The 50,911-nt window shown below is 51.4% G+C and overlaps 3 protein-coding genes across 6 annotated transcripts; 2 read left to right on the top strand and 1 right to left on the bottom strand.

Annotated features, from left to right (window-relative positions):
* Positions 1-1,461: 1,461 nt before the first annotated feature.
* RPS16 (ribosomal protein S16) lies at positions 1,462-4,037 on the bottom strand. Its single transcript, XM_043899138.1, has 5 exons — positions 3,878-4,037; positions 3,641-3,742; positions 1,963-2,059; positions 1,807-1,854; positions 1,462-1,684 (listed from the first exon to the last, which is right to left on the bottom strand). The coding sequence occupies exons 1-5, from the start codon at positions 3,923-3,925 to the stop codon at positions 1,539-1,541; spliced, it is 441 nt and encodes a 146-aa protein (XP_043755073.1). The 5' UTR covers positions 3,926-4,037; the 3' UTR covers positions 1,462-1,538.
* Positions 4,038-10,944: 6,907 nt separating this feature from the next.
* SUPT5H (SPT5 homolog, DSIF elongation factor subunit) lies at positions 10,945-37,456 on the top strand. Of its 3 annotated transcripts, none has more exons than XM_043899140.1 (30): positions 10,945-11,037; positions 11,232-11,381; positions 16,836-17,001; positions 20,405-20,470; positions 21,003-21,014; positions 21,517-21,586; positions 21,703-21,771; positions 21,876-21,941; positions 22,235-22,265; positions 23,006-23,074; positions 25,834-26,085; positions 27,211-27,300; positions 27,408-27,478; positions 29,065-29,170; positions 29,400-29,493; positions 29,582-29,718; positions 30,116-30,271; positions 30,371-30,517; positions 31,355-31,501; positions 31,587-31,712; positions 32,580-32,664; positions 32,994-33,113; positions 33,195-33,297; positions 33,381-33,508; positions 33,599-33,704; positions 34,166-34,324; positions 34,643-34,811; positions 34,927-35,130; positions 36,862-36,957; positions 37,034-37,456. In XM_043899140.1, exons 2-30 carry the CDS (start codon positions 11,307-11,309, stop codon positions 37,175-37,177), a joined length of 3,264 nt encoding a protein of 1,087 aa, XP_043755075.1. In that variant the 5' UTR covers positions 10,945-11,037; positions 11,232-11,306; the 3' UTR covers positions 37,178-37,456. The 3 variants fall into 3 exon arrangements, with proteins under 3 accessions (XP_043755075.1, XP_043755074.1, XP_043755076.1); XM_043899139.1 differs by having other exon boundaries at positions 10,959-11,037; positions 11,304-11,381; XM_043899141.1 differs by having other exon boundaries at positions 10,972-11,045; positions 11,304-11,381.
* A 1,798-nt stretch (positions 37,457-39,254) lies between these two features.
* TIMM50 (translocase of inner mitochondrial membrane 50) lies at positions 39,255-46,433 on the top strand. Of its 2 annotated transcripts, none has more exons than XM_043899143.1 (11): positions 39,255-39,411; positions 40,347-40,503; positions 41,015-41,046; positions 41,258-41,279; positions 42,972-43,030; positions 43,126-43,245; positions 43,626-43,730; positions 43,840-43,938; positions 44,582-44,738; positions 45,079-45,185; positions 46,222-46,433. In XM_043899143.1, the coding sequence occupies exons 1-11, from the start codon at positions 39,304-39,306 to the stop codon at positions 46,321-46,323; spliced, it is 1,068 nt and encodes a 355-aa protein (XP_043755078.1). In that variant the 5' UTR covers positions 39,255-39,303; the 3' UTR covers positions 46,324-46,433. The 2 variants fall into 2 exon arrangements, with proteins under 2 accessions (XP_043755078.1, XP_043755079.1); XM_043899144.1 differs by lacking the exon at positions 39,255-39,411 and adding an exon at positions 39,479-39,723.
* The last annotated feature ends 4,478 nt before the right edge of the window (positions 46,434-50,911 follow it).

A 50,911-nucleotide genomic window follows, 5' to 3' on the forward strand; every position in this document is an offset into this window, starting at 1 on the left:
CTTAGCCTGGCGCCTAGTGGAGCTCCACCAACCCCACCTCCAAGTGTAAACTCTATTTTCTGTACCTGAGTACCATCCCACAGGATTGTCCTGTCAGTAAACAATGTTCTCATCAGTGCAGCCCAGCTTCACGGCCACACGTGGCTACCGTTTCATCAGTAGGGCAAACATACAAAAAGGACAAGTCAGTAAATCCCAAGTTCCTTTAAAAAGAAAAAATAGTAAAACTTTCCCAGTTTCCATTTTTGACAGTGCCAGGTCTTCATTGCCGCAGAGGCTTTCTCTAGTTGCGGAGAGCGGGGGCTATTCCCGAGTTGTAGCGCACGTGCTCTAGTTGCGGCTCACAGGCTCCAGAGCTGTGGCACACGCTTAGTTGCTCCACCCCATGTGAGATCTTCAGGGCATCAAAACCCGGGTCTCTTGCATTGGCAGGTGGATTCTTTTTTTTTTTTTTTTCTTTTTTTCTTTGACTGTGTGAATCACAACAAAGGCAGGTGGATTCTTTACCAGAGCTGCTAGGGAAGCCCTCCCAAGTTCCTTTTATAAAGAAAATCTGTGAAACTACTCCTTGATCAAGTGTCTAATGATGTTCTTACCAGTTTGCTCAGCAGGAAATAGTGAGGAAGCCCACTTGGGGGCAGATCACTGGCTGCAAAGGCTGTTATAGAAGGACAGATGCCCTTCCCACCCCAGTGATACTCACTAGCTTCCTTTAAATATGGGGAAGGAAACTGAGAACAACTTAATTCACAAACAACACTTTACTTCCTATACATACACCAGCACCATCCCACAGAACTTTCCTCCATGATGGAAGTGCTCTAGCCCAGGGGCAGCAACTGAGTTCACCTACGTCAGCTCTTTTCATCACATGGCAGACACAAGAAATGAACATGTCCTCAGACCTATGTATTCCCGGGCCTATAAGGACAGTCATGTTGAGCATAACTGGGACTTGCTTTAAGGAGGCCATGGGGAGCAGGGGTTACAATCAACATCCTCAAGGATGAAACCCGTCAGGGGAAATCATGCACCCACCCACCACGGGGATTACAGACCCCTGCCCAACCTCAATCCTATCTACACTACAGGTTGGCATTAAAAAATTTCCTTTCCCAACACATGCATAGATGGCCCTTAGCTGCTGACTTAAGACCTCACCTCACTTTGTATTAAAGATTACTGATCTTATACATTTCCCCTGCTCTTCTGATATGCCATTAAAACAGCAAAAGGACTGAAAGAGATAAAACCCACAAGGACACTCACACAACCAATGACCAGGAACCACGCCCACAGAGCTGTGTTCACACACTGGAAGCCCAGAGAAACTGAGACCAGGTCTGATCCCACCCGCCTCTCCTACCCACGTCCTAATCAGGGTGGTAGCTTCTAGAAAGGCTTCTGGGGGTGTTTCCTGCATTCCTTTTAGACAAAGACCCACCACGGAAGACCACAGAATAGTTCCTGAAACCTTAAATCCCACGACATTTATTATAAAGGTGCTATACAGGGAAACCCTGATCTTCATGATGGGCTTATCGGTAGGATTTCTGGTAGCGGGCACGGGCACCAGGACCTCCAAACTTTTTGGATTCGCAGCGACGGGGATCGGCTACCAGCAGGGTCCGGTCGTACTGGATGAGGATGTCTTTGATCTCCTTCTTGGAAGCCTCATCCACATCTGGGGGTGAAAGGATGGGAGAAGATTTAGACTCCAGCAAGTGCCCTCCCACTCTTTGTGGCTAAATGTGAGCCCTTGACATGCCCCCACCCACCTGCTGGGAAGGACCCACCCTCACTCACATTTCTGGTAATAGGCCACCAAGGCTTTGGAGATGGACTGGCGGATGGCTGTGAGGAAGACACAGACAAAAGGCACATCAGCTTTATGAGCACCCAGGGGTGGGACCCTGCCCTCAGACCCACCTTCCACCTATGTGCCCAGTGTTCGAGACTCACCGTAAATCTGGGCTACGTGACCACCACCCTTCACTCGGACACGGATGTCCACACCAGCAAATCGCTCCTTGCCCAGGAGCAGAACAGGTTCCAGTAACTAGGGTAACAGGAAACATTACAGGATTTTAGATCACAACCTGCCACTGAGCCAACTCATGGAACATTCTTCCACAGCTCTCTACAAGTAGCTCTTGCCACTGCTGGCCTCAAAGTATTAGTGGAAGAGGGCTGGGCTGTTACTCAAAGCCCCCTATACACAGCCAGCAGAGCAGGAAGATTTCTAAGACAGAAGAGTTTGTTGAAGTCAAACTGAATCCTGCCTGAGCAGTTCCTCCTCCTGTGTTTCTCTCTGGACATCAGATCACCTATTTTTTAAACCTGATTCTTAAAATATGGGCACCTTAGCCCAATAGTAAGGAAAATCTCTGCAGCCCCTAAGCCTGCCCCAAATGGAGAAAAAAACCACTCCTGGGCTATGTCAGGTGCTTTCCCCACCTGAGCTCTCTGCTCTTCCTTTGCACTGCACAAATTTCCAGAAAAATTACAATGCTATAACCCTACTTTGATTTACCTACTTTAGGCCTCAGCTCACAAGTCCCCCCAACCCCTGCTCTGACCCTCCCACCCGAGTTTTGAGTCAGAAACCTTCTCTGGGAACCTCTACCCCAGTTCTGACTGTTTGGGAGCAGTGTCTGGTACTGGGTCCAGTCTGTGTCCCCCACTGGATTCGAAGCTCTAGAAGGGCAGGCCCTGGAACCATCCAAGTCACTGCTTTGCTGCCAGCACTCCATACAGGATGCACACACCAAGCCTTTGAGTAAACTGTCAGTGACAATAAGCCACGATATTCATTTACCTGCTCTACAAATGTCTCAGACATTGTCAAGTTCTAACTAACCCTGCAATGTAAACAGTTCTTCACCTTCGCACACACGCCAACAACCTCACACAGAGAATCCAATTTACCCTCTCGACAACCCTACAAGGAACAACCTATTTCCATTTTACGGAGAAGGGAAGTTACTGCCCCAAATAACATAGCTAGAAGAGGCAGAAATCAAATTCAGACATCTTTCCAGTCTGAGCCAAAGAAACTGAAGCGTTCCAATAAAACTTTATTCAAGGAAAAAAAAAAAAAAACTCAGGCTTAAACGGGGAGGGTAGAGGAACTCCTTTCACAGCCAAGCACTACAAACCCAACTTCTGTTCTTGTTCTTCTAATGCTTATTGAGCACCTACAATATTCAAAACCTTATTTTAGTCACAATGTTTGAGGGGCAAAACAGTGATTCCTGTCCTCAGAGTGCGCAGACTACTGTAAAACGTCCCCAGTTAACTTACTGCACGTCATCAGGTCCCATAAGCTTTGGGAGCCCCCACGCCACCTCGTCCCAAATGAGTGTCTTTCCAAACAACCCAGTTAAGCACCTGCTTATCCTTCAACATCCACGTTTCCACTCTCAATTCAAGCTTTCATAATATCGCCTGAACCCTCAACACCCAGCTCCATCGTCAAATATCCCATTTTTCCATTCCCAACTCAGCTTCTGAACGTCCCACTCTTGACACCAAACCTTTCAGTTTCCAAAATCGAGGAACTTCAGGTACCCATTTCTTTCAACATCTCCGTCTCCAGAGCCCTCCACTCAACCCAAACGCCCGTCTTCAATCCCAGCACCTTGTACTGCAGCGTGCGCGGTTCGATCATCTCCAGGGGTCGTCCGTTCACCTTGATGAGGCCGTTACCTCGTTTGCAGTGCGCCACGGCGGTGGCCGTCTTCTGTGGAAAGCGAGGGGGAGAGAGCGGAGCCACGTGAGCTCTGGGCCTCGGGTCCCAAATAGACCCGATTCCTGCCCACAGACTTCTCTCGAAAACGGGCCTCCCCTCGTCCCTACCATCGGGCGCCCGTCTCACCTTGCGTCCGAAGACTTGCACTGACTGCAGAGGGCCCTTGGACGGCATGGCTGCAAACGCAGAAGCGAGATCCTCACCGCGCGGCGCCGCAACCGGAAAAGGAAAGCGCGGGGCCACCCTGGCCGCTTTTCAGGGTCTGCGCAGGCGCGTTGTGCTCAGCGTTGCGACGGGAGAGAACTTTACGGCTTGTGGGCGGGACTTTGGATTGGCGGCTGGAAGGTGGGTCCGGGAAGCGGAGGGGGCGGGACCTGGGAATGGAAGGGATTGGCCTGAACGGGGTCGGGGGCCGGCCCGGAAGGGCCAATTGTACAGTCACTCAGTCGTGTCCGACTCTTTGGGACCAAGTGGACTGCAGCCCGCCAGGATTCCATGTCTTTCACTATCTCCCGGAGTTTGTTTAAACTCGTGTTCATTGAGGCGGTGATCCCATTCAACCATCTCATCCTCTGTCGCATCCTTCTCCTGCCTTCAGTCTTTCCTAGTATCAGGGCCTTCTCTAATGAGTCGGCTCTTCGCATCAGGTGGCCAAAGTATTGGAGCTTCAGCTACAGAATCATTCTTTCCAATGAATCTTCAGGCTTGATTTCCTTTAGGATTGACTGGTCTGATCTCCTTGCTGTTCAAGGGACTCTCAAGAGTCTTCTCCAGCACCACAGTTCCAACGCATCAATTCTTCAGTGCTCAGCCTTCTTTATGGTTGAACTCTCACATCCCTACATGATCACTGGAAAAACTGTAGCTTTGACTATATGGACCTTTGTTGGCAAAGTAATGTCTCTGCTTTTTAATACGCTGTCTAGGCTTGTCATAGGTTTACTCCCAAGGAAAAAGGAGGGTGAAGACAGGCCATAATTCACATCCTCAGTTCTCATTGGCCACCGCCAGCTCTTATTCGCATTTGGACTCTTCACTTATCTCCCTTCTCTCACATCCTCAATAGATTCTCACACATGTACACTCACCACCCCCCGCCCCCCTTCCCACCGCCAGGAGGTTGCTTCACAGTCTTCCTCTCTTCTAGAATTCCTCCTCAAGAATCCTGGTAGGATTCAGAATCCCCCTCCTCCTAGAACCCATCTCCTTAAAGCATCCTTCCCGGAATCCTTTTCCTCTTAGGGCCCCTTCCCCAGAATCTTTCACCAAAACTCCCTTCATTTTAGGGACTTCCCTGGTGGTCCAGTGGCCAAGACTCTGAGTTCCCAATGCAGGGCCCCAGTTTCTTTTTTCTTTTTTTTTAGGGCCCCAGTTTCGATCCCTGATCAAGGGACTAGATCCCACCTGCCCCAATTAAGACCTGGTGCAGTCAAATAAATAAATATTTTTTTAAAAAAACTTTCTTCCTTTTAGAGTCTCCTCCTCCCAAAATTCTCTCAGAGCCCTCATCTTAGACTCCCTCTTTGCCTAAATCTCCCTCCACTCAGGGTCCCCTTACCCCTCTTTTCCCCCAGAATCTTCCTTTCCTCAGAACCCACAATGCCTAGAATCCCCCTCCTTCAGAAGCTTTCTCTCCCCTAATCCACTTTTCTCAGAACTGTCCCCCCCGCCACAACCCGTTTTCACAAAATCTTCATCCCAGGACTTCCCTGGTGGCTAAGACTCCTTGCTCCCCACACAGGGGGCCCAGGTTCCATCCCTGGTCTTGGAACTAGAACTCACATACCGCAACTCATGCACAAGAAGGATCAAAGATCTCCATGTAACTAAGACCTGGCACAGCCAAATAAATTATTTTAAAACAAAACAAAAAACCAAAATCTTCATCCTTCTCAGAGCCCTCTCTCAAAATCTACCTTTCCCAAGAATCCCCAGTTCTCCCACCCCCATCTGAGGAAACTCAAGATGGGGTAGCCCCTTGCTCCCCACTGCTCAGGATGCTCCCTTCCTAGCCAGGAGCTTCCTTTCAGGTGCAGGCAGCAGGCGGCTGCCTCAGTTTCTCTGGCAGCCCTGGGTCTGGGATCCAAGGTTCAAAGGGGTGTGGTGGCTCACAGATGCCTGGCGAGCGGAAACGGAGTGGCGATTGGTGGGCGGGTCTGGGGCCAAAGGGAGAAACCTGCAGCTCAGAGTCCAGCTCCTAAAGGGTGACAGAGGAAGAGGGGCAAGGGGCCAGGGAGACAGGCAGGAAGGACCCAGAAGCTGACCTGGAGGGACCCACAGTCCTACAGACACACAGTGCCAGAGAGAGAGGCGCACATGGAGGAGAAGGCAAAGACTGGGCCAACGGAGGACAGGAAAACCAAGAGAGACATCGGGTCAGTCAGAGATGGAGCCAGAAGTCACAAGTGACAGAGGCAGAGAGGCCAACGCTCAGAGAAAGAAGTCAGCAGGTACCGGCAGGTATGAAGATTCCAAGACACTTGTGGCAGAAATAGGAGAAAGGACAGCAAAGACTCCCAAATAAGCACCTGCAGGATTAAAGTTAACTGGTGTTTTCCAGTGGGAAGACAAACAGGCCACAGAATGCACAGGCTGGACACACTCTGGACTGCCTCTTGGGGCTGTCTGGGGACAGGGGACGCTTCTAAACTCTCCGGTCTCTCCAGGATGATCCTCATAACCTTGCTGAGTCTGGTATCTTGATTGGGGGAAAGGAAGGAAGGAGAGTTCTCTGAACCACGACCTCGCTAGTCTAGGGTCACCATCTCCCCCAGCCTCTGGGAGTACACTTCCAGGTATCTATGGATTGAGTAGAGATGGAAAGGCAGGGAAGGGGCATTTCCTCTCCCCCATTCCCCTGTTTTCCAACTTGCTCCTTCTCTCTGTACCTCTTGTTTCCAGGAACCCAGGCTGGAACCAGAGAAAGTCTGCTGGTGGGCAGGGTGTCCATGTGGCCTCTCTGGACCACCCTCCTGCTGGTGTTGCCCTTGGGAGGCCTAGGACCACCCCTCTGCCGGAGGGAGCCTTTCTACTTCCTCATTGCCATCACGAAGATGCTGGTGAGGAGGGAGGGAAAAGCCAGCAGACAGGGGCAGGCTAGTTAAGGAGTGGGGTGGGTGGCATGTTTGCAGAAGGGTCAGTCTCTCCCTCTCCAAGATCTGATTTTCTTGCTGCTGCTGCTGCTGCTAAGTTGCTTCAGTCGTGTCCAACTCTGTGCGACCCCATAGAGGGCAGCCCACCAGGCTCCCCTGTCCCTGGGATTCTCCAGGCAAGAACACTGGAGTGGGTTGCCATTTCCTTCTCCAACACATGAAAGTGAAGAGTGAAAATGAAGTGGCTCAGTCGTGTCCAACTCTTAGCGACCCCATGGACTGCAGTCTACCAGGACCCTCCGTCCATGGGATCTTCCAGGCAAGAGTACTGGAGTGGGGTGCCATTGCCTTCTCGCTGATTTCCCTCCCTACCCCACAATTACAGGGAAACAAAAATGATGGCAGTCTGTACACCCCAGATAATCTATTGGTGAGTATCATGTTCCTTCTTTACTGAGGTTGGACGTTTAAGGAAAATCCACTAGCTCAGGACACACAGGAGGCTGGGAGGCAGGCGGGCTGGTATTCTGGGTGTCTAATTCTTGATCCACCCCCAGTCTTGACAAATGTATTTTGTTCACAGCTGTCTGTAACACCTAGTACAGTGATTGGCACATAATAGCAACAAAGGATGATAATGACTACAGCTATTATTCAAAAAAATATATTTATTTGTTTGGCTGCAGTGGGTCTTAGTTGTGGCACCTGGAATCTTTCACTGTGGCACACGGGTTCAGTAGTTGCCTCTCAGCATGTGGGATCTTAGTTCTCAGAGCAGGGATCAAACCCCCATCCTCTGCATAGGAAGGTGGGTACTTAACCACTGGACTGCCAGTGAAGTTCCAATAATATAGTTTCTTACTTGGTGCTGGGTACTGATCTAAATGCTTTAAGTGTATTGGCCTTTTTTGGGGGGGTGGGATCTTACTTCCCTGACCAGCGGTTGAAGCCTGGGCCCCCAGCAGTGAAAGCGCAAGCATCGAGTCCTAACCCCTGGACCACCAGGGAAGTCCTAAGCATATTAGCATTACTCTTCACATTGACCCTACAAGGTAAACAGGGCTGTCACAAATGGATGTGAGGGTTGTACACTGCACAAGGGTCCCACACCTACAAGGACAGCATTCTCATTCTGGATGTATTTGTCAGTTTCCGACAGATGGCAGTCAAGTATCTTGTTCTAACAAAATCAGAACATAGAAGCGTTAAGAAGGGAAGATCTTTTTCTAACTTGCATTTCTAGTAAAGGTAGGGATTATTCAGAACTCCATTTACAGATGAGGAATCTGAGGCTTAGATTGGTGAAGGGACTTGTCCCAGGCTACAAGTCAGAAACTGTGGGGGTGCGGACCTGGGATCAGCCCTTGCCCAGAGACACCAGGTCACTCTGTCTCCACAGGTGTGTCCTGCTGAGGCTCTCCGTTGCTTCCGCCTGGAGCTGTCTGTGATTGGGTTTGAGGAGGGCCCATCCGTGGGGATCGCGGTGTTCCGCCTACAGCGCCTACTGGATGCCCTGGGGTCCCGGCTGTGGGTGGCTGGTCAGGGCTCTTGTCCACCCTGCGAAGGACACCCTCAGAGACCAGTCCCTCTTTTTCTGGCCAAACTCTTGGAGTTATTACAGAGGACTTGTGCTCGGGACCTGCCCTCAGCATAAACTTCAGAGGAAGTCTCCCTGGTACTCCCGAAGAGGTCAGGTGGGGAGGGAGAGGAGACTTGATCTCCAGCCCCAGTTCCTAAACCCTAAGTCTTCTCCTTCTAGGCCAAAAGACCTTACCTGGAGACCCAGGAGCCAGGGGAAGAGGTAAGAAGGAAGAAAATAAGGTGAGATGTGAAGCCTGAAATCTCTGACCTACTGGGGCAGGAGGTTGGATAAATTACCCCACCTTACCCATTGTTCTCCCTCTCTTTCAGATACTTCCTCCTCTCTCTGCTTCCAGGAAGGGACAATGCACACTTGTCCTTTAAGCTCATCCCCATCCCTTGAGGAGAAGTCTTGTGGCTCATATCCCTGGCTATAAATAATCACCGCTTGGAGAACTTTTAAGTACTGCTGGTGGCCAGGTCCTAGTCTGGAGAACTTGACAACTGGTCTCTGGTGAATCCTGAACATCTGTATTTTAAAAGTCAACTTTGTTGGGGAATAATTTATATACAGTAAAAGGAGAAGGAAAGGCAGAGAGAAGGAAATGGCAGCCCACTCCAGTACTCTTGCCTGAAAAAATCCCATGGATGGAGGAGCCTGGTAGGCTACCGTCCCTGGGGTCACAAAGAGTTGGACATGACTGAGCGAGTTCACGTTCATTTTCTTTCACTTTCAAAAGGTACCCATTTTTAAAAAAATTATTTATTTCGTTGTGCCGTGTCTTAGTTGTGGCATGTGGAATCTAGTTCCCTGACCAGGGATCGAACCCTTGCCCCCTGCATTTGGAGCATGGAGTCTCAGCCACTGGACCACCAGGGAAGCCCCAAAGGTACCCATTTTAAGTGTACATTTCAAAGGGTTCTGACAAATATATATATATATATATATAGCCACATTTCAGTGACCCCAAAGCATTCTTTTACGCCTCTTACCTATCAGTCTCCATCTCTAGTCCTAGAAACTGACTAATCTGCTTTCTGTTTGTATAGATTGGTTTTGCCTGCTCTAGAATGCATATGAATGGAATAATACTGTACATATCCTAGTATCTGGCTTTTTCACTCAGTGGATGTTTTTGATATTCATTCATGTGCGTTATCAGTGGATTGTTATCATTCCAGTGCATGTATGTACTGCAACTTGTTTATTCCTTCTCCTCATGATAGACATTGGGTTGTTTCCTGTTTGGGGCTACTATGCATCTCTCTTATCTTCTCAACTGTTCTCATGTGCTGCCAGATGGAGAGTTGAGAACCACTTATACACCAAGAGTTTTCCACAGGGAGAAGATGATGGTTCCCTCTCTTTCCTGGAGTAATTGTCTTCCTGCAGAAGTGTCAATAGGCATTTTTATGTGGAATCCTATTCTAAAGAACTGCTGTTTAAAGGAACCAAGCTTAGGGACTTCGATGGTGGTCCAGTGGCTAAGACTCAATGCTCCTAGTGCAGGGGGCCTGGACTCCCTCCCTGGTCAGGGAACTAGATCCCACATGCCTCAACTAAGAGTTCACAGGCCAGGAATAAATATTCCACATGCTACAACAAAGATTAAGACCCCAAGTGCAGCAACTAAGGACCCCGTGGCCAAATAAATACATGTTTAAAGAAGGAAAAAAAAAGAAAAAAGGAAGCAAGCTTATAGAAAAAGAAACTTTTTTGTGTGTGCCACTGTTAGCCCATCAGTAACTCATTCCCCTGTAACTAACTAGGTATATATTAAATTTCTGTAAATTGAATCCAGATTTCTTATCACTTACGTGGGAATTTTAGCAATGTGTTCTAAAGGCTCCCGATTTTTTTTTCCCCCTCCATCAGGTTAATTTTTATCTCTCCCTGATGCCTGTTCTCTTTGCCATCTCTCTGACAAATAATTCAGTTCAGTTCAGTCACTCAGTCGTGTCCGACTCTTTGCGACCCTATGGACTTCAGCAGGCCAGGCCTCCCTGTCCATCACTAACTCCTGGAGTTTACTCACTCATGGTCCATTGAGTCGGTGATGCCATCCAACCATCTCATCCTCTGTCGTCCCCTTCTCCTCCCGCCTTCAATCTTTCCCAACATCAGGGTCTTTTCAAATGAGTCAGTTCTTCCCATCAGGTGGCCCATCCAGTTACATAGATAATTTTTCTGAGCTTCGGTTACCTCGTCTGAGAAATAGGGGTATCTACCTCCCAGGAATGTTTCAGGGCTGTGAGACAGAATCTGACTTATTTGCAAATTTGTTACTATTTGCTAATTCCCTGCATCCTCATGGCTTAGCACACCGCGTTAGACATCTGGACTAAATTACTTCTGGCTAGAAAAGGCCGATCAGAGGGGAGTTAAAACACACCCATATGACCCTCCGAAAATGTCGGCTCCACGCCCTACTTTAAGAAATCTCTGCCACACTCAATATGGCATCCTGAGGCACGTCATCGGGGACGAGCCTCGGAAGTCTCGCGTTAGGCGGGCGGGGCCAAGTGGTAGATTCTCGCGAGAGGGCACGTCAATCCTAGTTAGGCGTCGTGTGAACAGCAGCTGGTAGCGGAGGCTAAGGAGTCGCTAGAGCGGTGAGGGGGTGGGTTGGAGGCCGGGGTGGCAGGCCAGGGGGTTGCGGGGGGCCAGGGAGGCGTAGAGACTGTATTAGGAGCTCGGGAGGTATGGCAGGTGGCGTGGGGGGGAGGTTCTCTTTCGGGTTCACGGTTACTAGAACAAGGCTGCCGGAAGTGCGCTTAGGGGTTTTTCTTCTCCCTGGAAACCCTAGGGGAAACTGAGGCTCGGGGTGGGATTCCGAACTGGGGGTTGCTCTGAGGCCGCTGTCTTTCCCTGCGAGCAGAAGATGTCGGACAGCGAGGACAGCAACTTCTCCGAGGAGGAGGACAGCGAGCGCAGCAGTGACGGCGAGGAGGCCGAGGTCTGTGGCCGGGACGCTGGGGGAGACATGGGGCTTGGGGACAGGACCAGGGTAGAACGGCTCCTGTGGGAGCTTAGAGAAGATCAGGACGAGCTCTGGTCTCTGGGAACTTACAGGTTGTCCGGAGGGAGAGAGAGAGAAATAGGCAAGCCCAAGTCAAGCAGAAGCACAGATGCTGGAGGCCTTGGATATTCCAGATACAGTGAGATAGCAAGTGATGTTTTTGAAGGACTTGACACATAGTAAGAAATATTAGTTTTTATTTTTGGGTATGCTCAGTCTTTGGAGAAATATACTTTTAGTGTTTACTGCATGCTAGACACTATTCTTAACCCTTGGGCTAAACCAGTAAACAAAGCAGGTTTTTTTTAAAAAAATCTTTTCTTTGCTCTGGTGAAGGTAAACAAACATAGCTGATCAGTAAGTCATTTATTAAGCTAGAAGACACTGGAGAAATTTAGAGAAGAGAAGGGGACACGGGAGTCCTGGTTGAACTTTCAGTAGGACCATGGTGCATCTGAGAGGAGGGTGACATTTGGCGGTGATGGAGTGAGTCATGTCATATGCAGGAAGAGTGTTCCCATAAGGGGGAAGAGCAAAGTTGGGAGTGTGTCTCTGGTGGTCAGAAAGTAACGAGTCCAGTTTGCCTGTATCAGAGAGCAGCATAGCACTAACAGGAGCCAGATCATGTCAGATCTTGACGGCTGTGGTGAGGAATTTATCCTTAACTGAGTGAGATGAAGCCATGAGAAGTTTTTGAGCAAAGGAAGCACATGATCTAGTATTTTGAAAAGATCACTGTGGCTTTGGGTCTGTTGAATGTCAGTATTTAGGAACCAAATACAGACATTTCCTGGGACATATCTGATTGTAGATATTCTTTTATTCTGCTATTAGCCTCTTATTTATTTTTGATTTCTTCATTTGTTGAACAAATGAATATTTGAGCACCTTCTGCTCTGTTCCAGAGACTTCCTAGGTGTTAGAGAGAGTGGAGCAAGGCAAATTTCTGCTTTCACAGAGTTTACATTTAGTAGGCAATGATTACAGACTAACAAAGAGATGACACTGTGATTACAGAAATGCCAGTTTATTGTTAAAGTTAGTTGCAACACTTGTAAAAAATTTTATGTAAAAATCAGGTGAGGCCCACAGCAGCCCTTTGCTCAAAAAGTGGCATACCACCCCCCTCCCCTTTTTTCACTGTACATGGCATATAGGATCTTAGTTCCCTGCCCACAGATCAAACCTGTGCCCCCTGCAGTGGAAGCTCAAAGTCTTAACCACTGGACCATCAGGGAAACCCTGACACTCACCTTTAAAACTGGGAATTTCTCTAGTTCCCAGAGTATATTAATTGCCATTTGTCATTATGCAGATTTGAGAAAAGGAAGATTTCATAACCTGGGTTCTGGAAAACATCAGATAGATGGAGAGTGCCATAGGCTTCCCTTGAACTGCCTCATTTACTTATGTTTCCTGCTTGCCCACTTGCAGGCATTTGATTGTCAAGCCTTGTCATGCTCTTTGAGGAGTCCTTTAGCTTGCCAGAATAGGAATGGGGCAAATGGGAAGATGACAAGAAAGGCCTTTCCTTTAAGCTGTCTCACTGGGTCCTTGGTCCTCTGACTCATGGCTTCAAGACACTGAGCTTGTGGTTAAAGCCTTGTGGTAATGAGACCAGGATCCCCAGTTCCTTTGCCTGGCTGTGGTAGTGTGGTTTGTACTGTGCAAGTCTCACTTCCCTAACACTACATCAGGCTTTTTTTTTTTTTTTTCCACATCAGTCTTTTAACTCACCCGCTGGCCCACCTGCTCTCACCAGGAAAGGCAGGAGGGCAGTGTGAGGGCTTTCCTCACCTCCAGAGATAGGTCTGACTGGGCTTTATAGTTTTATTTTAGTTGTGCTGGGTTTTCGTTGTGGCACAGGCTTTCCCTAGCTGTGGCTCGTGGGGGCTTCTCTTGTTGCAGAGTGTGGACTCTAGTTGTGGCACATAGGGTCCGGTGCACGCAGGCTCAGGAGTTCGCTGCACTTGGGCTCAGTTGCTCCCTGGCATATGGCATCTCGGTTCCCTGACCAGGATCAAACCTTCATGCCCTGCTTTGTGAGGCTGATTCTTTTCTTTTCTTTCTTTTTTTTTTTTTTGAGGCTGATTCTTAACCACTGGACCACCAGGGAAATTCCCTGGCTCGGCTTTTTAGACAGCCAAGTGTTGACGTGGTCCTTAAAGAACTGTCTCCTGTGAATAGACAGGTGTGTGCATGCTAAGTCTCTTCAGTCATGTCCGACTCTGCGACCCCATGGACTGTGTGTAGCCCACCAGGCTCCTCTGTCCTTCTCCAGGCAAGAATCCTGGAGAGGGTAGCCATGCCCTCCTCCAGGGAATCTTCCCGACCCAGGGATCAAACCCAGGTCTCCTGCATTGCAGGCAGATTTTTTACCATCTGAACCATCAGGGAAGCCCTAGATAGACAGGTAGATAAGGCAAATAATGAGCCACCATTGAGGCAGTTATCTGGTTTATTATTCAGCCTAGTTCCATTACCAGGGATTAAACCAGTAACCCTTGCAGTGGAGGCAGAGTCTTAACCAGGGAAGTCCCTGAGTGACCTTCTTATTCATCCATTCAGCAAGTGTTCCTGGAGTTCCTGTTATGTTAGGATCACAGTCTCCCTCATGAGCTCTGTGTTGAGGTCGAGATAGTTTATAAGCCGATGGTTCACTCCAGGGCATGCTGAGGATGGACTGTGTCAGAGCATGTTCAAGCCCTGAGGTAACAGAGATAATAGTGAGAACTGTCTCCTCAGAGAATGGGGAGCCAGGTTTGGAAAGAAGACTGCTGGAACTGACCCTGGGCGATGATGCAGAGTTCCTGGAAATCAGGCTGTGGTCCTGATTTGAGTTAAAATAAGGGATATTATGGGCTAGTCACAATTCTGTTTTGAGCAAATGCAATTGACCCTTGAACACAATGGGTTTGAATTGCTTGGGTCCAATTATATGTGGATTTTTTTTTCAATAATATATTATACCCCAGGTCCAAGATGGGTTAAATCCTGAGATTTATAATGGTGGATACTGAGAAACCCTGTATTTGGAGGGCTGCCAATAAGTAATGTGTGTATTTTTGACTGCATAGAGGGTCAAAGTCCCTAACTCCCATGTTATCTGAGGGGCAGCTGTATTTTTAAAATCGTCTTCTGTTCCCAGCCCTGGGTTGAGTGGTGTTGAGGACCTAGGAGTGTCTGAGCTGTCTTGGGCCTTTCACTCAGGGAGCTAGCTCATGTGGTCAGGGCTGTGATGGTGGAAGCCCAGAGGATTGTGAGCCTAGAGAATGTGCCTGACTCTCCCTGGTGGGGAGAGGGCAAGCATCACTTCCTGAAAGAGTATTTTGATAGCGGTATGAGCGAGAGGCAGAGGAAGATGGCTTTTTATGCCGAGGATGGATGGTGGACAGTGCTAGGAGAGCACGCTGTGAGAGGTTCGGTGGGTTTGGACCTAGCACTTAGGAGGGCGGCCTGGGGAGGTGGCACGAGAGGGAGAGGCAGCGGGCACACGTGCACTTCCACACCGGGCTGCTGGGGAGCTGGTTCTTTGCCTGAGGCAGTGGGGAGCCCTGGCTCTTTTCAGCAAGGGACTAGATGATCAGATTCATGTTTTAGATCATAGTTTCCCAAGACTGTAGGATGCTTCCCAGGTGGGAAGTAATGAGAAGTGCTTTTAGGTGGAATAAAAATAAGACCTGAAACCACAATGAATCATTTAGTAAGACAGTTAGTCCTTTTTATTTGCACATCTTATCTTTTAATTGGGTCATGGAAAGTAAGTTTCACTTTAGTGCTACTGTGTCTTGAACACCTTTCTGAAATTTGCTAGTCTCTGTGTTTGGCAGGGAGAACAGGCTTTAGGCTTAGCCTGCAGGAGGCAACAGTATCATGTTGGAACTTAGTTAACATTGTTTTCCTTTTAACTTTATGGTTACTTTCTATTTATAACAAGTGAAGTGAAAGTTGCTCAGTCCTGTCTACTCTTTGCGACCCCATGGATAGTCCATGGAATTCTCTAGGTCAGAATATTGGAGTCAGTAGCCATTTCTTTTCTCCAGGGGATCTTCCCTACCCACGGGTCAAACCCAGGTCTCCCACATTACAGGCGGATTCTTTACCAGCTAAGCGACTGGGGAGCCCTATTTATAACAAGCTAACCTTTAGAGTCTTAAGTTCTGAAATGTTTAAAAGCGAAAGAAGTGCCTCTTCAGTAGAATTTCCAGTGAATTTAAAGAAAAATACCAAATTGGTTGTTCTGATGTGGAGATGGCGAGAAGTCATGAAGTTAATGAGGGAAAGGTTAATGTTTGAGGATACTGTTTGGTATGAATCATTTCCTTTTGTGATTTGTGTGAAAAGAGGGATTGGAGGTCACGAGACAGGAAAGGAGGCTGGGGCAAAGATTCAACTTTAGAGGGCAGTGTTCTGGCCTAGGCTAGGGGACTCTGGGGATGGAGAAGGGACAGACTGAAGAGATAATGTTCAGAAAGTAGAAAGATCAAGAGTTTGGTGCCTAGCGGGAGCTAGAAGAGGCTAGCATGGGTCTAGGGAAAGACCCTGAGGCCAGTTCGTGACATGGTGAATGTGAAGGGCTCAGAGGACATCGGGGGAAGGTATCCAGGAGGCTGTTGGCACATGAGGGTGTCTAGTTCTGGGAGAAAGTTGGGGACTGGAGACAGATGGGGTTGTCATCTACAGAGACAGGAAGTGAGATCATGGAAGATAAAAGGGCCAGAAAGAGAGAGTGCATAGAGGGAGAAGGAAAGTGGGCCTTTGGGGGAACCCTGGTGGCTGACGCCAGCATTTGAGGGGTGAGCCCAGTAAGGGGAGCCTGCAGAGGAGCAGGCGGAGAGGTTGGAGAAAAACCAGGAGAGCGATGCGACAGACACCAAGGTAGAGCATCTCCTTAGGGGGAGAAGTCAGCGGGCTGAGAAGTCTTACGGATGAGGACCAGAGACGCCACAGAATTAGCTATGGAAGGTGATCGATGCCCTTGGCAAGCAGTGTAGACTGGAAACAGATGTGGGAGTCATTCCACAGAGATGTCACCACAGCCAAGGGAGTGGATGAGATGGCCTGGGGGAGTCATAGTGTAGAGAAAGACAGGAACCAAGGATCAAGCCTAAAGGAGAGAGAGTGTTCCAAGGCTCGGCAGAGGCTAGCAAGGAGGTCTAGGGGAGGGGGAGCCCGGGTCGGCTCCCAGATACTGGTTGGGTGGATGGTGGTGCCGTCACTGAGATAGGATGGCTACCAGGGAGGCCCGACCAGGGTGGAAAGGTGTGTTCATAGAGCAGAGGGGCCGGTGATCGGCCAGGTAGAGCTGAGGTCAGATTTAGGGATGGAGAGCACGGTGTCTGGATTTGCGGGGGTTCAGAACACTGGTTCCAACCCTCCCTGACCCTGCAGGTAGAGGAGGAGCGGCGGAGTGCAGCGGGCAGTGAGAAGGAGGAAGAGCCCGAGGAGGAAGAGGAGGAGGAAGAGGAGGAAGAGTATGATGAGGAAGAGGAGGAGGAAGATGACGACCGGCCCCCCAAGAAACCCCGCCACGGCGGCTTCATCCTCGATGAGGCTGGTATGTGACAGGGCCGGCGAGTGCTGAGCAGACGCTGGACTTCCACCTTCGGTTCTGTCTCTCCAGTGTACTAGACCTGTTGAACTTTTTCTTTCGGTAAATGTCAGACACGCAGCGGTAGGACCGTATGTGGTGCCCTGTGCGCCTCCAGTAGTGAGCAGCTCAATGCCGCACTGGTTTTGTGTATTCCTCCTCACTCCCACCCACTACCAGAAGATGCTGAAGCAAATCTCAAATACATAGTTTTACCTCCAAATATTCCTCTGAATAACCTGTAAAATAGATGCTTTTAAAACACAGAATTAAAATACCATTGTCATGTTTTTAAAAACTAACAATATGTCTTGCTAGTCCTGAAAAGCTCAGGTGACCTAGAAGTAGGCAGCTAGACAGGGCAGTGGAGGCAGACAGATCTTGGCCTGGCTCTGCTGTTTTCCCCAGGGGCCCTGGGCAAGTGGCTGCCTGTCTCTCTCAGCCTCTTTCCTCTTCTGTACAGGGCAGCGGGCAGGTCCGCCTACTTCAGCAGGGATTTTTTCAGGGATTTGGGGGATCAAGCATGTAAAGCACATCAAGTTGGTGGCAACCCAGAATGTAATGGCCAGCCTGCAGTATGCCCTCAGAAAACAGGGTGGTTATTTATTCATGTTACGTGGGCCCACATCATATCTAACTGTTCTGTAACTGCTTTTCTGTTCAACGATTGTGGAGGTGTATGTAATGTAGACAGCTTAGGTTAAATGAGGTTCAGTTAAATATAAGGAAAGTTTTCTGAACATTTGGCAGGTCCTCAATACATTTTGACTGTTAGTATCATCATCACAGAAATATGTTTTCTCTGATGGCTGTTTAGTGTTCCATTCTAAAATGTGCTTTGTGGAGCCAGTCTCTCGGTGGATGTTGAAGCTGTGTGTAATTCTCAGCAGTGTGAGCAGCATTGCCGTGAATAGCTCCATGTATATCTAAACACAGATATGCAAGTTATTATCTTGGCTAGGGGTTCTTAATCTTTTTTTGTGCTGTGGCCCCTTTTAGAGTCTGGTGAAGTCTATGGAAGTGTGAGTCCCTAACCCTTCTCAGAATCATGTTGTGAAATGCATTTAAAAAAACTACATAGGATTCCAAAGAAAACAATTATAGTGAAGTACGATATCTAAATATTAAAAGAACATTGTAATGTGGATTTCTTTGGTGAGCTAGTGGTTAAGACTCTGCACTTCCACTGCAGGGAGTGTAGGTTCAATCCCTAATTGGGGAAGTTCTGTATGCTGTGCAATGCAGCCAAAAAAAAGAACACTGTGATGTATGTGCTGCTTATTTTAACACATTGAAAAAGCAAGGTTTAATGGAGGATCTGTTAAGAATCTAATTTTGAAGTAGCAATGACTGTGAGTAATATTCTGAGGTATTTGTAGTTATACTATGCTATGAAAGTACCAGACTTCACTGCTTAACACTGCTGTGGTTTGTTGCCATTGTTCATGATAGATGTAAATACTTAGAGATTAGTGAAAATGAAGATGCAGTTTTTTCATCTAACATAGACCCTACAGATTTTCTACATGGTAAATCCCTAAGTCAAACTGCTGGACAAAGGGGATACATATTTTTTTAAAGCTTTTTGATACCTTTGGCCAAATATAAGCTCCCAGAAAGATCACACCACTTGATACTCCCACCATCTGTACAAGCGATGCTTGTCTCTGTGCTTGTTGCCTATGCCTAGGCAAAGGGGAGTGACTTGGAATGCCACCCTTCATTTTCTTGGGACCCTCTTACCGGGGAGGAAACCAGGGAACAGAAGGGCAGGAGATGCCCTGGGTATTCCTGGTTCTCCGAGAGCTTCAGGCCTTTTCTCAAAGGCTGAGGGGGAGGGAGTCCTTGCTTAGAGAAAAGGTCTTAGCACATGGGCTCAGATCAAGAGAGTGGATAACATGCCATCTGACACAGATGGTGGTCACTAGGGACACCCACTTAGTGGCGGTGGGAGTGTCACTGGGTACTGCAGTGGGAAAGCTATGTGGCAGTGCCCATTAACACTCACCATGCAGGGACCCTCAGAACCAGCAGTTCCCTCTGAGGAATTCACCCCCGGGTACGTAAAGATAAGAGAACAGATGCTTGCTGCAGTCTGGTGAGCAGCTGCAAATGTTTGGTGACTTGAGTGTGCACTGATGATTAGGGCCTGGTACAGTGAACTCCGGGCTTCCCTGGTGGTTCAGCAGTAAAGAATTCACCTGCAATGCAGGAGCCGCGAGTTCGATCCCTGGGTCAGGAAGATCCTCTGGAGAAGGAAAGGGCAGTCCACTCCAGTATTCTTGCCTGGGAAATCCCATGGACAGAGGAGCAGGATACAGTTTATGGGGTTGCAAAAGAATCCGACATGAAAAAAAAAAAAAAAGAATCCGACATGACTTAGCAATTAAACAGCAACAGCATGATGAACTACAGGGCCGATAATCAGGTAGCATTCGAGGCATGTGCTGCTGTGGAAGAGCTCCAAGCTAGTCTTATTGCTTAAAGAAAGGGTGAGACAGAAATGGGTTAAAAAATTGTGTGGAGGGAAAATAGTTGTGGGGGGGTTTATAGGCATTTCTTATGTGTGGCCAGATTATCTCTAGACTAGAAGCTGGTCACACAGTTGCATCTGGGAAAGGGGACTGAAAGGGCTTAGAAATGGGAGGGAGACTCACTGAACACTTACATCTTCTGTACACTTCAGGATTTTTTGTCATGTTAAGTTTTTAGTGTAGTGTTTGATACATGCAAAAGAATATATGTAACTAGCGAAGAGGTTAAGTGCATGGACCCTGGAGCCAGATTGCTTCTCAGGTACCAGTTTAGCGCCTTTGGACAAGTTAGATGACCTCTTTGTGTCTTGGATCCCTTACTGTGAAATTAGAAGGACAGTGGTACCTCCCTTAGGGTGGCCAGGAAGATTCAGTGAGTAATCTGGCAAATACTCAGAGGAGGGGCAGGGCACTTGGTACCCTCACATTAAGTGTTGGCTGTTAGAAATGTAAGAGAATAGTAATAAAACCAACAAACCATGAACCTTGTCTTTAAAAAAAAGAAAAAAAAACTATGTACCAGTCTTCCTTTAATAGTTAGGAGGGAACTTTTTTGCTTGCTTATTTGGATCTTGTTTTTAAAATGGATCTGTGGGTGGTGGGAGGGAGGGATGACTTTTAGAGTCAGGTGGAACCACAGGTGCAACTGACCCTGGGGCTTAAAGCAGCTCTGAGGCCTTGGGCAGGACCCTCGCTTGTCCGAGCCTCAGTGTCCTGATCTGGAAGCTGGGAGTCTGTAGTACCTGTTGTCCGGAGGAGATGTCTTCTGGGAGCTGGTGTTACGAGGTCACCTTTGCCCTGGCTGCACCCCTGACCACTCGGCATTCCCGTTTCAGATGTGGATGATGAGTATGAGGATGAGGACCAGTGGGAGGATGGAGCAGAGGACATCCTGGAGAAAGGTGAGGGGGGCCCCACCTCTGGGAGACCACCGGGGGTGTGGCCGAGAGGGTCTTGAGAGCCCACCCCCAACCCCCTGCACTATCCTACCCCACACCCTCCTCACCTTGCTTCTTTCTGTCGTTGCCAGAGAGACCAGCTCTGTACCTTTTTCCTTTTAGGCCCATGAGTTGGGGGGTTGGGGGCTGTGGGGAGAGGACTCTGGGATCCCAGGGCCCCAGTGAATCCCTTCTGGGGGTTGTGTGGCGGGGGGCAGGCTGTATCCCAAGATACCCCCCACTTCTTGGGCCAGTGCCACCCCTTCCCTGTTATTTTCCGTTCTGTGCGCCTCATACATTTCGGCTTCTCCCCCAACCACCTGGTGCCTGGCCTTTACTTTTGATTTTCAACCTTCTTGTGTCCCTCCCTTCCCCTCTCCCCAACCCATTGGTTGATTTCGCTGCTATAATTTGGCTCATACTTTGTCTGCCCTCGCCCACCACCACCACCACCACCACCACCACCACCACCACCTCCTCCTCTTCCTCCAAGTAGAAGAGATTGAAGGTAAGAGTTTGAAAAGTGTGATTCCCCACCCTTCTCCCATATCCTGACATCTCCTCCTTCCTGCCCGTGACACCCTCCCTCACCCCTGACCCTGTCCAGCCCTGGGGGCTCTGCCTCATGCAGGGTCCACAGGCAGGGGCTTCTGGGGCCAGATCTGGCCTGGGAAAGTATGTGTGTGTTTATGTGTGCGTGTGTGTGTGAGTGTTGTGGGCTGCAGGGGTGAAGGGCTGGGTGAGTGGCGTGGGACGGAGTTCAGGGTGTGCTTAGACAGTGGTTGTGAGTGGCTATAAACAACTGGGTGTCCCCAACTCCTGGGCCCCACCCCCAATGGTCACCGAGAGCAGGATGCTGGTGGGCCAGAACAGGGGCTGGGGGTGGGGCTATCCTCAGTGAGGTGTCTCCTGCCCCAGGACCCAACTCTGACCCCCAATCCCCCACCGCTTTCTCCAGGCCCCCTTTCTTCATCTCCCCTTACTCACCCTGTCTGCCCATTTCTTTGCAGCCTCCAACATCGACAATGTTGTCCTGGATGAAGACCGGTCTGGGGCTCGCCGCCTGCAAAACCTCTGGAGGTGAGCTGAGATGGGAAAGGGTGAGACCGGCTTCCATGGGGAGATCTGGGGGCAGGTCAGCCCACCCATCTCTCCTCAACCTTCCATTCTCATTTGCTTTCTCTCACATACCCCAGGGACCAGCGAGAAGAAGAACTGGGCGAGTATTACATGAAGAAATACGCCAAGTCATCTGTGGGAGAGACGTAAGGGCGTGTGCTGGGCTGGGGTGGGGCTGGGAGCATGTGGTCTCTTAGAAGGGTCTGGGTCTGTCAAACCCCTTCCTGCCTGACTGCCCCTTTCTCTCCAGGGTGTATGGAGGGTCTGATGAGCTCTCGGATGACATCACCCAGCAGCAGCTGCTCCCAGGAGTCAAGTAAGAGGGTGGACAGGAGGGCTTAGGTGGGAATTTTTATGGGGTGATGTTCCAACATGGCTCACTCCCTGAAGTGAATCAGGTCACAGAGTTGCACAGACGGAGTGGTGGCTGGTGGGGAAAGAAGGGAATGGCAAGTAGGCGCTTTTCTCTCTCCTTCCTTCTGCCTATGGATGGCAGGATGGAGAAGGGAGAGGGTGTGGAGGGAGAGGAAGAGGGGTGGGTGTGGTGACTTGTATGTTTCCCATGAGGAGATAGTTTTACTAAAGGGCTTCTTTTTCCTCTCCTGTCAGGGATCCCAATCTGTGGACTGTCAAATGTAAGGTGTGTGCCCTGGCCTCACGGCTTGAGGGAGGCAGAGGATTGGAGAAGCGGCCTTGTCAGGGGAACTCACCTTCTGTCCTTCCCGAGTCTCCTTGACCTGTCAGTCTCTTGGTCCTTCTTTCTCTGCCTCTACGTCCTTCTCTCTCCTTCCCCCACCCTCTTCATCCCCTCCCCTCTCCCTCACTTAGTGAGGTTTTCTTGCTGTCTATGCCTCTTGCCCTCTAACCCCTCCATTTCTCTTGTTCTTCTCTCTTTCCTGGTTTGTTTTTGTGTTTTTTTTTTACCACACCGTGTAGTTTGTGCAGTCTTAGTTCAACCAGGGATTGAACCCAGGCCCCTGGCAGTGAGAGCACTGAGTCCTTTCTAACCACTGGACAGCCAGGAAAATTCCTGCTCTCTTACTTTATCTTTTGCCCGATGACACTGTCTTTCTTTATTTTTCTAATTGAGGTGTAATTGACTTAGGATATTATGTAAATTTCAGGTGTACAACATAGTGATTTGCAGTTTTTAAAGATACTGCTTTCATACTTATTATAAAAATTGGCTGTGTCCCTTGTGCTGTGCAGTATATCCTTATAGCTTTATTTTATTTTATACATAGTAGTTTGTAGCTCTTAATCCCATACCCCTATCCTGCCCGCCCTGAGTCTGTCTTCCTTACTGCTCTCTCCTGCCCACTTTTCTGTGTCCTGTTCTCCATCTTGTCATTTCTCTTAAGCCTGCCTTTATTCTTCCAGATTGGGGAGGAACGGGCCACAGCCATTTCCTTGATGCGCAAGTTCATTGCCTACCAGTTCACAGACACGGTAAGTCGGATAGGCAGGCAGCCTCAGTGTGAGAGACGGGTAGAGCCCAGAGTGAGAGACAGAGCAGGTTCAGGGGTACCAGGTGCCCCGGCTGAGCAGCACTGCCTGTTAAGGGAGCTGCTTCAGCTGGAAAACGACCCCTGTCTGGGTTGAAGGGTTCTTTTGTGCCTGTCGAGGTGCTGTCTTCATTCTCTCTGCATTTCTGGCAGAGTTCCCTGCACCCCTATGAAAGGCAGCCATCTAGCTTCCTGAGCCTTTTCTGCCTGAGAGTGAGTTCTTCCTGTTCACCCACCCTGGTGGGCAGCTGTCACCCTCTTACTGTTTGGTTGAGAGCCCTAGCAGAGGGCAGTGTGGCTAAGTGCATCACAGAACAGGCCTGTCAGGAGAATTCCTTCCCTTTTTCAGTGTTACCAGAGTCCATTGAGCCCCTCCTCTGGGCTGGTCCCAGCATTCAGAGATGCCGAGGGTGCAGCAATGACCATGCCAGAGCTGGTCCCTGCCCCTTCAGGGCCCACTTACATGCAGCACACAAAATGTGAAGTAATGCCGACTGCATGCAGGGCAGCAGATGCTGCAGGAACGGCACAGATCTGTCTTTAGACTGTTGAGTTTTGAACCCCTGCCCCTGCAGCTTCCTCAGTCTATGACCTTGATCAAGCCGCTTCCCCTCTCTGCGCCCCTTGTTTGCACCTCAGCACCTTTAGAATTAAGTTATCTTTGAACACGTCCAACTGTAAGCCAGGGCTTGTTCTACAGCTTGTGTTCGGTACTTGTAATTGTTTTCAGAGGCATAATTGTTAGTTTTGGAACCAAGTCGTGCTGACTGGTAACTTTCTCACTGAATGTAATTTGTGTTAGACTGAGTGCATTGCTTTTACCTGCGAGCAGTGGGTTGTGTCAGTGGGACTAGTGGACAGTTGCAGGATGTGCAGATCGTGATTTGAAATGTGCTCAGAGTTCTGCTTTGTGCCCTGGGCAAGATTCTAGTAACCCCATTTGAGATAGGACTGAAGTGGTACATGTATATCATAAAAGCCAAAATCTCTCCATACCCGAGTCACGTTTTCCAGAAGTAATTATTGTTGATCTGTGTGCCTTGGCTTCATAGGTGGCTCAGTGGTAAAGAATCCACTTGCCAATGCAGGAGCCACAGGAGATGTGGGTTCAATCTCTGGGTTGGGAAGATCCCCTGGAGGAGGAAATGCAACCCACTCCAGTATTCTCGAGGGCAAAATCCCATGGACAGAGGAGCCTAGCGGGCCAGAGTCCATGGGGGGGACATGACTGAGGGACTGAGCAGACGATCTTGTGTGTCTTTCCAGCCCGTCTTCTCTGCATCCTGAAAAATGTGCTGTGTGCTAAGTCACTTCAGTCCTGTCTGACTCTTTGTGACCCCATGGACTGTAGCCCGCCAGGCTCCTCTGTCCATGGGATTCTCCAGGCAAGAATACTGGAGTGGGTTACCATGCCCTCATCCAGGGGATCTTCCTGACCCAGGGATTGAACCCAAGTCTGTTAAGTCTCCTGCATTGGCAGGTGTATTCTTTACCGCTAGCAGCACCTGGGAAGCCCCATTTTGGGTATGTGTATTGTCAAAACCAGGAAAACATAGAATAAAAACTTGAATTTCTATATTTAAATGAATATTAAAATATCTAATACCTAATAGGTATTTTAAAAAATAAAATAGTATTATATACGTATCATTCTGCAGAGAGCTTTTCTCAGCACCATGATCATCTTTCCATGCCCAGGAAATGTAAAGTTGTTTCCATTTTTCACTATTAGGAATAATACTGAAACAATCTAGTGCTTTTTTAAAAATTGAAATGCAGTTCACATACCATATGAAAATATATTGCTGGATTTAATGTTCTGTTTCATTGAAGGTTTTTGCATCTATGTTTATAAGGGATTTAGTCTGTAGTTTTCTTATGTTGTCTTTCTTATGGTTTTGGTGTCAGAGTAATAATGGATTCATAGGACTGGTTGGGAATGTCCCCCTCCTATTTTTTTGGAAGCTTTTGTGAAGGAGTGGTGTTAATTTTTAGATGTTTGGTAAATTTCACCAGTGAAGGCATCTAATCCTGGGCTTTGGATGAGTGGGTGGGTGTGCGTGTGTGTTTTTTGATTATTAGTTCAAAATCGTTACCTTGTATAGGTCTGTTAAGATTTTCTATTTCTTTTTGAGTCAGTTGTAGTAGTTTATGTTTTTCTACAAAAAAGAAATGTTCATTTCATTTAGGTTATCTAATTTATTGGCAGGCAGCTATTCATAGTATGCCTTAAAATTCTCTAGGTTTGGTTGGTAGTAATGTCCTTTCTTTCATTCCTGATTTTGGTAATTTGAGTTTTTTCTCTTTTTTCCCTTGGTCAGTCTGGCTAAAGATTGGTCAAATTTGTTGATCTTTTCAAGCAACCACCTTCAGTGGTCTTCCCTATTTTTCTAACCTCTGTTTCACTTATTTCCAGTCTGATCTTTATTGTTTCTTTCTTCTGCTTGCTTTGGGATTAATTTCCTCTTTCTTTTCTATTTTCTTAAGGTGGAAATTTAGGTTATTGATTTGAAAAAATTTTTAAGCTGGTGTTGACAGGTGTAAATTAACCTCTAAGCACCTTTTTTCTCTACGATAATAACTGCAGTGAACATCCTTGTGATGGGGTCGTTGCACAGCATGTTTCTGTGGGATAAATCCCTGGAAGAGAGCTTGCTGAGCTGGCAGTCTTGTCTCACTGTGCCCGCCAACTTGGCCCTCCAGCCCCTGCAGATCAAGTCGGTGGTGGCACCAGAGCATGTGAAGGGTTACATCTACGTGGAGGCCTACAAGCAGACCCACGTGAAGCAGGCCATCGAGGGTGTGGGCAACCTGCGGCTCGGCTACTGGAACCAGCAGATGGTGCCCATCAAGGAGATGACAGATGTGCTCAAAGTGGTGAAGGAGGTGGCCAACCTGAAACCCAAATCCTGGGTCCGCCTCAAGCGGGGCATCTACAAGGATGACATTGCTCAGGTGCCTGGGGCTGGGCTGGGGCAGCTGAGGAGGCCAGGGCTCTCTGTTGTATCCTCCCTTCCGTTTGCTTTATCCTTTCCAGCCCCCTGATTAGTCAGAGAGCAGAACCCCACTCAGGTTAGGTGAAGCAGTCTGGACTTTGTTGCGAACACATAGGAAATGGAGGACCATTTTCTGTGGGTGTTGGATGAGTGTTAGGTAATGATCTGAAGATGGTGAGGAAGTGAGCCATGTGAAGTTCTCAGGGAAGAGGTGTGGCAGAGAGCAGCATGTGAGCCAGCACCATCCCTGGGTGAAGCGGAGTGAGCGAGGGTGAGAGTAGCAGGAGGTGAGCTCAGGGAGACAGTGGGGCCTGTGGCCCATCCAAGAACTTTGCCTTTCACTGGAGTAAGATGGGAGGCTCCAAGGGAAGCCTGATTCTCAAGCAGGGGCACCCCCAGGGGACCTTTCACACAGAATGGAGACATTTCTAGTGGTTTTAACTGGGAAGTGAGTTGATTCTAACATCCAGTGGATAGAAGTCAGGGATGCTGCCAACATCTGACAAGGCCTGGGACAGTCCCCCACAACAAAGGATCACCTGGCTAAGGAAACCCTGCAATAGACAGGATTGGGCCACAGGAGCAGGGAGACCAGTGAGGATGCTGCTGTCCGGGGTGCAGGTGACGGTGGACAGGACCGAGGTCGCAGTAGTAGAGGGGGGAGGAGAGGTCAGAATTGTTGAAGGCAGAGCTGACAGGTTTGCTTCCAGGTTGGGTGTGGGTGTAACAGAAAGATGGGAGTGAAGGATGCCTCCCACTTTGTGTGCCTGAGCCGAAGGAAGAATGGAGGGGACCTGTGGGGAGAGGAGCAGGTTTGGAGGCAATCAGGAGGTTAGCTGCAGTTATGCTTGGTTTGGCGGGCCTTTTAGACATCCAGGTGGAGTTGTCTCGTCGTCAGTGGGTACTTAATTTCAGGCTGGCGGGAAGACAGGCTGGAGAATGAATCTGGAGGAGTTGTCAGCAGTTTCATTTCCTCTCATCATGCTCTGTCCCTGGCCTTTCCTGGCATCTCCTCGCCCTCCCTGTGTCTGGAGTTGGGGAGGGAAGTCTGGGGCCCTGCTGACCTCCTGACTGGACTTCTCAGGTGGATTACGTGGAACCCAGTCAAAACACCATCTCCCTGAAGATGATCCCACGCATCGACTACGACCGCATTAAGGCCCGCATGAGCTTGGTACTGTGGGGATGTGCTGCTGGGGGCGGGGAGGGAGTGCTTGACCTCTGCTGGTGGCCCCAGCCCTCATCCCTCACCTTGCGATCCATGTCTCTTTTCCTACACAGAAAGACTGGTTTGCCAAAAGGAAGAAGTTTAAGCGGCCCCCACAGAGGCTGTTTGATGCAGAAAAGATCAGGTGAGTGCCCTTGGGCTGGGCTGGGTGCCCAGATCTGTGGTGTAGGTTGTCCCTTTGCAGGTTCTCCTGTAGAGCTGGACTCCCAGAGCTGTCGAGGGTTTAGTTTGTGAGTGGTTAGCTTGGCAGTGTAGCCTTAGCCAAATTTAACATACCTGTGCCTCAGAGTTTCCTCTGCTGCAAAGATCAGTAAGAGTAACCCCTGCTTCCTAGGATTGCACTGAGACTCAGAAGAATTAATATGTGTGTGTGCCCAAAATAGCACTTGGTACCTAGTCAGTGTGATGAATGGTATCACGTGAAATGAGATTTATCGACACATCAGGCCTTATAGTCTCTTTCCCTGATCTCCTAATGCCTGGACACCTCAGATGGGGCTGCAGAGCCCCTTCTGCTCAGGACATCTCTGTCCCCCCCTCCCCGCCTGAGCTGAGTGGACCTCTGGAGCACCCCAGGGTTTTCATTGTCCCAGGGCTGCTGGGGGCTCCAGCGCGGAGGGCAGGCAGGGAGGAGATGGAGAAATAAAAGCAGCCAGTGACACTTGCTCTCTGGTCCTGCTCTGGAACACATTGTGAGCGTGAGCAGCCAGTTTTTCATTCTGATAAAGGCTGGATTGTAGAATGAGCCTTTTGATCTGCCAGGCTGGGCTAATGCCTCCAGGCCAGGCCAGATTAATACTTCACATGCCTGAATTGGACTCATTTACAGCACTGGTCTGCCCCCAACTGGAAATCCCCTTATTGAGAACAAACCAGAGTGACCCTTCCCTGCCCTGCAGCTGTTGGTCTGACGCAGTACCCAGACCTGCCCAGCTGAGCACACTCGACCCCCTCTCCCCAGATGCACCCAGTGCGTAAGAAGGTGATTGGCAGGAGGAATCCAACCTGCTCCACACACTCCCCTTTTTGAGAAGGGGACAGGCTTTCCCTCCCCACTCTAGCAGCATGAGGCAGGATCTGAGGGTCCCCCTGCTTGACCCCACGTGCAGGCCAGTAGAGTTAAAGCACAGGCTTGGGAGTCCTAACCCCTGCATTTGAACCTTGACTCTTAGACTCATAGGCTTGGCCACCTTGGCCATATCGTGTACCCTCTCTGAGCCTCATTCTCTCACTGCCCTGCAAAATGAAGGTCATATTACTGATGTCATGGGCTTTGGAGAGGAGTCAGTGAGGTCACGTGTATGTGAATGTTAACTGTTAGCACAATCTGATACTTTGTCTAGCTCGTACTCACCAAGGGTGCCAGGCACTATTGTCGGTTAAATAGTGAATGAAAGATGCTGAGTCCCTGCCCTTCTGGAGCTGCCATTCTAGGGAGATGTATCAAACAGGAGCTCATCAGAGGGTGTTAATGAGTTTTTATTAAAAATAAAGCAGGGAAGGGGGCAGCAGAGTGCAGAGGGGTGGGAGCTGTGTACCCTTCCATTGAGGCAGGGCCTTCGGGCTTTGCGAGAGGTCACTCCCACCCAAAGTGGGTGTTTGGGATGGGATGGCTCAGGCATCCCGTATCCTCCTCCCGCTTTGCCAGCAGAGGAGACTGAGGCCCAGCAAGCCTCCTAACACCCTCTTCTCTCTCCCACAAAATCCCAGATCCCTGGGGGGTGACGTTGCCTCCGACGGTGACTTCCTCATCTTCGAGGGGAACCGTTACAGCCGGAAGGGCTTTCTGTTCAAGAGCTTTGCCATGTCTGCTGTGGTAAGGGTCCCAGAGGGAGTCATGCTAAGGGTGGTGGTGAGCATGGAGGCCCAGCTTTCTCCCTTCTGCAGTCCAGGCCCCAGAGCAGTGGGTTATCTGGGTTTGTCCCAGGTAATCCTCAAAGGAGTATCCCCAGGAGAATAACCTCACCAGCTTTCCAGCCCATTAAGCTGGGCTGTGCCACTGACCTTCATCTGCTTCCTTCTCTTCCTCTTGTTTTGGGGCTCAGATCACAGAGGGTGTGAAGCCCACACTCTCTGAGCTGGAGAAGTTTGAGGACCAGCCAGAGGGCATCGACCTGGAGGTGGTGACTGAAAGCACAGGTATGAGGTCACAGTTGGTAACCCAGTCCAAGGAGAGGGCGGCCCACGGTGAGCAGCCCCCAGGTTAGCCTTGTGTCTGCCCCCACAGGGAAGGAGCGGGAGCACAACTTCCAGCCCGGGGACAACGTGGAGGTGTGCGAGGGCGAGCTCATCAACCTGCAGGGCAAGATCCTCAGCGTGGACGGCAACAAGATCACCATCATGCCCAAGCACGAGGACCTCAAGGTGGGGCCATGCCACCCGTGTGTACGTGCTGGGTTGAGAGCATGATGAAACCATGGAATATTCTTGAGGTCACTGGTTTTAGTTTGCTTGGGGGTGGGTGCGTCTGACACTTGTCCAGTGTGTGTCTAGGGTGAGGCTGTCTCCAGGTGGGTCTGAGGAGGTCTCTGTAGCCTAGTGTCATATGTCTTGGGGATGGCCCAGGCTTAAGGCTTGTCCAGGCTGATATCCTGGGTCTCTGGGGCAGGCTGAGGGTGGTCCCAGTGGCCTGAGATGGTCTCCGGTTGGGGCCGTGAGCCTGGCGTGGGTTGTGGCCTGGACTTTCTGGGAATATGGAGTGGAGTCTGATGGTCTGTGGTGACCTCCTTAACCTGCTCGCTGTCCTCACCCCCATCCCCAGGACATGCTGGAGTTCCCAGCCCAGGAACTTCGCAAGTACTTCAAGATGGGGGACCACGTGAAGGTGATCGCTGGTCGGTTTGAGGGCGACACAGGCCTCATCGTGCGGGTGGAGGAGAACTTCGTCATCCTCTTCTCTGACCTCACCATGCACGAGGTAGCTGGTGGGGGACCGGGAGCCGGGTGGATGTGCACGGAGGAGACCTAGGCCAACGAGCCGCGTGGACCCTGCTTCACCCACTCCCATCTCCTACAGCTGAAGGTGCTCCCCCGGGACCTGCAGCTCTGCTCAGAGACGGCATCAGGTGTGGATGTCGGGGGCCAGCACGAATGGGGGGAGCTGGTGCAGCTGGACCCCCAGACCGTGGGCGTCATCGTGCGACTGGAGCGGGAGACCTTCCAGGTGTGTGTGCTGCACGCAGGGGCCTCCTCTCCCTCCGGCTCTTCATCCTGGGAGGTGGCGGAGCAAGGTGGCTGAGAACCCAGACTGCTCCAGGTGCAGACCCAGCTCTGTCATGCAGGGCCCGCTGTGTGACATCGGTCGGGCAAATGCACGTCAGGTACCCTCGCTGTGCCTCAGTGTCACGCTTTGTGAAGAGGCGGTAACAGCGGCACATGCTGCGTTAGTGTGACCGAACCCCTGCAGTCAGATGTGTGCCTGGGCACTGGGTGCTGGCTAAGGGCTGGGCACTGCCGGTGTCTGCCTCCCCTCACTGAAGGTGTGGCAGCCAGAGTATAAACGCTGAGGACCCTGGACTCTGGATTCACGTCTCAGCTCTTTTACGTTCTGCTTTGTGACCCTGAGCTACTGATTTGCTCTCTCTGGGCCTGAGATTTCCCCTCTAAAATGGGAGCTGTGACAGCACCCATCTCAGGGAGCTTTTGAGGCCTCAGTGGAGTCTTGTGTGAAGAGTTTAGCACCCATCTGGCACAGAGTGATGGATAGACATTAACTATTATGTTAATGTTTGTTCGTCTGCTCATCTCAGGTCCCTGATGCTCAGTCAGAATGGAGTCTCCTTCTAGAGGGTGTTTTGGAATGATGGGGGACATTTTTGGTTGACCCGGTGCCCAGGGGGTGGTTCCTAACATCGCCTGCCCCAGAGTCAGGAAGTCTAGACATCCTGCAGCGCTTGGGACAGTCTCCTATAGGAAGAACCATCCCACTGCGGGGAAGCCCTGCCCCACATGACCCCTCTCCACTCTCAGCCGCTCGGTATCCCCTCCCCTCCCTCTGTAGGTGCTGAACATGTATGGGAAGGTGGTGACTGTCAGGCACCAGGCTGTGACCCGGAAGAAAGACAACCGCTTTGCCGTGGCCCTGGACTCAGAACAGAATAATATCCACGTGAAGGACATCGTTAAGGTCATTGACGGCCCCCACTCGGTGAGTATAAGCTTTGTCCATCTGTTACAACTGAGAGATTTGGGATGGGGCATGGCCACGAGCTGACTGTCCTTCCCCTGTCCAGGGCCGGGAAGGCGAGATTCGCCATCTCTTCCGCAGCTTCGCCTTCCTGCACTGCAAGAAACTGGTGGAGAACGGCGGCATGTTTGTCTGCAAGACCCGCCACCTGGTGCTCGCAGGGGGCTCAAAGGTGAGGCGGGCATAGTGGTACCTTGTCTACTGGCTACCTGGCTCAGTCCTCTGGGCTCCCCTGGCCTCAGGAGTGACACAAATGGGCTTGTGGAGGGTTAGGAGGGCAGATGTCAGTGTCAGGTCCTTGGCAAATTGTGAAAAAAACGGTTTTGAGATTCTGATCTATTTACCAAACCATTTATTCATTCAGTTTTATTGAGCACCTGTTGGGTGTCTGACACTGGGGTTGCGGCAGTGAACAATACAAAAAAAACTCTCCTAGCGCTGCTACTCTGGAGATGAACAGATAAATAAATACATGCATAGTACAACTTGGGCTGATGGTGAAGAAAAATAAACCAGGATAAGGAGATAGAGAGTATGGGGGTTGCTGCTTTAGAGAGGACGTTAAGGACAGACTCACCTCCTTGAGGAGGTGGCATTTGAGCCAGAGACCTGAAGGAAGGGTCGGGGTGCCCCGTGAATGTCTCGGGACAGCACAGTTCCTGAGGTGGGATTTGTAAGAAGTTGTGCAGAACTAGGTATTCGAAAGGAAATCAGACGTGGGGTCTGGGGAGCTGGGACCAGGAGATGGTTTTCTCAGGGCCCTGCAGATGGAATGCTGAATCCCCATGGCTTACAGTTTGTATGTCACTAGGGGTTTAAATCCCTGACCACCACATGGTATTCCCACTCCTTGCCTCTTGATTGACAGGCCCACAGTGGCGTAGGGGTGGCAATTTTCCTAAAGGGAAATTGAGGCATTGTGACCAGGAAGGGGGGATGGCTGCTGGGCAGGTTCAGACAGCAGATGTGGAATGTGTGGGGCCTGGGAACCTGTCAGTCGGGCCCTGGCTGCCGGTTCACTTCTTGTCCCTCCCCCTAGCCTCGAGATGTGACCAACTTCACAGTAGGAGGCTTCGCCCCTATGAGCCCCCGGATCAGCAGCCCTATGCACCCCAGTGCTGGAGGTGAGGGGGGATCTAGGGTGTGGATGTGTCTGGGGGGTGGAGGAGGGAGGTTGTTCAGCCTGCACTCACTATCTGCTCTGGGCTGGCCTGCACATGGTGAGACTCACAGCCCAGGGGAGACCCGACCCCCAACCCTCCACCAGCAGTGACAGCCCAGGGTGGTCAGGGCTGTGAAGGGAAAGCCCAGGGCTCTGGTGGGGGACCCCCAGAGGAGACTCCTAACCCAGAGGTTGGGGGGAGTCAGGCGAAGAGGGGGCTGGAAGGGACCCTGGCTATGGGCACAGCATGTGGGGGGTGGACTGGGGACTAGTGACATTCTGCCTTCCCAGGTCAGCGCGGTGGCTTTGGCAGCCCAGGTGGCGGCAGTGGTGGCATGAGCAGGGGCCGAGGGCGGAGAGACAACGAGCTCATCGGCCAGACTGTGCGCATCTCCCAGGGGCCCTACAAAGGTGACCTGCGGGGCCATGTGGAGGCCCGGGGAGGGGTGTGGGGAGGAGAGCCCGCCCGCTGACTTCCTGCCTCCCCACCAGGCTACATTGGTGTGGTAAAGGATGCCACGGAGTCCACTGCCCGCGTGGAGCTGCACTCCACCTGCCAGACCATCTCAGTGGACCGCCAGCGCCTCACCACCGTGTACGGGCCAAGGCAGGGCTGGGAGGAAGGCTGTGGGGCGGTGCGAGGGCCCTGCTCACCCCACTTGTTCTCTGTGTCTACAGGGGCTCACGGCGCCCAGGCGGCATGGCCTCGACCTATGGGCGGACACCCATGTATGGCTCCCAGACGCCCATGTACGGCTCTGGCTCCCGCACGCCCATGTACGGCTCTCAGACGCCCCTCCAGGATGGTGAGCGCTCCAGCAGACAGGGATGAGGGGCGATGTGGAGGGGTCTGGAGACAGGACAGAACTGATGGACACACCTCTCTCCCGTTCCAGGCAGCCGCACCCCGCATTACGGCTCTCAGACGCCCCTGCATGACGGCAGCCGCACTCCTGCCCAGAGTGGGGCCTGGGATCCAAACAACCCCAACACACCATCACGGTGAGCTGGGGCTGGGGGCCGGGTTCCCTGAGTGTGTGCCCGTCTGTGTGCCCGTGTGCATGAGTGGTTCCATTGGGTGTCTGCGGAATGGTCAGGTCTGTGTGACCTACCCTGAGTCCTCTGCTCCCAGCCCCAGGCATGTCATATGAAGGAGGGTAGGCCTTGCTGGAGCTGGGGGCAAAGTAATTTCCCCAGCTCCCATCAGAGTAGTGAGCTGGGATTAAGACCTGGGCCTGAAAACAGTGTGTGACCGTCGTCATGTGGCTGGTTGCGTGACGTTGGACGGGCAACCTCATCTGTTTCCCAAGTCTGCTCACCTGTGAAACGGAGGCCTCTGGATGGGGCTTTTTGTGAGGGTGAAGTTGCCTTGGTTTTGCCTGGTGTTCGGTGCTGTCCTGGAGACATTTGCTACATTGTTGTGATCACCATAGTCATTCTCAACAGACCTCTCTCCCCAACAGGGCTGAGGAAGAATATGAGTATGCCTTTGATGATGAGCCTACCCCATCCCCACAGGCCTACGGGGGCACCCCCAACCCCCAAACACCTGGCTACCCAGACCCCTCGTCCCCGCAGGTCAACCCACAGTACAACCCACAGACTCCAGGGACACCAGCCATGTGAGTCCATTGGGGCTAGCCCTTATCAGCTGCTGCCAAAACCTTCCCACTGCCAAAGCTTCCTCACTGCCATCACCTCCTTCTCTCCTTCTAATATTTATTTATTTGGTGCATTGGGTCTGCGTTGCATCCTGTGGGATCTTTCATTGCAGCATGTGAGCTAGTTGTCGCCTGTGGGATCTAGTTCCCTGACCAGGGATCGAACCCAGGCCCCCTGCATTGCAAGGCGGATTCTTAACCACTGGACCACCAGGGAAGTCCCTTCTCTCACCTTCTAATGCCCCCAACTAATACCCGCTTCGCTCCTTGTCTCTGCAGGTACAACACAGACCAGTTCTCCCCCTATGCGGCCCCCTCCCCGCAAGGCTCCTACCAGCCCAGCCCCAGCCCTCAGAGCTACCACCAGGTGGCGCCAAGTCCAGCAGGCTACCAGAATACCCACTCCCCAGCCAGCTACCACCCCACACCCTCGCCAATGGCATATCAGGTACTGGTCAACTTACACGTTCTTGAGTGTGGTGGGCTAAGATGGGCCTTGGGCCTATAGGGACACCCAAGCCAAATGACCTGTTCCCAGCAACCGCATCCCCTTTTCCCTACAGGCCAGTCCCAGCCCGAGCCCCGTGGGCTACAGTCCGATGACACCTGGAGCTCCTTCCCCTGGTGGCTACAACCCGCACACGCCGGGCTCAGGCATTGAACAGAACTCCAGCGACTGGGTGACCACTGACATCCAGGTGAAGGTGCGGGACACCTACCTGGATACACAGGTGGTGGGGCAGACGGGAGTCATCCGCAGTGTCACGGTAAGTAAGGCCCCAGCTGGCGGGTGGGCAGGCGTCCTCTCCTTTGGGGTCCCCAGTCTCTTGGTTACTGGTTTGTTCTGGTTTTCATTGTTGTTTGTTTTTCTTACTGTCTATCCACACCTTCTAGTAGCTGTTTATAGCTCGAGATGTAGAAGTGGAAAGGTTTGGCATGCAAAATTTCACAAGGCAGGGAGTTCTGCCTTTTATGCTCATGGCCCCCATCAGCCTGGGAGATCTAGTGACTGGCACCCAGGAGTATGGTTATTTTTTGACATACTTTTTTATCAGTTCAGTAACAAGAACTGAGTGCTCCTCTGTACTAGGCTTTGGCTTAGCACCAGACCCCAATAACCCATGGGCGCCCCCTGCTTCAGCTTTGCCAACCCTCCATTCTTCCTAGTCACTGAATTCTCTTCAGCCTAAGGGCCTTTGCTCATTACTTTCCTTTGTCTAGAACTCTCTTCCCTCCATTCTTTGTCTAGTTAACTCCTACTCATCCTTCAGAGCAACACCTGGGCTGTCCCAGGTCTGTCTCTTGCAGGTCCGTGTAATTCTTTTTCATGTTATCTACCTGCTGCCTAGAAGCTTAGTTTACCCATATGTGATTCTTTGATTGCCAGGTCTGTATTTTCTTCCTAAGTAGCCCCCGTTTCTCGATGAGGGACTGGCACTTTGTTGGCCTTTCAGTAAATATTAATTGAATTAATTAAACACTAGAGATGAAGACAGCTCCAGCCCTATCCTCACAGATCTCACATTCCAGTGGAAGAGATAGACATGTCCCCAGACAGCCTGAATGGCCAGAGCTGGGATATGGGAAGCACAGAGTGAAATGGGAGCTATGTGAACCCTGGGGAGGCACCTTACCCAACGTTATAAGTGTTCAAGGAACGCTGCAGGGAGAAGGTTACGTCTGTGTCGAGACCTGAAGAATGAATAGGAGAAAACCAAGGGAAATGGCCAGGGAGCGGGTTGAGGGTGCTCTAGCTAGAGGGCATGTGCAGAAGCCTGGAGGGGAGGGAAAACCTGGCACATGTGGGTAATTGAAGTCTATTCATTGTGGCTAGAACTTAAAGAGTCAAGGGGGAAGGTGAGTCATGAGGCCAGAGGAAAGGCTGGAGCAGGTTATATGCCAGCCTGGAGAACTTGGATTGTGTCCTGAGGACACTGGTGGGTGGGCATCTCAGCAGGGATGGAATCAGATGTGTGGTTGGGAATTAACTCACTTGCTGCTGTGTCATAGTCGGATCAGGTGTGGTCAGACTGGATCAGGGGCTGGGAGCCCAGGGGGAGGTCAGGTTGCACTACTGGGCTGTGGGAAGGAGGGAGGTGGGAGAGAGCCTGATTTAGCCTCAGGAGCCTAAATGGACAGGCCAGGGACCTTGGGGCCATCCTTGAGACAGAGGCCCAGGAGGAGGAGCAAGTGTCAGGGAGAAGCTGAGGCCAGCGTGGGACACGAGTGAAGGGCCTGAGCAGCAGTCTCCCTTTTGCCCTAAGTTAGCTTCATGCAGATGCTTTTCTTGCTGGTCTGATCACCCTGCCCCCCCCATCCCCTCTGCACCACAGACCCCAGGCCTTGGGACCAGGCCGAGCCTTCCCCTTCCCTGCCTCTGTGTCACCTTGGGAAGTGACTTCTTAGAATGAGTCCTGATCCTGTGTCCCTTGAGGGCAGGGAAGTATCGGTCCTGTGTTGGGCGCTGGCCAGGCTGACCAGGCTCTCCCCACCCCCAGGGAGGCATGTGTTCTGTGTACCTGAAGGACAGTGAGAAGGTCGTCAGCATCTCTAGTGAGCACCTGGAGCCCATCACCCCCACCAAGAACAACAAGGTAAGGGAGGGCAAGGCGACGTGGAGGCATGGGGCTGCTGCCATGGCCCCTGACCCTGTGTATTGTCCCCCTCCAGGTGAAGGTGATCCTGGGTGAGGATCGGGAAGCCACAGGTGTCCTGCTGAGCATCGATGGCGAGGATGGCATTGTCCGCATGGACCTTGACGAACAGCTCAAGATCCTCAACCTCCGCTTCCTGGGGAAGCTCCTGGAGGCCTAAAAGCAGGCAGGGTGGACTTTGGCAGATAATCTGGCAGATGGAGAGCATCCCTCTTTCCATCCCTGGCCCTTGGCTCTGACTCGGGATCCAGGGCCAGGAGCAGGGCTAGCCTGGTGGTTCAGGATTTCTTTTATTTTCCTTTCTGCGTTCCTATCTCCCTCCCTGATATTCATGGGAATCAGAGTAGAGTCTGGGGGAGGGTCCCCACCTTCTTATTCCCCACCTTCTCCAGCTTGCTTTTGTGTTACGGTCTTTCAATAAAAAACTGTTTGGTCAAAAGGCCTGTCTGTTTGTGTGCTGGTTTGTAAGTGGGGTCACTTGCAGACCCCACTTAATACCTTGCTGTGGGGTCTTCAGCAGATAATGGTCCTACTTAAGCCTCATGTTACTCAATGGACATGAGTTTGAGTAAACTCCAGGAGTTGGTGATGGACAGGGAGGCCTGGCGTGCTGCAGTCCATGGGGTCGCAAAGAGTCGGACACAACTGAGCGACTGAACTCAACTCAGCTAGGAAATGATACTCCCTGCCCCAGAGACTATTGCATGTATGAGAAGACACTGGACAGAGATTTTAGAACAGAGACTGCCATGTGATTGACAAAGTTACATCTAACTCATGCTTGAGTTAAGTAAAAATCAGTCAGTATCCCTCTGCGAGGAGATCAAACCAGTCAATTGGAAGAACGGAATGCTAAAACTGAAGCTCCAATACTTTTGCCACCTGATGCGAACAGGCGACTCAATAGAAAAGACCCTGATGCTGACAAAGATTGAGAAGGGGACGACAGGACAAGATGGTTGGATGCCATCACTGACTCAGTGGACATGAGTTTGAGCAAGCTCTGAGAGACGGTGAAGGACAGGGAAACCTGGCGTGCTGCAGTTCATGGAATCGCAGAGTCGGGACACAACTGAGTGGCGGAACAACAATCCCTCCACAAATCTAAATAGGAGGACGTATGGTGCAGGCTACAGCATCTGATAGTCCTTTCCCTTGAGTCCACCTAGCAGTAACATCAGAATCGCTGTAGCTTGTCTAAGGGCTTGAGTGTGGGGCTGGGGAGAAGTGTAGAGAATGGGGCTTAGTACTTTAACTACCTTCTCTTTTCTCATTTGATGTTCACATGTCTTTTTACAAATGTAATATAACTTGTATTATATTAAAATAGTTCAAATGTTTTAAAAGATAAGTCAGGAGCACCCATGTCTCCACCACCCAACTTAGGAGCCATCTGTGTACCAGATAAGAAGGACCAGTCCATTCCCCTCCAGAAGTAACACAACCCTAAAATTCTGTGTCTTTCGCCTAACTTCGTATGTTAACTACCTTAGTTGTTGCTGCTGTTTTGTCGCTCAGTCCTGACTCTTGTGACCGACCCCATGAACTGTAGCCCAGGTTCCTCTGACCATGGGATTTCCCAGGCAAGAATACTGGAGTGGGTTGACATTTCCATCTCCAGGGGATCTTCCCCACCCATGGATGGAACCTGTGTCTCCAGCTTGTCAGGCGGATTCTTTACCACTGAGCCACCTGGGAAGTCTTTACTATCTTCGTATTTATCTCTAAATGCTGTATGGTGATTTACATGTGGAAGATTCATCATGGCTCCCATAGCCTCTAATTCACGGATTCCCTCTCAATACCCCGAGCCCTTAGCTGTTCGTTTGGCTGAGCCTCCATGAAACTGACTTTCCAGACCCAGTTTAAGAAACTCACGCAAGAAAGATTTGGTAGAAGGGGAGGGCAGGTGGATGAGACCTCTCGGCCGCTCGTGAGGAAGGTGTGTGAAGCTGGCTTTTAGTTTTTAGGACAAATCCAGCAGCAACTGGGTCCCTTCCTTATGGCCTCCGCTTGACCTCGGGCAGTGGGTGTCCCGCCCGGTCCTGTGGCGTGGGCGGTGGAACGCCCTCGGGCCTGAGCAGGACGCGGCGCCGGCAGACTCCCAGCCCTAGCGGGAGCGCCCGCGGCAATACGCCCGCAGCCCTTTGTCTCTCTCGGGCTCCCGTCCACCCGCCCCGCCCCTGCATCACCATTGGTCGCGGCCCCGGCCCGGGGCGGGGAGGAGAGAGTGAGGAGGCGCGGAGGAGAGAGTGAGGAGGCGGGGCCGCGTGGCGTCAGCGCAAGATGGCGGCCTCGGCGGCGCTGTTCCTGCGATTGCGGAGCGGGCTCCGGCAAGGCGCGCGGGGGCTGTGTGCGAGGCTCGCGACGCCGCCCCCTCGGGCCCCGGACCAGGTGAGCCGGATGGGGTTGGCCTGGGTACTGGGGCTCCTTCCTGGAGTTCCGGGCGGACCGGGGCCGCCGGGAGCTTCTGGAACGCAGCACCTCAGGGTGCTGAATGGAACGCCACCCGCGTTTTGAGTCTTTTCCCCGCTTCCCGGGGTTGGCAGCGCTTGCTCCCCCGGGATAGATGCTTGGGGACTCAAGTGTGTCCTCTGAACCTTACCTCCTCTGGATCCACACCTCTTCTGGACCCCACCTTCTCGACCCCACGTGGGCGCCGGGGAAGGAGGGGTCACCCGTTCTCCTGTCTCGGTGACTGTCCAGGTAATACTTGAGGGGGAGGGGCCCGGGACACTGGAGTCCCAGCCTGGCCTCGCGGCTATTTTCCCCGCCATGGTGTTGGTGGTGTTGCTCGGGCTTCTGATTCGACCTGCCTCCATCTTGACAGAGACCCTGTCCTTCTGATCTCCGGGTCCATTACTTCTGTGCCCTGCTCCCCAAGTCCCAGCAAGCGATTGCCCCTCCCATCCGTCCCCCTCGATACACCGCTACTGTGAGCTCCAGACGTCCGGAGGACTTAAGTCCCCGTCCTATCCTCTTGCGTGTCCTTCAGTGCTTTGCTCCAGGAATCTTAGTCAGTGTTCAGTCAGGGTCCCTGATCGTATCTCCCTGCCCTGCTTCCCCACCCCCGCTCCGGGCCTGTAGGATCCTGGGCACCGGGCTTGTTATCTCTTGAACCCCTGGGATCCTAGCGCCAGACGATTTAGTTCTTGACTTTTTTGAGAGACCCAGTCTCCTGCCTGCCCCTCCAGGGACACAACACCTGGAGGCCATATAGGTGTCCTCTTCCTGGCTCTCAACCTTGATTCTTCTCAGACCAGGGTGATGGAACCACCCTGACCTTGTTTCTCTCCTCTCTTCGCCAACCTACCCCTTCTCAATTGCAGGCTGCAGAGATTGGGAGCCGAGCAGGCACTAAGGCCCAGACCCAGGGACCACAGCAGCAGAGAAGTTCAGAGGGTCCCAGCTATGCCAAAAAAGTCGCACTCTGGCTCGCTGGGCTGCTCGGGGCTGGTGGGACCGTGAGCGTCATCTATATCTTCGGTGAGGAACATATTCCTGTCCCCCAGTTATGTTCTGTTGGCCCTCTATTCTGCTGGGGGGACTTCCCCCTCTTTCCTCTAAGGGCTTCACCCATCTTCATTCCCTGGCTCCTCCCTCAGGAGGGCAGCCACCTGGAGCTTGGAAATGAGGGAAGTCCCCCTACTACCCCTTTACTCAAGGTTCTACACCTTCTAGTTAGTTCCTGTACTAAGCTATAGGGAGTCAGTTTGAAGAGTGGGAAGGAGAGGTCTGGACCAGCCCCCTAAGCTACCTCTTCCCTCAGCACCCAAAATTCCCATCCTCCCTCTAGACCCTTTATTCCTCAGAGACCCAGCCCTCCTGGTCTCAGAGGCCCAGGTATTCTGGCTACCAGCCCCCTCCTCTCTCTCGGGAGACCATGCCTCTAGCCCCCTTCCCTCAGACCCAGGAGGTAGGCCCTCTGCCCTCTTCCTCCCATGAGTTACAGGAGACCAGGCCTCAAGCTTCTCATTCATCACTATCTCCCTTGCAGGAAACAACTCTGTGGATGAAAATGGTGCCAAGGTGAGTGGGAGAGAGACCCAGAGGTCTTACCAGGAGTTGCATCCTGTGGGTCTCCTCCCATCTGGTCTGTTCAGGCTCCTTTCTGCTCTGGAGTGAACCCTCCCTCCCAGGGACCTTTGCCTGCTCCTCCCAAAGCCCCATTCTTTGTCTGGGTGTGATGGGGTTCTGCCTCTGCCATCCCAAACCCTTCTTTTTTCTCTCTACCTCCCAGATTCCCGATGAATTCGACAACGGTGAGTATGCACGCGTAGATTCTGGGGTCCCCTGACCCTCTCTACTGTGCCCTCCCCATTTGGTGCCCCCCACTTCCACTGGGAGGTAGGGGAGTCAGCAGCTGTATGGCTTGGGGGGAGAGGGGCACACAGAACTCCAGCCCCCTTCCCTGGCCCCTCAGCCCAGGAGCAGATGGTCAGGGACAGTGGGGGAGGGGGATCCTGGGTAGGTGGGACTGCTTGGGGGAGAACTGGGCTTTCTCTGCCAGACACATGGCTTCCTGTGCCTTAGATCTGAGCATCTGCAGCCCCTCACCCACTTCTTTATGACAGCCTCTTTCCCACCAGGCCATAGCCCATCCAGCTCCTTATTTCCAAAACAATGCCTCCTTCCTCCCTCCCCACCTTCTGATTAGCCAGCTTTTAGGGAGTTTCTGACAAATTGGATAACAGAGGGGAGCTGCCAATTCTATCACACCTGGTCCTTCCCAAGAGAAATATAAAACTCGTTGGTCCAGAAAGCCACTTGTTTGTGCTAGGGATGTTTGCAAGCCGGCACGTTATTATGTTGGTGTTTTAAACTCGGCAGGTAGGTAAGTATGTTTTAACTGGGCAGATGTAGAGTCATACTATTTTAAACAAGTCAGCATACTGATTTAAGGTGAACAGGTAAACCTGTAGGTTTAAAGTGTGTGTGTTCACAGCTCAAGTGGTGTTTCAGTATTTTGGTTTCAAAAAGACAGGTCTAGAGATAGTAGTTTAACTACACTAAAAATACCATATTGAAATAGGAAGTCATGTAAGATTTCCGTTTTAAACTGGACTTGGTGTATTCCTTTAAACCAGGATTTGCTAACCTCAGCCATGTTGATACCTTGGGTCATATAGTTCTTTGTCGTAGGGGAGTGTCCTGTGCATTGTAGGATGTTTAGTACTGTCTTGGGTGTCTGTCCACTAGATGCCAGTATTGTGATAATCAAAAATGTCTCCAGACATTGTAAAGTTTCCTGGGAAGCGAGGAATAAAATTGTGTTTTTAGTTGAGAACCAACTAGTTTAAAGTATATAGACGGCGTGCTACGTCGCTTCAGTTGTGTTCGACTCTTTACGACCCTATGGACTATAGCCTGCCAGACTCCTTTGTCAATGGAATTCTCCAGGCCAGAATGCTGGAGAGGTTGCCATGTCCTCCTCCAGGGTATCTTCCCTACCCAGGGATTGAACCTGAGTCTCTTATGTCTCCTGCATCGGAGGTGGGTTCTTTACCTACCACTAATGCCACCTGGGAAGCCCATATAGACGTGTGTGTATATTTATCGTGGCTTATTTAGATTCCACATACTTGCTTAAAGCGGGCACACCTGGAGACCTAGAGGTTGAGAGTTGACAAAATATACTGCCATAATGTTAGCAGATTTATTTATACACATGTGGGATTTAAGTGGGCAGATACAATGTTCTATTTTATACCTGGGGTGATATGCAGATATAAGTATTCAGATTAAAACTTGACAGGTGAATAAAAACACATTTGTTCCTACCCGGCAGTGGGTTATGTCATTCCCTTTTGCCTTGGTTCTTGGAAATGAGCTGTTTCAAACCAGGTGGGTGTTTTAGGCCTGTTTGTATCTGGTAGATAAATAAACCCCTGGTTTGTCCAGGGGTTGAGCAGCAGCTTATCCTGGAATCCCTTTTTGCCCTGGTGTTCTCCTAGATCCAATTCTGGTACAGCAGTTGCGCCGGACATACAAATATTTCAAAGATTACAGACAGGTGAGCAGGAGCCCTGGGCCGCAGCCCCGTCCCACCCCTGCCGGCCTCCCACCCCCGCCTTGTCTGAGTGCCGAGACCTGGTCTCTTTTTCACAGATGATCATCGAGCCCACCAGCCCCTGCCTTCTCCCAGACCCTCTGCGGGAGCCGTACTACCAGCCGCCATACACACTGGTCTTGGAGCTCACTGGCGTCCTCTTGCACCCTGAGTGGTCGGTGTGTCTTGGGGAAAGCAGTGGGTTGGGGACACTGCATAGGTCTGGGCGGCTGGCTTGTGGTGACATGGTCAAGAGCATAGATGCTGGAGCCAGGCTGGAGTGCAGCCCCCATCCTGCTCTGTGGTCTTGGGGAGGAGGTGTCACCCCTCCTGGCCTTGCTTTCCTCCCCTGTGCTGCTTCCCCGCCCGTAGTGATAGCAAGTGTCCCTGGGCACACAGTCAGTGCTAGAGCGGAGTCGGCTGTTATTGGGGGACCCAGATCCTGCAAACTCCTAGACCCTCAGTCGCAGCCCTGTGCCTGTGAATCCCTCCACGAGCCACAGAGACGGGAGAGAAGGCTCTGGGTCTCAGTGTGTCCCTGTTCTCACTGCATTTCCAGCTAGCCACTGGCTGGAGGTTTAAGAAGCGTCCAGGCATCGAGACCTTATTCCAGCAGCTTGCCCCTTTGTATGAAATTGTCATCTTTACGTCGGAGACTGGCATGGTGAGGGCCTGGGGCTGGGATGGGGTGGTTGATGTGGTAAGAGGTGAGGGAGAGCTGCAAGGCCAGGGCTCAGCCTGACCTTGTTCCCACCCCCATGCACCACCCCCAGACTGCCTTTCCACTCATCGACAGCGTGGACCCCCACGGCTTCATCTCCTACCGCCTGTTCCGGGACGCCACAAGATACATGGATGGGCACCATGTTAAGGTGCCGTGTGGGGGCCATGGTGGGCCTCTGGGACTTGGGGGAAGGCTGGCACTTGTTTGACTTGGAATCTGTTACTGTGACCCGTGATAGGGGTCCAGGAGTCTGTGGGGCTGTGAATTGGGCCTCTTTATGGGTTGTTGTCCGAATACCCATGCATCTTGATGTCTATTGGGTTTCTGACTGTCTTGGTGGGTCTGGGGGTCTGTGGAGTCTTTCAAGGTTCAGAGGGACATGGGTTGTAATGGAGGCTCTTGAAGGGTCTGTGTGGGTGCCTGTCTTCGTGTGACTCCATGTGTGTTGCTGTGGAGCAGTCTGCACCTCTACCTGTGAGAGGTTCACAAACTTGCCGCTTGTCACAAACCCCAGGGGTCTGTGGTTAAATGCACAAGTGCTCACTTCCCTCCCCAGGGAACCTCCAAATCAACCTGTCTGTGCGCCCGGCCTCGGGTCCAGGAGTCTGTGTGACTTGCTCCCCACTCCCTGGGAGGTTGGGTGTCATCATCCCAGCCTGGTCTTCGAGAGGCCCTTTTGTGGTGTTCTCAGTGTGTGTGTGGTCTGTCTGTCTGCCTCTCTCCCCTTCTTTGATTTCCTGCCTGGAAGAGAAGGAACATAGGCCTTGACCTGACCTTTCACTCACTTCCAGGACATTTCCTGTCTGAATCGGGACCCGGCCCGAGTAGTAGTCGTGGACTGCAAGAAGGAAGCGTTCCGCCTACAGCCCTACAATGGTGTCGCCCTGCGGCCCTGGGATGGCAACTCTGATGACCGGGTCTTATTGGACCTGTCTGCCTTCCTCAAGAGTGAGGCTGACCCCTGACCTCCTGGCCTCTGACCCTGAAGCCCTTGACCCCCAAGAGGAATGATCGATGCTTGATCCTGGCTTGTCTTTTATGGAAAACGGGATTTATGATGCAGGAGATCCATAAGCATCTTGCAGTCTTTAGAAGCTTCCTAGAATGTTGGGGATGCTCTTCTGGAATGGTTAGAGGATGCCCAGGAATGTTCAGGGGGAGCCCTTTTAGGCTACTGAGAAGGGTGCATGTAACTCCAACCCCCCCGCCCAAGTCTGGCCTTTACCCTTGTGGGCCCCACCTCCCTCTGGCCTTCAGCCTGGCTGACCCCCACCTGCTGTGTCCACAGCCATTGCTTTGAATGGTGTGGAGGATGTTCGAACTGTGCTGGAGCACTACGCCCTGGAGGAAGACCCACTGGAGGCTTTCAAACAGCGGCAGAGCCGGCTAGAGCAGGTGGGTGCTCAGATCCCCACTGTGGGTGGGGGATGTCCCATCAGCTCCCCAGGCTCTTGATGGAGGAGCCCTAAGCAACCTGTCTCCACTCTGGCTGTGTGACCTCATTACAAGGGCCTTCTCTTCCACACCACCCATCCCAGAAGGCCCTTGTAATGAGGGTTGAATAGATCCTATAGCCTACTCTGAGGACAGGAGGCAGGAAATGCCAGGCATTTGAGATAGGTCCAGAGACCTTGAGGGTTTCCCTGGTGGCTCAGATGGTAAAGAATCTGCCTGCAATGCAGGAGACCCAGTTTGATCTCTGGGTCAGGAAGATCCCCTGGAGGAAGGAATGGCAACCCACTCCAGTATTCTTGCCTGGAGAATTCCATGGACAGAGGAGCCTGGTGGGCTCCAGTCCATAGGGTAGCAGAGTTGGATACAACTGAGCAACTAACACTTTTGTCTCTCTTTTCAGAGACCTTGATGTTCTGGGGGCCCTAGTATTTTGTGGGGTGGGGGTTTGGATCAGGTCTGGGAAGAGGGATCCTTGGACACTTGGCCCGAGGTTTGGGCAAGTTCTCATGACCTTGGTGTGATCCTCATCATTTGTAGATGGGGCTAAGAATATAGATTGAGAAAGAGATTCCCAGGCGTCTAGGCTCAGGTTGACCAGGTTTGGGGTTGTGTTCCTGGCTGGTGCGCCTGAGGGCACAAAGGGGGGATCCCTGGAGATTTGGGCCTGGCATCCTTCAGCATCCAGACAGGGGTCTTAGGGCTCAGGGAGCAAGATGATGACATCAGGGTGGGGCCTGGGCTAGGTGCCTAGGGTTCAGGGGACGGGGATCGTGAGAGTACCTGGGGTTTGAGTCTGGGCTTCTGTGGCTCGCAGCTGGCTTTCCTAGTGTCTGACCGCGGTCTTTGCATTCTGGCCTCATCCTGTGTCTGGGCTGGTGTTCTGAGATTGTGGGTAAAGGAGTCCGGGCTGGGCAGAGGTTTAAGGAAGGAGGTGGCCCTCAGGCTGACTCTCCTCTCTGTCTGCCCCCAACTCTAGGAGGAACAGCAGCGCCTGGCCGAGCTCTCCAAATCCAGCAAGCAGAATCTCTTCTTCAGCTCTCTCACCAGCCGCTTGTGGCCTCGCTCCAAACAGCCCTGACCTCTGAGCCTCCGCAAACTCAGTGCCTGGGTTCCAGGCCCGAGGCCCAGCGCTCCCAGACCATCGCTTGGGCAACCACGTGTCCAATAAAGTTAATCCCAGATGCCACACTCCAGTGTCCAGAGGGTCTCCAGATGGGCGCGTCAGGGTGCAGTGCGGGACAGTGGGGGACCTCGTCCCACAGTGGCTGATCCGCTGCTGAGCACAGAGTGGGTGCTCTGGTGGATCAGGGTTGGTCCTTGAGCCTGGCCTGGGAATCTGAAACCCTGGGCAGGAGCCTGCCCTGCCTGCGTCTTCCTGTGTGCCGTGTGGTCTGCTCAAGTGTGTCTCCCTCTTTGGCCCCAGATTCCTTACAGAAAAAGAAGAGAGGACGGCGCTGTGGGCTTGGAAGACGGAGCCACCAGGCTGCTGTGCAAATGTATCAAATGTGGGCTTGTGGGGCACCGTGGACCAGAGATGCCTCATGTCAAGGGGGCAGCTGCTGCCCGGCTGGGGCCCTGGAGTGAGCCTGGAGTTGCTTGATCCTCTGGTTTTTCAGTAGAAGCCAGGAAAGGGGATGTTTATGTTAAATCTCTCAGTTTTAAAATGTTGGCTCCTAACTCAGACTGTAGCAGAACTCTGCAGTGGAACTTTCCACCATGTTTACCCCATGTACTGTCCAGTGCAGCTGCCAGGGGCCATGGGACCATGACGGACTTGAGAGGCGGCAAGGGTAACTGAAGGATGAGATTCTTTTTTTTTTTTTGGATGAGATTCTTAATTTTGTTTCTTTTTAAATAAATAGCCACCTGCGGCTCCTGGCTCCTGCATTGGACAGCACATTTGGGTATCGTTTAAGAGTGTGAATTCCACACTTTGTCTTTGGAAGCACAGAGTCTCAACCACTGGACAGTCAGGGAAGTCCCTCCAGACTCTGAAATACCCAAATCCAAGTTCAGATCCAAGCCCTACCACTCCCTGACTTGTGTGGTCACAAGCAAATGAGCAAGTTAACGTCTGCGCTCGGTGCCTCAATTTCCACATCTGTGAATACTAGTACCTACCTCACAGGCTAGGCTTGAGGGTGGACTGAGACCCTCCACATAGACACTCAGATGGTAGCTGTGGGAACCTCAGAAGCACCTTTCTGCCTCCCTTTCCTCAGCTCTGAAATGGGGGCGATGGTAGCACCTGTCTCAGTAGGGTGGTCGTGAGGAGTCGGGACAGCTTATGCCCAGGCTCTATGTATGTTCAACGGAGCTTACTGTTGCCAGGCCATGTTGGTTCTTCACAGGCTGAACTGTCCTGTACCATCTTGGCAGTCCCCCCCACCCGCCGTCTGTCCTAGCCTGCTCCAGCCAGCATTTAGTGCTCATACTAGTTAAATACTTTCAGAATGCCCTTCCCTGGTATTTGTTAAAATAATTAAAATGTATTTGAAACTGTGCAGGCCAGATTGAACTTCTGAACTCTAATAGATTTTTTTTTTTTAAGCTCACAGATACCTATAAAGAATTAAAAATTGCAGTTCCCCATCCCTACCTGGAAGTGTTACCATGAGATATACCATTTGTAATCCAACAAGAGTTTCCCAAAATCCAGGACACCCAAGCTTGAGGGCATCTGCAAAGCCTGTGTTTTTGCACATAGCTTTGAGAGTTGGAAACTCCTAACTGAATGCAACATATTTGGGGCTCATGATCCTGGGGAGAGTGGATTGTGGACAGAGGGAGCCATTGCAAGTGAATGTTCACCTACCACAGGAGGTGACACATGGAACCTTCTGAACTAAGACTTGGATCTGTCCACCCACGGGGCATGAAAGGAGGAAGTGCCTCTGTTCATTGGCATGTAGCCCCTGGGAATTAGGGCTAGCACTCTGGGCAGTGCTTTAGTCCAGTGGATTCTCCCAGGCGTTTTCCCCACCGCTGTGCTGGTTTGGGGATGGTGTGGTCAGGTCACACCTGCTCAAAGCTGGAAGGGAGGAGAGGGCATTTGACTTGTGCCAGGTGGTCTCTGCCAGGAGACACTGCTTATGCAATGATGTGGCCTTGGGTGTTTATATTAAATGGTGGGGCATCAGGGCATCCTTCAGTGGGCAGGTCTGGGCCAACATTAGGGCAGAATTCCCCGGTTGCACACCACTCAAGCCATGTGACCCTGGGCAAGGTCTCAGCTTGCTCATTTATAAGAAGGTAATAATAGGACTTCTCTCAGCAAATATAAGTACCAACTGCCAGGCCTCATTTTAGGCACAAGGGTGCATCAGTGAACAAATTATAGAGAAAAAGCTCTGCTCCCGAGATGATGTTTTCATGGAGGAGACAGAAAATGGTCTGATTGCTTGGGGTACAATAAATGCATAAAGAAAAGTATGATAAGGAGATAGAGTGGTTTGGGGACTGGAGTACTGTTTTAGATTGAATGGAACAGTCAGGGAAGGCCTCCTGGAAGGGTGTATTTGAGCAGAGATCAGAATGAAATGAGGCGAACCATGGAGAGATTTGTGCCAGGCATGGTTACCCCAGGGCCTTTGCACTTGCTATTCTGTTTTCCTGAACTTTTTTTTCTGAGATCCATAGGGCTCACTCCTTTCCCTCCTTTAGGTCTTTGCTCAGATGTCACTTCAGCATGGCTTTCTGTGGGCTCTAAGGTGGGCACATAAGGAAGAGTCCTAAATAGCCAAGAAGATGCTTGGAAAGCCCTTAAAGAACACATGTAGACCTAAGAGAATTCACAGGAAACATGCCTAGCACAAGCCCTCAATAAAGGCTGGCCATTTTTACAATCTTTAAAATTTTTGAGCTGTATCAGACCTGGAATCTGTTACCTTTCCCAGTTATGATTCAGGGCAGGAATTTGCCTTCTCCAACAGCTAACGGCTGTCCAAACTCCATGTGAATATCTCCTATGATGGGACGCTCACTGCTCTACCTATCCCAGAAGAGGGCCTGATTTGCCTCCCAATAACTCTCTGTGATCCACAAGGTTCTATGGCTTCCGGGCCACAGAACTTGTTGAGTATGGGGAACGTGTCAGTCACTCAGTCATGTCCAATCCTTTGCAGTCCCATGGACTGCCAGGCTCCTTTGTCCATGGGACTCTCCAGGCAAGATACTGGAGTGAGTAGCCATTCCCTCAAACCCAGGTCTCCTGCATTGCAGGCGGATTCTTTACCATCTGAACAATCGGGGGATCTCAGAAGTCTGAAGGCACTGGGGAGCCATGGAAGAGTCTATGTAGGAGGGGGCCATGGTCAGATGTGTGCTTAGAAAGACCTTATTAGCCACAGTGGTCGGGGCTGGCATAGAGGAGACATGGGGGGAATGGAGCTGTGGGAACTCAGAAGAGGTGCCTGACCCCCTTGGGGAGTGTTAGGGAAGGCCTCCTACAGAAGAAGTCTGAATGGTAAGAACAGAATTAAAGAAAGAAGGAAGTGGAAAGCATATACAAGTAGAAGGAAAATCTGTGCAAAGAAAGCTGGGATGTTCTGCACAATTGACCATGGCCCTCCCCGCCCAGAATCCATGACTTCCATCCTCAGGATGACAAGCAAACTGTTTAGATTGAGTTCTTTCATTCATTAAAAATGACAGATCCCTCACTGTATGCCTGGCTCTACTGAGCTGTGCTGGATTGAGCACCTTTTCCAAAAGAAAAATATGTACGTGTATAATTGAACTTGTATTTTCCTTTTTAATTATTAGCCTCTAAGTAGGATTTTTTTTTTTTTTAAATTCTGGGAGGCGGGGGTGGGGGAGTTTACTACATCTAAAGGGCTTTGCCCAGCACCTGGCACGGAGTGAAATGATTATGGCCAGCGGGCTGGAACATCTGCTCTAACTGGCTGGCCTTGCGGACGTCCTGGAACACTAAGGGGCTTCTGGAGGGCGCGGGGGTGGCCCCCTCTTCCATTCATCCTAGAGTGGAGGGAGCGGGCCCCTGATCCGCGAGGACAGAATTTCCTGCCCATTTGCTGCTCACACCTTCCGGAGGCCAAACGGGCAGCCCAGCTGCGGCCCGAAGGGGGAGGGGCGCGGCCGCCCGGCAGATGGCGGCATTTACATACAGCTGGGAGTCCCCTCTGGGGCGGGGGCTCCTCGCCTGGGCGTCTGGTGCCTCTGTGATGGGGGTGGGGGGGGGGGAGGTTGAGGGGGTGGCTTTGTTTTGGGGAGGGGAACATACTCGAGCATGCAGGCATACACACGCACACAGAGGTCCACAAAGAACACTGGATCTTCGTCCTATCCACACAGGGCTACATACACCCCTGGACCTTCCACACCCAGACTCCGGCACACACAAATCCTCAGTTGTTCACAGCCTCGCGCAGACCTTACCATGTACACAAACACAGCCACCTAGAGGCACCTGCACAGACCACAAAGTCACAGGTTCCTACATCTATACAGGAGCTCACATTCACGCATTCACCTGCACGGAGAAGCATCTACACAGCCACGGCAATCTCAGAAAGTCACACAACCATGAGATCATGGTCGTCGTCCTTCTCCCATGCAGCTGTGTGCATGCGACCACCCCCACGCCTCCCCCCACCGCACACACAATCTTAGAATTACGACTTCACGAAGAGGTTTAACCATACAGT

This window comes from Cervus elaphus, chromosome 4 (assembly GCF_910594005.1).
Source record: "Cervus elaphus chromosome 4, mCerEla1.1, whole genome shotgun sequence".
In the NCBI taxonomy this organism is placed as follows: Eukaryota; Metazoa; Chordata; class Mammalia; order Artiodactyla; family Cervidae; genus Cervus; species Cervus elaphus.

Excerpts from the sequence above, each read along its gene's own strand:
- RPS16 (XM_043899138.1), bottom strand. The coding sequence starts at position 3,925 with ATGCCGTCCAAGGGCCCTCTGCAGTCAGTGCAAGTCTTCGGACGCAAG. Across the intron at positions 3,743-3,877 it reads TGCAAGTCTTCGGACGCAAG|AAGACGGCCACCGCCGTGGC; the intron begins GTGAGACGGGCG and ends CGCTTTCCACAG. Across the intron at positions 1,685-1,806 it reads GGTGGCCTATTACCAGAAAT|ATGTGGATGAGGCTTCCAAG; the intron begins GTGAGTGAGGGT and ends TTTCACCCCCAG.
- SUPT5H (XM_043899140.1), top strand. The coding sequence starts at position 11,307 with ATGTCGGACAGCGAGGACAGCAACTTCTCCGAGGAGGAGGACAGCGAG. Across the intron at positions 29,719-30,115 it reads CCAAGCACGAGGACCTCAAG|GACATGCTGGAGTTCCCAGC; the intron begins GTGGGGCCATGC and ends CCCCATCCCCAG. Across the intron at positions 34,325-34,642 it reads ACTCCAGGGACACCAGCCAT|GTACAACACAGACCAGTTCT; the intron begins GTGAGTCCATTG and ends TTGTCTCTGCAG.
- TIMM50 (XM_043899143.1), top strand. The coding sequence starts at position 39,304 with ATGGCGGCCTCGGCGGCGCTGTTCCTGCGATTGCGGAGCGGGCTCCGG. Across the intron at positions 39,412-40,346 it reads CCCCTCGGGCCCCGGACCAG|GCTGCAGAGATTGGGAGCCG; the intron begins GTGAGCCGGATG and ends TCTCAATTGCAG. Across the intron at positions 41,047-41,257 it reads TGGATGAAAATGGTGCCAAG|ATTCCCGATGAATTCGACAA; the intron begins GTGAGTGGGAGA and ends TCTACCTCCCAG.